The following is a 72089-nucleotide window of genomic DNA, read 5'->3' on the forward strand; positions in this document are numbered from 1 at the left end:
AGATAAAACACAAAGTGTGATGGAAGTGGGACACCAGCCGATGTCCGACTAACCCACTAACAAGACACAGACAGAACACAAAAGTAATAGGCGAAATATGGTCATCTGAATATCATAAATCATAAGCAGATAATCCACAATATACACATATGCATGAAACAATTATTGTAAACTATGCATTTAGTGCACTTAGGTCGACGACGTTTCGAACCATCCATAATATTGGTTCATCCTCAGGACAGAAAAAATATTTGCCTAGAGAATTAACAATTTCACTTCAACCCACTATGTGGGAATACATATAACATACAATGACAAGGGAATGGAAGAAAAGGGGAGACATAAAAAGAGATATCACATGTCAGTTAAACAAGCCCTTAAAACAACTATATATGTTTGTACACGACTCATGCCATGCCCAAGTGACAGCAGTAATGGAGTGCGGTACATGCTGCATGCATGAAGTGAGCTACAAATGGATGGAGCAGAATGAGTACAGTTACCGTGGCGCAACGTCCCGAAAGAGGCACAACCAGTGGTAATTTAAGGAAGGTGAACGGTATTGCTATGGTGAAAGCACTGTATTAAAAGGTGGTTGGTGTCAATTAACACAAATCAAAGTATTGACTGTGTACCGGATAAAGGGGAGGGAATGGGGGCAATTGACTTTGAGGAGCGGTCGCCAATGGGCTTACCGGTAAAGTTGGGATGAAAAGGATTCAATGCAGTAAGGCAGAATACTCGATTTTCTGCAGAGGGAAAAAAATTAATAATTTAAAAGTGAAAAGTTGTTAAGTGCCCTCGAGTAAATTGTCGTGGTAACGGAGGTGAAAACTCACTGTTGAGGTAACAGTCCGTAACAGCAATTGAAGGGATCTAGACGGGAGGGGGAAAAAGAAATGTCAGCGGAAAAGACCGCTACCGATAAAAATGTGCAAACACGAGTGCGTGGAAAGAAGCTTACCATAAGGGGCAATGCCCTTAATGGGTGATCTGTGAGGAGGCAAAAAAATCAAAGGGGATGAGAGCGAGTATGATTATTTACGCTCCAATAGCCTCGAGAGTAATCAGCATCAAATAGGGGCTTACCGGAAAATAGAGAAAGCAGGTCCATAATGGGAATCCTTGCCGGGCGAGTGCAATCTTCACGCTTCGCCGTACAAGTGATGTGAATATAATGTTTTAGTTGCTTCAATCACGTGATTTCGATTGTCCAATGGAATTGCGGCAAAAAGTGTCGGCCATTTTGGGTTGGGCAGTTCATAGCGTGCGGTTAGAAACAGCCAGACGAGTGCACAGGGTGTAAGGGGCAGCCCTCTTAGATGTACTCGGAGGGAACGTTGTGCAATCTAATTAAACCATATAGGGCATAACAAATTAACATAGTGCATAGACATTTGAATACATATTTGTAATGGGCCACACAGTAATTGAACAGTATATTACTGTTCTGATATTCCTGAAAACAATGGAAAAAACAATTTATAGTAACACAGACGAGTGACATATTTACAATTGGCCACACAACTTTTAACCCATGTTGTACTGCTTTAAAAGTTTTGAAAGAAGAAAGAGGTAAGAACAATTTGAATTAAGCCCAATAAAGTAACAATAATGGTGAAAAATTAAAGAGTTTGATTGAATCAATTAAAATCACAAGATGTGATATATCAGTCAGAAAGTTATCCAGTTACACATGATTGTACAGGAGTCCCATTAGAAAGAATGGTAATTGGGTCTAGATCAGGGAGGTCCAATCCTCAGTGCGATTCAGACCAGTGTGCAGGCTCTGGGTCTTAAGTATCCAACGCAGTTCCTCTTTGTTGAGTAACTGCTTTAAGTCGCTTCCACGACTAGGAAGTTTGATCACTGAAATTATGCTCCACTTGAAATCCATTTCCGTGTGTGACAGTTCTGTGAAGTGATGTACAAGTGGAGCATTAGCAGTCCTACAACGTATTCTGCTCCTATGTTGGCACAGTCTTGTGCGTACTTTCTGTGTTGTCTGCCCTATATAGATCATGGAACATGGACAAACAATAGCGTAGATGGCATTTGTACTGTTGCAATTAGAAAATTCTCTTCGAGCATGCTTGATATCATTGTGCACAAATTCTTTACCCTCTATAGTACTATCACACATGGAACAATTGCCACATTTGACATGCCCAGTGAGTCTCGGAAGACCCCAGAGCGTGTCAATTGTAGTCGATTGGTCAGGGGCAGGTAATGCTGCACGCACCAAATGGTCCTTCAGATTCTTAGATTTCTTAAAGGCAAACAGAGGTTTGTCTAGTTGGAGTTGGCCCACATTCAGCACAGGCCAGTGTTTTTTGATGCTCTTAGTCAATGAATTGGATACTGCCGAAAAGGTGGTAACACAGAACAGCCGGTTCTGTGTTTTTTTGGTTTAGGTTCTAGAAGCACCTCCCTAGGACAAAACCACGCTCTTTTCAATGAGGTTCTTATAAGTCTACATGGGTAGCCTCTGGCACTAAGTTTGGTGCTAAGTGATTGTGCTTCCTTGAAATAATCATCTTTAAGATAGCAATTCCTTCTCAACCTTAAAAATTGTGAATATGGGAGAGAATCGCGGAGCCCCCTAGGATGGTTGCTTTTGTAACTTAGCAAAGTATTGCGCTCTGTGGGCTTCGTGTAGAGGCTAGTTATTAATATTCTTTGTCCTGTATGTTGAGGTCTAAAAAGGGGATGCTAGAATGACTTGTCGTTGAGGTATAGGTAAGGCCACTGCAGTTACTATTAAGCCAATGTAAGAATTGGGGTCATATATCGTCAGAATCATTCCAAATCATAAAAATATTGTCACTATAACGCTTCCATAGGGCTATGCCACTATGGAAGGGATTTGACGAGGTCAGAATAAGTCCGCATTCTAGACTGTCCACGTACAATACAGCCAGGTTAGGGGCAAAAACAGCCCCCATGGAAGTACCTTTGATTTGGCCATAATATTGGCCATCAAAAAGAAAATAATTCTTGGACATACAAATTTCGAGAAGTTGTAAGATGAACAAGGTGGGCAGGCGGTGGGGTCCAGGGCGTATGTTGAGGATGTCTTCAATAACTAACATTGAGTCATTCTGCGGTATGTTGGTGTACAATGACTCCACGTCCAGAGTACATAGTACACTGGACGTGGAATCAAATGGGCATTCTTCTATCAGATTAATCATGTGCATGCTATCCCGTATATAGCATTGGGTAGCAGGCACAAAATCTCTAATAAAATAGTCAACAAAGAGACCCATGGGTTCTAAAACCGATCCGCAACCTGACACTATTGGCCGGCCAGGGGGATGTTCAGTATTCTTATGCACTTTCGGTAGTGTATAAATTACCGGGATGCGGGGAGATTTGGCATTAAGAAAAAGATGTTCTTTTTTACTAAGAAAACCAGAGTCTAGCCCTTCCTTAGTGACCAACTGTATCAATTTCTGTATGTCTGTAGTCGGGTTTTTTGAAAGTTTGACATAATGTGCTGGATTGTCTAGTTATCAAAGGATTTCTGTTTTGTATGTATCAAGACTTTGCAAAACAATTCCACCGCCTTTATCTGCAGACTTAATAACAAGTGCAGGATTAGATTTAAGGCTCACTATCGCTCTTTTCTCATCGATCGATATATTGTAGGGGATGAAGGAATGGCATTTCTCAAAATTGGAGAGGTCTTGAAGGACAAGTTTTTCAAATGTTGGGATTTCAGAAGGGACCATACTCCCAGTAGGTGAAAAAGTGGAGGGTGGTCGAAAAGGAGTATTAGATGCTGGCAATGATTTTGGATGGAGTAGGAAAAAGGCATGTAATCTGAGTTTCTTAAAAAAGCGTAACAATTCAGTTTGGACATCCAAATAATTTGGATGTATAGTTGGTACGAATGGAAGACCCTTACTGAGTAATGACAACTCACTACTCAAAAGAGAATGTTGTGTGAGGTTGAAGATGGGCAAGGAGTTGGAACTTGTTGAGTCAATGGGAGAAGGCATGTTATTAGTAGAAATAGAAGGCTGGCGGTCTACCATTGATAGTGCTGGCGTCTGGTACTGCGTTCGCCTGGTTGATATGGCCACCTTCGTGTTGGCTTGGGTTTTCCTCTCTTGGGGGGATCTGCTTGGCCTCTAATGGGACTCCTGCACAATCATGTGTAACTGGATAACTTTCTGACTGATGTATCACATCTTGTGATTTTAATTGATTCAATCAAACTCTTTAATTTTTCACCATTATTGTTACTTTATTGGGTTTAATTCAAATTGTTCTTACCTCTTTCTTCTTTCAAAACGTTTAAAGCAGTACAACATGGGTTAAAAGTTGTGTGGCCAATTGTAAATATGTCACTCGTCTGTGTTACTATAAATTGTTTTTTCCATTGTTTTCAGGAATGTCAGAACAGTATTAAACTTGGGAAATTAATGTGTGGCCCATTACAAATATGTATTCAAATGTCTATGCACTATGTTAATTTGTTATGCCCTATATGGTTTAATTAGATTGCACAACATTCCCTGTACGTATGTCTCTGGAGGCTGTTACACCACAGCACGATTCAACAGTCGTATGGCATTCAGATTCTAGCACCATGTAGTTATCATCACTACTGGCAGCAAAGCTCACAACAGAGTTAGTATGAATAGTTCCTCAAGGTCACGGATCCTACAGGTACTTAGGAATTCTAAACAAAAAAGGTAGCACGGCCGTGCTAAAAGATATAGGTCCTACCTCTAACTCGAGGGAAAACAAAAGGTTTGCGGCGTCCTCCAGCGGGAAAGAAAGCATCCGCCCAACACTTGCTCGCGGCGTCCTCCAGCGGGAAAGAAAGCGTCCGCCCAACCCCTGTTCGCGGCGTCCTCCAGCGGGAAAGAAAGCGTCCGCCCAACACCTGTTCGCGCCGTCCTCCAGGGGGAAAGAAAGCGTCCGCCCAACAGATACTTAGAACACAAGATTAGCTTAGCTCCGACTCGATCAGCAACCGGAAGGATTGACAAGCACCCAGTAATGGGAAGGGAGTGTTTTTATAGAAGCCCAGAGGGCGTGTACCGTTTCGCCAGGCCCCAGAGCTTTCTGGGAGATGTAGTGCTACAGCGGTATTGCCCTATTCTACCTCTACAGCTATAGGTAATCGCTACAGAACCCCCTCTCGAGGATCGCCGACCCGGCGGTCGACCAGGCTTCCCTGGATGCTTCAGATGAAACTGCGCTACCAATTCAGGGCAGTGGAGATTCTGCTCTGGTTCCCATGTTCTCTCCTCTAATCCAAAACCCTTCCAACTAACCAAATACTGCACTCTACCCCAGTAGATCCGAGAATCCAACAACTCTTCTACCTCATATTCTTCCAACCCCTCCACCAACACTGGGGAAGGATGAACGGGCAATCTAGTGTCCACGGGACAAGGCAGGAGTAGGGAGACGTGAAAAACAGGATGGATCCGCCAGGTATGGGGAATAGACAATTTCAGTGCCACAGGGTTGATGACCTCCTCAACATTATAGGGACCAATGTATCTAGGTTTTAGTTTGTTAATACCCCGGAGATGAATGTTTTTTGTGGAAAGCCATACCTTGTCCCCCACCTGGTAGACCGGTTCAGGAGTGCGTTTCTTGTCGGCGTTGCGTTTCTGCGAGGCCTGAGCGTCCGCCAAGTGACGCTTCGCATCTATCCGCACAGCCTGGAGATGCGCATGATGTTCTTGAATGCTGGGCAGATTGGATGACACTGGCCAATCGAAGGGGAGGATGTTCGGGTGATATCCAAGAAGGCAAAAGAAAGGGGAACAACCCAAGGTGGAGTGGTCGGAGTTATTATACGTGAATTCCGCTAACCACAAGAGGGTGAACCAATCCGTCGAGTTTTGCAAGGTGAAGCAACGCAAATATTGCTCAATGGTCTGGTTGAGCCTCTCCGTTTTGCCATCTGTCTGCGGGTGGTAGCTTGTAGAGAGCCTGACATCGATAGCTAAAGACTTACAAAGGGCTTTCCAAAAACGGGATGTGAATTGAGCTCCTCTGTCTGTAATGAAGACCCTTGGAATGCCATGTGCTCTGATAAGATACTGCAATATAACCATGGCCAGTTCCGCGGATGTGGGTAGGCCCTCCAAAGGCACAAAATGACCCATTTTGGTCAAGTGATCGATAAGCACCAGTATTGTTGTTTTTCCTTGACATAATGGCATCTCCACGATGAAGTCCATTGAGACCGTATGCCACGGTGTAGGGGGTACAGGAATAGGAAGTAGCAGACCCGTAGGTCTGGTATGTTTGGCTTTACTCTGGGTGCACACCGAACAGTTCCTTATGTATTTCTTGACATCATTTCGTAAGGTAGGCCACCAGAATGATCGCTCGACGGTAGCTATAGTTTTGTACACCCCCCAATGTCCACCTAACACAGAATCATGTGCCCAATTGAGCACCTGCATGTGCAACCCAGGGTCAGGCACGTACAAGGCATGTCGGTAGAACACGAGTTCGTCTGTTTGTGACCGCCATTGGGGTTCTTCCTGAAGCCATGATTGAGCATCGACATCCGTTAATGCCACCCTGATGTCCTCGATGAAATCTGTGGATGTGAGCAAGGCAATGGTGCTTTCGGGAAAGGACCTTTCAGGCAAGATATATGACAGTTCCACGGGGACTTCTGACTGGGTATCTTGGGTGTCTTGATTCCTGGAGAGGGCATCGGCCTTGCCGTTTTGAGGGCCGGGACGGTACTTAATGACGAAATCGTAATCTGAGAAAAAGAGAGTCCATCCCAGTTGTCGAGGTGTGAGAGCCTTTGCTGTTTTCAGGAATAACAAGTTCCTATGGTCTGTGAAGATTTCAATGGTATGACTGGCTCCTAGCAGGTAGTGTCGCCATTCCTCACAACCCCTTTTTATGGCAAGCAGCTCTTTGTCGGTGATAGAATAATTGACTTCACTAGGACTGAGTTTCTTAGAGTAGAAGGCCACCGGGTGGATTTGCCCTGTTGCAGGGTGGCGTTGCGAGAGCACCCCCCCCAAGGCGAACTGTGGTGCATCGGTTTCCAAAATGAACGCAAGTTGGGCATCTGGATGTCGCAATATGGGGGCTTGGGTGAATCTTTCTTTGAGGATCCGAAAAGACTGTTTAGCTTCCTCACCCCACTCAAATGGAACGTTTTTCCTTAACAGAGTAGATATGGGGTGGATGATCTTAGAGAAGTCTTTGATAAAGCGTCTATAATAGTTCGCAAAGCCGAGGAAACTCTGCACCGATTTGACGTCTTGTGGGGTTTTCCAATTCGTGATGGCCTCGACCTTCCCACTTTCCATCTGAAAGCCTTTGGCGTTTATCACGTACCCCAGGAAGTAGACTTCTGTTGCATGAAAAAGGCACTTTTCCAGTTTGGCGAACAGATTGTGCTGTTGCAGACGGCTTAAAACTTCCTTGACATGCTGATCGTGTTCTTGGAGAGTACTTGAATAAACAAGGATGTCGTCGATGTACACCATACATATGGTATCCAGTAGGCCCCTGAGCACTTCGTCCATGAAAAATTGGAATGCCGCAGGGGCGTTGCATAGTCCAAAGGGCATGACGTTATACTCAAATAAGCCGAACTTAGTTCTGAACGCAGTCTTCCACTCGTCGCCCTTCTTGACCCAAACCAGATGATAGGCCCCTCGAAGATCTAACTTGGTGAAGTAACAAGCTCCCTTTATCTGGTCCATCAAAACTGGAATCAATGGAAGGGGGTATCTATTCTTGACCGTGATGTTATTCAGTGCCCTGTAGTCGATACACGGTCTCAGCTCTGCACAGTCCTTCTTCGGGATGAAAAACAGGGGCGAAGAAGCAGGTGACGTGGAATGGCTGATGAATCCAGTAGCTAGATTCTTCTCAATGTAATTCTGTAAATATGCATTTTCTTGTTCTGTCAGGGCATAGACACAACTACAAGGAATAGCCGCACCTGGGAGTAGTTCAATGCAGCAATCGTAAACCCTATGCGGGGGTAAACTGGTAGCCTTCTGTTTGTCAAACAGGGAACAAAATTCCTTGTAGATCTCTGGTAGGCTAGAAGCACTGCATATGTGTTTCTCTGCACATGCCACAGCCAGGTGGCGAATACTAGGACACGCTTCACCTCCAGTCGACAAGGAAGAAGGGCTGTGACAATGTTCCATACAATAGGAGGAGGTTAATGCTACTGTGCGTGCGGACCAACTCACCACAGGATCGTGTAGCGTTAGCCACGGCATGGCTAATATAAGGCGAAACTGAGGTGCAGCAATTAAATTGAACTGGATATATTCCGTGTGTTCTCCATGCTGCATTCGCAGAGGGATTGTGTGTTTTAAAACAGGCCCAGAGGACAAGGCGGACCCATCCACAGCCTTCACGTGTTCCGGTTCATCCTTCTTCTCCCAAGCTATCCCAAGGGAGGTTGCGTAGTCGATGTCCATGTAATTACCTGTGGCTCCTGAATCTAACAGAGCATCCATCTGCGTGACCTTGTCCCCCGTTGTCCACAGGGACACTGGCATGTTCATATGAGCCACAGCGGGCATCATAGTATTTGCAAGGAGTGAGGAGATCGTAGTTTGGCGCATGTCCATCCCAGAGATCTCAACCTGGTTTGGACGTTCTAGTTTTCCGACGTCTCTCTTGTTCCCATGACGGCCGATTTTCGTGGCGCTGGATTCCTCTCCGATTGTTGGGCTCTTGCGCTACACTCTCTGATGAAGTGCCCTCCTTTGCCACAGTATAAACATAGCTTCATTTCACGCCTTCGCTCTCGTTTCTCAGAAGACAGAGGACCTCGGATACCCCCGATCTGCATGGGCTCAGTACCGTCCGTACTTTTGGCACTGTCTTCCTGCGGGAGTTTGGGTTTGGGATACCATCCCGTCCATCACACCCCTGCTCCGATCTCCTCTTCTCTCCAACAGCCGATGATCTAATTGTACCGTTAGGTCGATGAGTTCCTCACAAGTCGCAGGCAGTTGGACTACCTGGGATAAGACGTCCTTCAATTCACTTCTTAGGCCTTGATAGAACAGAGAGGTTCTTTTTTCTTGTGGCCAATCAGTTTCGGCTAGGAGCCGGTTAAAGGATGTGATGTACGACAATAGATCTTGTGACCCCTGGCGTAGCGGCAGGAGCTCCTTATCCAATGATAACATATGGGTCTTTCTGTCAAACAGTTTCCGTAAGGCAGAACAGAATTCGGGGAACTGGTGCAGAACGGGATCATTCTTTTCCATTAAAGGGATAGTCCAGCTTGCAGCGTTTCCGCCCATGTACGACATCATAAAAGCGGTCTTGGCCGCGTCGTCCTGGAACACAGAAGGTTTACACAAAAAATGGAGGCGGCACTGGTTCAGGAATGTCTCAAATTTCTTGGGATCCCCATAGAACCTCTCAGGGGGAGCCAAAGGAATACCAGTGTTCTGAATTACGTGCACCGTCGGGGAGTGGTCCGTGGAGGACAAAGGTATGGCGGTAGGAGAAAAGAACCCACCCCCGGCTGCCATAGGGGTTGTAGGCTGTAATATGGTTTGTGCTGGAGGGGGAAGTGTGGCTTCCCTAATATAAGACCCTGCCTCTGAATTCTTTCTTGACATGCCAGCGACTTCTCTACGCATGGTGTTCATATCTTTTCTGAGTTCTTGGTTCTCCGCTCGGGATTCATGCACTTCCTGCTGCAGTAAGCTAAAACCTTCAAGCAACAAGGCCAAAGTCGCACTAGCATCCATGGTCCAGGCTAGTCTTCTTCCTTGGGCTTGTCAATCTGTCAAGGTTAGCAGCGGACAAATAGCCCAAGTAAGAATAACAATAACAAAGCCACTAACCTGAGGTATCTAGCCAGCGGGGACCACAGCTTGAAGCTAATCTTCCCTATACCCTATAGCACTGACCCTCCCTGTGTGAACTCACACACAAGGGACAGATAGCCCTCTGGGCAGGGGGAAGGATGGTTGATCGGGAGGTAGTAGTGAAGACACCCCTCGCGGTCTGGTCTAAGGATTTGGATGTCTTCAATGCAAAACGACTCTGGAAGCACAATAACAATTGTTTAGTAGAAGGGTAGACAATATGCCCTAATATCTTAACATCCAGATACAGCTGATACGTACTGAAAACCTTCTCTCTGACAGCTTGATGTCTGTGGAAGTTTTCCGTAGCCAGTACGTATGTCTCTGGAGGCTGTTACTCCACAGCACGATTCAACAGTCGTATGGCATTCAGATTCTAGCACCATGTAGTTATCATCACTACTGGCAGCAAAGCTCACAACAGAGTTAGTATCAATAGTTCCTCAAGGTCACGGATCCTACAGGTACTTTGGAATTCTAAACAAAAAAGGTAGCACGGCCGTGCTAAAAGATATAGGTCCTACCTCTAACTCGAGGGAAAACAAAAGGTCCGCGGCGTCCTCCAGCGGGAAAGAAGGCATCCGCCCAACACTTGCTCGCGGCGTCCTCCAGCGGGAAAGAAAGCGTCCGCCCAACCACTGTTCGCGGCGTCCTCCAGCGAGAAAGAAAGCGTCCGCCCAACAGATACTTAGAACACAAGATTAGCTTAGCTACGACTCGATCAGCAACCGGAAAGATTGACAAGCACCCGGTAATGGGAAGGGAGTGTTTTTATAGAAGCCCAGAGGGCGTGTACCGTTTTGCCAGGCCCCAGAGCTTTCTGGGAGATGTAGTGCTACAGCGGTATTGCCCTATTCTACCTCTACAGCTATGGGTAATTGCTACACTTTTCACTTTTAAATTATTAATTTTTTTCCTCTGCAGAAAACCGAGTATTCTGCCTTACTGCGTTGAATCCTTTTCATCCCAACTTTACTGGTAAGCCCATTGGCGACCGCTCCTCAAAGTCAATTGCCCCCATTCCCTCCCCTTTATCCGGTACACAGTCTATACTTTGATTTGTGTTAATTGACACCAACCACATTTTAATACAGTGCTTTCACCATAGCAATACCGTTCACCTTCCTTAAATTACCACTGGTTGTGCCTCTTTCGGGACGTTGCGCCACGGTAACTGTACTCATTCCGCTCCATCCATTTGTAGCTCACTTCATGCATGCATCATGTACCGCACTCCGTTACTGCTGTCACTTGGGCATGGCATGAGTCGTGTACAAACATATACAGTAGTGTTAAGAGCTTGTTTAACTGACATGTGATATCTCTTTTTATGTCTCCCCTTTTCTTCCATTCCCTTGTCATTGTATGTTATATGTATTCCACATAGTGGGTTGAAGTGAAATTGTCAATTCTCTAGGCAAATATTTTTCTGTCCTGAGGATGAACCAATATTATGGATGGTTCGAAACGTCGTCGACCTAAGTGCACTAAATGCATAGTTTACAATAATTGTTTCATGCATATGTGTATATTGTGGATTACCTGCTTATGATTTATGATATTCAGATGACCATATTTTGCCTATTACTTTTGTGCTCTGTCTGTGTCTTGTTAGTGGGTTAGTTGGACATCGGCTGGTGTCCCACTTCCATCACACTTTGTGTTTTATCTCTTTGAGATTTTTTCTTATCAAGATATTAAACTGTCCGGCTGGACATTTCTAAAAAAAATATAGTTCTATTTAGTCTATATTTCTTTTCTTAAATATTCTCTCTTTTGTCTAAGGACCATAGTTTGTAATAATAACTAAAATCGCTGAACCACAGGCCAAAGTGACTCACACTGAACGTGCGGATGACATGGCTCTGTGGCATCGTGTGTACAATGATGTCCCCTTCACCATGTTGCTGCAGGGTTCTGATACAGTGTCCTTGATTGACATACACACCAATGGTTACGAAAATGGCAGTACCTACCGGCGGGCCCCGGCGGTGTGACCCCAGCACCACCATCTCCCCAGACAAGGTAGCCATTGGCATATGGACATGTGTATATGGCGGTGGGTATGCTCTGCCGCATGAGTCACAGTACCTACCGGTGGGCCCCGGTGGTGTGACCCCAGCACCACCATCTCCCCAGACAAGGTAACCATTGGCATATGGACATGTGTATATGGCAGTGGGTATGCTCCGCCGCATGAGTCGCGGTACCTACCGGCGGGCCCCGGCGGTGTGACCCCAGCACCACCATCTCCCCAGACAAGGTAGCCATTGGCATATGGACATGTGTATATGGCGGTGGGTATGCTCCGCTGCATGAGTCGCGGTACCTACCGGCGGGCCCCGGCGATGCATCACCTCCATGGGGCATTGCATACAGCCAATGGCAGCGATGATGGCAGTGGCATGATGCAGATTTGAAAATCGCAGAAGGTGTGCTCCGCTACCGCAGAGGTGGTCATTGGATGCTTTTGAATGATGCACCAGCGTGGTAGCACACCCCGGGCACCAGCGGTGCCTCACAGCCTTGGAGCATTGTATACAGCCAATGGCAGCGATGATGGCGGTGGCATGATGCAGATTTGAAAATCGCGGAAGGTGTGTTCCGCTACTACGGAGGCGGTCATTGGATGCTTTTGAATTATACAGACCCGGACAACCAATTGTAGCAGCTTTTTAGGCTTCCAAACAACCCCAGGGGGCTATAAATCTGTCGGAGTGAGCCTCACATTTCCACTGCTCACAGAGCCTGCTGATTGGGACCCTGTCCTGCTGCTGCCCCAAGAGCCTGCTGACTGGGACCCTGTCCTGCTGCTGCCCCAAGAGCCTGCTGACTGGGACCCTGTCCTGCTGCTGCCCCAAGAGCCTGCTGTCTCGGACCCCTCACAACTCACTTCCGCCACAGGTCTGCCATATCCAAAGTGATGTCAATAACAGATAAGATCCGTGCCAGTCCATTCACGAGTGAAGAGCTGGATGTCCTTGTGGATGAGGTGCTTGCACAGTACCCATGGCTGCTCGGTGGTCCCAATGTTGTGGTAAGTCACCATGAAGGGAGCTGTAGGGCAGGGTGGTGTCAGACGTGTAGTGGTGATGCTGTATTATATGATTGGGGATGTGGGGTGATGACAAACACTGACAGACAAGCTGTCTGCAGCTCGAGGGAGTGTGTGTGTTGCAATGTGACTCTTTCCTAGCCTTGTACTCGTATGTGTGAGTGGGGTGTGTTACATTGTCGGGCATACTTAACCAATGGTTGTTATCCTTTTAGATGGCAGGACAGTGAATGCTTGTGAGGACATTTGTGGGTGCCCCTGTAGTCAGAGTCAGTGTGACCCACAGGTAGGTTCAGTGGCTGCACAGCCAAACGTTGGACATCAGCCGACTTACCTGCTACAGTTGCTTCACACTGAACATTAGATAAGCCCCATCAGTGCCCTGTACAATTACTGAATTACACACTGCTGTTGATGCATTTGTGTTGAGGCATCATGCATTTGTGTGAATATCATGGAAACTAGGAACCACAATGTGTGCATGCATTCACTAATATTTATGCCATGCAGAGTGCCCTCGTGAGGGTACCCCCAGTTCGGGAGGGAGGGAGGTATCTGTGAGTCCTGAGTCAGTGTCTGGCTGCTGTACTGATAGATGCTGACATCTCACATTTTATAAATGTTATTTTGCCCTTCTTTACTCTCATACCTACAGCTCAAGGCACACCAACGTAAGGCCGTGTGGAGGGCCATAGCAACAAAGGTGCGAGCCCTGGGGGTATCAAACAGAAAACACACACACTGTCACAAGAGGTGGGACGACATCAGCCGGCTGGCTAAGCAAGTGGCAGAGATGACCTTGGGGATGCTACCACGCACAGGGCGTTTGGCACGGTGCACCATGACTCCACAGATGGGACGCATACTGGCAGTGACCAATCCAGACCTGAATGCACCTCTGAAGGGGCATCAGCTGCAAGACAGAGATGGTGAGTATCTGGGGAGGGAGAGTGTGTCTGGGAGTGGATGCATGTGTACAGGGTCTGCGGCAGCAGTGACACATGTGATGTGTGTGTGTTGCCATGCTGTGATGTGTGATGTGAGTGGGGACTGTGATGTGTGCCTGTAAGAGGCATTGGCCCACCATGGCCTTACTGTGCTGCTCCTGCCTGCAGTCCTCAATCCTTGACAGATTTATTGTGGCCACATGGTCACTCTTCATTGGGATGGTGTGGGGAGTCCATGTTGTGCCGAACTGCAGTGTCCACTTCATGAGTGTGACACCATGTCTGTCTACTTTGCATTCACCATGATGTTTGAGGCCCACACATCCGACGACAATGTGAACCCAGATTGGCACATGGTGCTTGCTATGGCCTGGTTGGCATTGTGGCATGTGTAGTCAGAACAGGTGTGTGTGGTCCCCTCTGGTTCCCTGTAGGGCTGTCAGTGGTGATGAGTGTTGTGGCCACATCATGTCCATGGGGCAGGTCAATGTGGGGTGGGGGCGCTCCATCCACGGGCAGGGTGTTGTGCTGTGTGGCATCGACCTGCCTCACTCCAGGCAGTTTGTCTGCATGACAGGCACTGTTGTGGTCTATATAGTGTGTTGCTGCACAGTGATTGCAGGGTTTGATGGTTACCATGTAGCTATAGGCCAGTACTGTGCTGAATTGATCTGTAATCGTGTCACCAGATGACGACACTTACACAACCCTGTTTCTCTCACTAATGCAGAATCGCAAGACACCACGGCGGTACATAATCCAGAGACAAGTGGTGGCGAGACCATCACGACAGCGGCAGCGGAGCCAAGTGAGACTGAGCCAAGTGACAGTAAGCACACCAGCGCATCTGAGGGTGACAGGAGTATGCAGGAGGAATCCGTGGCTGAGAGACAGAGTACCACTTGATCTGATGCCAGCGGTGATGCATCCATGTTAGCAGGCACAGGTGAGGGGGAGTCTGCTGCTGCATATGACACCCAGCGGCCAGTGCCCAGCCTCCCATCCTCTTCCTCTGGTGCTGGCCGTATCCGTGTTACTAAGAGGGGAAGAGTGACATTCACACATGGCACCGCTGCCCCTGCACCTGTCCCCCCTGCTGCCCTCAGTGCAGAGTGCGTAGAGCTCCTGTGCCAACTTTGCGTGGGCAAGACCGCCCTGCTCAATGCCTTCAGTGCCCACGAGAACAAATTAGGCCAGGTGATTGCATTCATGGAGGGCATACACTCTGACATGGGTGGGCTACACCGTACAGTCCAGGCATTGTCAGCCATAGTCACGTCAGCCCTCCAACAGGCACATGCTCCCATTGCAGCTCATGTGCCTGTGACGACCAGCCATTCAGTGGCCACATCAGATCACAGTGACCACTTGGCACCTACATCACCTAAAAGATACAACACTAGGAGCACACGTCAGACCCAAACAAAACAATCCCGTCCACAGACTCCATCCCCAAAGAAGAGCAGGGCCCCCCCAATATGCACAGACAAGGGAAAGTCACAGAAGAGCAATGCCAGAAGATCATTGTGGCAGACATCAGGCTCATTTCCTGCAGAGGCATCTCCAGAAATTGACTCTCCTATGCCCACCGAGGATGTGTGGCATGTCATGGGTACACCTGGGGGGAGCACAGGGACACAACCACCCACCACGTCAACCCCAAAACAAAGTACATCGAGGAAGGTGGAGGAGAGCCCTGTTGTGACCAGCCCAGTCATTGAGGCAGAGGAGAGCCCTGTTGTGACCAGCCCAGTCATTGAGGCAGAGGAGAGCCCTGTTGTGACCAGCCCAGTCATTGAGGCCGAGGAGAGCCCTGTTGTGACCAGCCCAGTGATTAAGGCAAAGGAGGGCAGTGTTGTGTCCAGCACAGTGATTAAGGGAAAGGAGGCCAGTGTTGTGTCCAGGACAGTGATTAAGGGAAAGAAGGCCAGTGTTGTGTCCAGGCCAGTGATTAAGGGAAAGGAGGGCAGTGTTGTGACCAGCCCTGACAAGAAGGGACAGGAGGGCAAAGTAGACACCACCCCTGGGGGAAGTGGGCAGGTGGGCACTGTAGGGGGTACACCTTCCAGAGAGGATGCCTGTGGATGCCTGTGTGGTGCTTGGGCCCTTTGTCAGCATGTGTGTTGTGTGGTGCATATGTGTAGTGACGTACCTGCGGCGGTGGCCGCGGCGGCCCATCTGGCGATAGTGTTGCAGCAGGTACATGACCGGATGCATGTGGAGGGCTGGGTCCATGGGGTTCATGTTGGGTCTCGGCGTTCGTGCTCCGCTGTCGACTTTCCGCCTGCTTCAACTGCGCGTTGTCTCCGCTGCGGTGTGTCTGCTTGTTTGGGCCATCCTAATTTGTCGAGCGGGGCGGACGTCATCGGGCGCGGTGGAGGGTCTGGATTGGCTCCCGCGGTGGCAGGCGCACTTCGATAGCGGTGCGCGGCGCTCCGCGGCGGACGGGAAATGACCTGTGTTTACCTATCCTAATGTTGCGGACGTGAGTTCCGCTGCTCGCGGGCGGTAAATGCTGTTTTTCCACCCCGCCACCACCGCGGTGGTGCCACCGCCCGTCATCCTAATGGACCCCATAGTAACTGCCCAACAACCTGAAAAATCAAGAAGCAGAGACTCATCACACTTTAATTTTTTTCCTTAGTGTTCATCAGCACCAGGCCTCATGAGTGAGGCAATTCCACCTCAGTGTCCAAGTCAAGCATCTAACTCTTCTCCAGAGATGTCAGATGAAGGAACCGCTCCTCAATTTTGTACAACTAGATCTGGAAGGTTGGCTCATCGAGGAGTTGCGTATATGTGTATATATTTGTTTAGACTTTTAATTTAACAAAGGGGGAGATTTCATGCCCTGTGTTTATGTGCATGAGAACTCTCGTGGCCCTAGGCAGACTCCTTACAAGTATTACGTAACCTGATGGGTGTGATTTATAAAGTTTCTGACGCAGTGCGTTCAGTTAACAGTTGCACGCTACCAAATAAAGATGTGCAAACCAAAGCTCTCGGTGTGGTCTGTTACATGCTCCCAGGCTGTGGAGGTTTATACAGGACCCACTACCCTACTATTTCCAACCACAGTTACAAGAGGATGGATCTTAAGAAGTCAGGCTTCTTGTCAACCCAATCAAGAAAGTATAGCCAATATTAAAGAGGAAGAATTCGCTTAAGAGGACTGATTCTATGCAGCTATATACTCTGTTGAACTAAGGTGAAACAAACCCCATGTTAAAGTAATGCAAGGTTTTTAATTTAGAAGAAACTCTATCATATTTTTATGTTTGTTGCTAAAAAGTCTTTAAAAATGTATGTTTTTCTAAAGATAGGGGGTGGAGGACACCTCCTTTGCTTGTTTTTCTTTACTTCAGTAAATGTGTACCTAAATAGTTGCTCGTTGCACATCTTTCTGAATGTTAGTGCTCAGTCAAGTAAACAGAAGCCCAGTGCTGCTGATCACCAAGGGGCAGCATGTAAAGGTCAGGAGATTCACAAGTAGCACCCCGGCTGTACTTTCAGTATCCCTGCTGCAATATTAGACACAGACCTTCTATTTGTAGGGAAATATAGTTTGAATTTAAAGGAAATCATTAAGGAGATAACCAGAACATCAATTTTCTGGCATTAGCATTAGGACTGATTTTTTGTAAGCCACATTTGTGCCTAACAGCAGCGTTTTGACAACTTTCACATGGGAACGAAAGCTTTTACGGTCTCTTTATGAGGTCCTTCTTACCTCAAGCCCCTTTGTTAGTTAGACCGTGAATAGCAATAATTCCAGAGGACAGAGCTGGGATGACAATTCAGACCCCGAAGTTTCCTCAAGGGATGAGAAAAACATGGGAATTGGTGATTACGGTCATAATTCTCACAGTTATCTCCAGTATTACACCCGGAAACTCCAGGGGCCTCATTTATGAGGCCTTGCGTCAGTTTTGCGCTGCGGATGCGTCACTTTTTGTGACGCATCGGCAGCGTAAAACATGCGCCTTGTTGCGTCATATTTAAAAAGTGACGCATCTAGGTAGATGCGTCACTTTTTAAACCCCTGCGCCACATTATGCCTGCGTCAGGTATAATGTATGCAAAGGGGGCGTGCCCCCGCAAAAAGCCTCGTAATAGTGACGCCGTGAAATCTATGAGATTTCACTGCGTCACTTTTAGGATGCGGTTGCGTCAAAATCTTGCGCCTGCCTCACAGCAGGCGCAAGACTGACGCAAGCCCTTTCACATGGGGCTTTCCCCATGTGAAAGGACGCATTGCTGGAGTTGCGTCACTTTTGTGACACACTCCAGCAATGCGTCACTTTTGCGCTTACAGATGCGTCAGAAATACTGACGTATCTGTAAGTCCTTGCGACATGATGCGTCATACATTAAATATGACGCATCATTGGTGTCGCAAGGAGTGCGCAGTGAAAAGTGACGCATCGCTGTTTTCACGCAGCGATGCGTCTCTTTTCATAAATGAGGCCCCAGTTCTTTTAGCAGATGGCATTTCCGAATGAAACACCAGTGATGCAGGGAGTTTCTGCAGACCTGTGCTTCCAATGGGATGGACAGAAACCGAAAGAGACAGAATAAGACTGGGCTTACCCCACCCAAGACCAACAAACAACAGACCCCTGTTACAGGCCTCAAGCTAATTAAAGGGAACTTTGTAATGAAGTCCTTGGGGAGGCCAGGATAAAATGCTTCACTATTGTCTAGTCAGAATTTAGCAAAGGCTCTCTCTATTATAAGTCTTTGACGGGGCGTCAGAAGAGGCGTAAAAGGTTTCAGCTTTGAAATCGCACGAAATAATTACTATGGGCGGCCTGATCTGTGGGCTACGACAGTGTCCTCGAATTCTAATGATGGGGTCTTTTTGTCCAAGCATCACCGTATTTAAAACGGTACTTGGGCAAATTGTTATTTTAAAAAAATAAAGGAAACTCTACTTTTGGCTTTATTGAGCTGTAATGAGCACACCTGCATGAATTATTGAATGAAGTCCATCACTGGCAGAGGGGTTTAAACATATTTATCATAGAGTATACTATAAAGCACAGCAATGACGACTAAGACTGTAAAAAAATTGTTTTGATGCGATTTTTGGACAGGTAGCCTTAATTGAATTAGACACTCTGAATTGTGTTGCCAAGTGACTAATTCCCCTTATAATCCAGCCCTAGTTGAGTATATGGCAAACATACGATTGTCTTTAAGAGTAATTGTTGCTAGGTCACAATGAGGTATATGATCCCTGTAGGAATTCGGCCATCAGTTGCCAAGGGATGATTCACACTATTTCCACTTGTGCCGCATATATAATCATCAATATGGCAGAATGGCACCTCCATAATCTGGGCTCTTTTTCATGTTAGTCATGGTAGTGCCGCCAATCGATTGTTTCTGCTGTTTGTTGGTGCTTGGTGGGAGACCTGTTCTTATGTTGTCTTTTCCCATTTTCATTTGTACCTTCAATCGAAAGCAACATGCTAAATCTTACAGATGCAAAGAATGAATAAATATATAGACTAACCTCGAATGCCCTGTGGATGTTTATACAGATATACGGGAAACCCCAAAATGAAGTCCCCCATCATAAACCCATTGTGTAACTGCATAACCTTCCCCCAAGGTACTTTTACGTATGTTTCGGATATTGGGTATCCTGGGGTTAGCATGTAATGGCTATTGGTCTATTTAATGTACTTGTGATATACCTTTTCGCTATGTTGGTGTCTTACAGCAGGCTGGACCCAGCCTTGCATGTTTCAGTGGTAGGGACATTTTAGGCTGGGCTCACATGTGGAAACCACAGTGTGCAATATATTTCAAGCCATAACCCTCTAGGTCAGGTGTCTATTGGATATAATTTCAGGACAGTGTAGAGTTGCTTATTGTGGTACTGATTGCTTTCTATTTGCAAAGGATATAGTGCTGGGTCCTGCTGTGGTCCTGGTGTTGGATTGTAGCTGTAGAAGCCCTGGTGTAAGTAAGATGATGGGTGGGTAGGTAATCAGTAATAACTATCTTTCTGGTGCCTGCTCTCGACTCCTGAAAAAGGAAAGTACAGGGAAATCAATCTACAAAAGGGATTCGCAAGGTGCACAATCCCACAGAGCAGGTTCAGACCAGGTGAACTATCTTGCTTGAACACAGAGTCACAGGATAAACTAAGTTAACAGCACCAGATGTATCATTTCAAGAGAGCCGCATTGAGCCAACACATTGGCTGAGTTGTAATTAGTCAGTCCGGCCTAGCTCCTGGGTTTACCTAAGGATAGCATACAGACAGCCCACGTTGATTGAGACCCATTGACAGAGGACTTTTAGGGAAATTAGACGTTCTGGTTGCCTACATGTTTCTTAAACTTTCATCTAAATTATTTTACTTACTTGTAAATACAAATCTTGATCTTTTTAAAGCAATTTCTCTGCATGTGCATTTAATTTTTTATCTGTGATTACTATAATATGCCTGTGTAATTCCAAGCAAATTTCCACCTCCTGAAATCATGACTGTTCGACCTGCCTACCCTTGGAGATTCAAGAGTACAAAAAGTACATTCTCGGTTATCCATTGCATTAAATTATGAAACCTGCAACACAAGTGGTGAAATGGAGTTCAAACCACACATACTCTCGGTATCTGCTGATTGGCTCAGTGTTTTGAAAGAAAAAGCCTCACACTCAGTGTTGGACATTATATTATTTCAGACTGATTTCGAATACCATTGGGAGGGAAAGTTAAAGAGAGTTCATTTAAATCAGGCTTCTTCAATGAGTAGTTAGTCAGCTTCTGACCTCTTCAGTTACCTGTAAGTAGCTCTCTTTTGTGCAGCCCAGCCAACTAAATTAGAAGCTTTTGCTTCGTTTAACTAATTTATGTATCCACAAATTCAAAAGTGTGTATTTGAGTCGAAAATGTGCATATTTTCAGAACTCGGAAGCTGATGTTTGGAGACAAATGGTTACATTTCCAAAATATATTGAAAGCTCTGAGTCATTAATCATGCAGCACTAGGGAGACTTATAATTATTAGTAACCTGGTTCCAGATACATTCCAGCTGTGGCTTTTATGTATTTCCCATATAGAGACATTCCAAATTAATAAAGCCTTTTCTTTAGCCTTATTACTAGCAACGCTAACCTGATGCTCTGAAGTGATCTCTGCTGGCCATCTTGCACGGAGTGTCCACTAATGTAATCTTGTCTTGTTCGCAAAGTAATGAATAGATCAGAGCCCAGTGCATATTCCCACGCATAGGTGGAATTTTTCATTTCTGCCAGTTAAAGATATTTATATTTTTGGAAGTGAGCTAAATGGTATTCCTGTTGTAGGGGTGTTAAAGGGTTTCACTTCCCCCAAGTTAGGACGTCTTGCAGGGTCTATTTACCTACCACTTTCCACTTTATAAAACCTGCCAATTTACAGACTTCTTTAGGGGCCTTCCCCTTCCACAACAGAGTTGCTAACATAGGTTTACGTTGCCAACTGATCACACTACTAGCATCATCCTACGCTCTCAGGGTTGCTTTTGTCATTGTGGGATGATGTTTTCTTTCTTTTTTACCATAAATGTAATTAGCATACATGGGCTCTCTCTGCTCCAGTCGCTGGTTCACTATGGAGGGTAAACACCCAGTCATTAATGACCTGTTGTTGTATTGCCCTATAATATGCTCTTATGTCTGTCAGGGCAATGCCCTCATTATAACTGGATCAATCCAAGGTCCGTAGTACTGTCTGTTCTGAGTGGTGCCTTCGTTCCAGAGGGGCCACTACAGTGTTTTATCAATCTTAGCGAAATAGGATTCCGGTATTTCAGATGGGGTGTTCTGTAGTTCGTAAGGTAATTTGGGTAAGGTAATTATTTTAAAGAGAGAGGCCCCACTACCTATTATCATTATGAACAGCATACCCCACGTATCTGCACCTACTCTAAACTCAACTAGGACCCTGCCTAAGTTCCCCTCATGGAATCTATCTCTACTAATTGTGACCTCAATTCCCAGGTACTTGAAGCCCACTTGCGAAATCCAAAACTTCTTGATCACTCCCTCCAGGCTCTCTAATCCCCATCTGATAAAGGGTCGCCTTTTCCTAAATGCCTGAATAATTCTCAAAGTTGCAAAAGATTGCCAGGACCGCTGGGATCACATCATTGGATTAATGAGATAAAGCAGTATGTCATCTGTGTAAAGTGAGATTTTTTGGGTTTCCCCTGTCACTTCCGGGACTCCGGCTACATCAGCTCTGCATCATGCCCAGCTTGCCAGAGGCTCCTGGCATAGTGCAGCAGTTGGGAAAGCTGACACCTTTGTCTCGTGCCTCTTCCCAACTTGAATTTATTTGACATCACCCAATTCACCCTCACTGCAGCCCAGACGACTTATATATCAGGGCTACCAGCACATAAAATTTGGGACCAAACTCAAATCATGTAAGAGTCAAGTGGTGAGTGATCTGAAATGCCCTGTGCCAGCTTTTTCCCCTGCTACACCCAATTCATTTGCTCTCCTGGGTTAAACACATAGTCCAATAGAGAGATGGACCTGTGCACTTCCAATAGAAATGAGTACTGTCCATCTGAGAGGTGTTGGGCTCTCCACACTTCCAATAATCTTCTTACAAATTGCTCCAGATCTGTGGATGTATGCTGGAGTGAATCATGGAGCACTGTTCTAGCCAGGGTCCTGCACATAACCTTGTAAAGTCTACCCTACTATGTGTAGGTCTGCCCTTGGGGATTGCAAAATTGGGCACAATTTATAAAGGACACCATGTTGCAGCCAAGGGTGTCATTTGAGATGTCATCAGAGATGCCATCAGTGATGTCACTGACCATGTCATGAAGGATGTAATATGTGACGTCGTCAGCAGTGCATTGCGGGGGTGCGAGTTATAGTTAGTTCAACTAACTATAACGGACACATTTTTCTGGTTTTGTATGAGTAAAATGTCCAGCTGACTATAACGTCCCTGAGGGATGAAGTCCATTTGTGTCCTGAGGTCCTCAGGACACAAGAGGACCTCATCGCCCCACCAGCAGTGCGCCAAGAGGCTCGTACCTTCAGTATGGCAGTTACTGAAGGTACCTGGTGGGCTAGTTGGCCCCCAGGGACCCTCAGTATTCAAGGGGACTCAATCCCCCAACTTAGAATGCACCAGGGGGCGCACTTGCAGAGTCATGCAGGGAGGGGGAGGGGCCTCCAGCAAGTTGCCAGTTACTTTTTAAATTGTTTTTTTTATTTTTTGGGAAGGGGGCTGCTTGGCTCCCCTTCACTGGGCCACTTTTGGGCCCGCTGACTCCATCGCCCTGGTCCTGGCAGCCTTGTTTTTTGCTATTTATTTTTTGGGGAGGGGGGGCCAAGTGGCCCCCCACCAGAGGCCAATTTATACCCTGGGGCATGGCCCACCATGTTTTAAAAAAAACATTTGGTAGTAGAAAAATGTTTAGGAAATTAGCCATAGGTTCCAGCAATGATTCCTTAGCCGAAATATTGGGCCTCCCTGGAACCTATGGTTAATTTCCTAGACATTTTTCTACTATCATATGTCAAGGAATTGACTTCGTATCTCCAAGACACAGGTGATCTACTAAGGCGATTACAGGACACTCCCTGGCAATCAACTTATAAGTTGGTAACTATGGATACGGTATCCTTATATTCAAATATCCAACATGAAATTGGATTGAGAGCATGCAAACATTTCCTGGCAGAAAGAAATATACAATACACCAACCACAACAAATTGATATTGGAAATGATCCAATTATGTTTGGAGCAAAATGCCTTTATGTTTGGGGATCAAATTTTCCGGCAAGTCAAAGGCACGGCCAAGGGCTTTTCCTTTAGTCCATCGTACACTTGTCTAACCATGGGCCTGTGGGAACAAATATGGGCTTGGAGCAATGAAAATGAACGGTTCCAGAACAAAACAATAGCAAGGCTAAGATATATAGACGATTTAATATTAGTTTGGGATGGATCTAAGGAGGAATTTGCCGAATACTTCAACATACTCAACAAATCTGACTTCAAATTGAAATTCACGTATGGCATTAGTGATCAGAAAGTTGTGTTTTTGAACACAACTATCTATATCGACAAAAATGAGGTACAAATAACTTTACAACGCAGAGCTACAGCAACAAACGCATGCACAGAGTTTCCATCAGTCCAGTCTGATCAAAAACATTCCATATGGGGAGTTTCTAAGGATTAAAAGAATATTCTCAAATGAGGAAGAATGGTGTAAACATAAAAAACAAGCAGGAATGAGATTCAAGAAAAGAATGTACAATTCAGGTGCAATTGAAACAGCATTTAAAAGAACAGAATAAAAAAATAGAATAGATCTATTGAAAGAAAAAGCTCCGAATGAAAATGAGGAAAATATAATAAGACTGATTACTTCCTACTCCACCGGCAACAAACAAATTATGAATGTCCTAAGAAAAAACTGGCACATTCTGCAAATGGACCCAACAGTAGCCAACATAATAGGGGATCATCCCAATATCACCTATAGAAGAGCAAAAAATCCACATGATAAATTAGTATACAGTCACTTTCAATTGCCAAAAAAAATGGAAACCTGGCTGAAACTGAAAGGTTTTTATAAGTGTACAGGATGTAAAGTGTGTGCAATTAGGGAAAACAAAAAATAACTTATAATGGATAACAAACGTATATGGAAAATCCAACAACTTATAAATTGCAAGAGTGAATATGCCATATATATCATTGAATGCCCATGTGCCCTGAAATATGTGGGCAGCACAAAGTGCTAGCTAAAAAAACGAATACTGGAGCATGTGAGAGCTACTGTGAATAATGACCGCAGCAATGCGGTTGCTAAACACATGAAAAAGGCACATGGAGGAAATTGGAAAGACTTTAAATTCTATGCGGTAGAGACAGTGGGCATCCATCCACGCGGCGGTGACCGAGAAAAAGTCCTCAGACAGAAGGAGTCCAAGCACATACCGAACTTTCGATCTCTGACTCCGCATGGACTTAACCAGGATGAGGAACTGCATAACCATCTTTAAACCATCCCTTATGAACCATTGCAACCCCCATTGCAAAAGGAACCTTGTGCCTCCCAAGGAACTGTATTGATTTAAAATGTTTGTATTAATTTTTAACCTTTGTCAGTTTTGTTTAGATTCCAGTTGGGATAATGCGGCCCTCGAGTACATGAAATAGGAGTATCCATTCTTATGAGCATAGAGGCTGGCATTAGAAATTATAACCAACTAGAGGGAAGAATGTTTTGACAAAAACAATTCATATTTAGTTTAAAATTATGAAGACCCACTGGTGGGTATAAGCGATAAAACTTTATAAAGAGCTCATCAAATGGATGTATTTATTTAAAAGTGCATAAAATTGAGTTAAATGCTAATTGTGCTTGAAATCGCATTGCAAAAGAATGTGTAAAGCAATATTACTACGAGTACCATAATGCTTTGCTGCTACCCAAAAATGAAATGATGTCACTTTGTTTGTTTTTTTCACTTTTTTCACTTTATTTAAATATGGCGGTAGGAATTAACAGTTGAAATTATTCTCATGAACAAGGTCTCTGCGAGACCGAAACGGGTAGAGAAATGTGGCTGGGAATAGCTGTTATGAAATAAAATAACGTATATCGCATGGATTTTTGACCGTCATTTAAAGAAGGCAGAGAGTGCGCGAGTAAATGCCTTGGCCAAACGGGAAGTGAGTAACTGCAGCGAGGCTCTGTTGCACTCAGAACGTACCGGTCAAGAGCGCTCGAGAGTACTAATCGGGGCCACGCTGGAACATATATATATATATATATATATATATATATATATATATATATATATATATATATATATATATATATATATATATATATTCACTGAAAAAACCATAGGTTTGACACCAGTTATAGTTAGCTGGAAATTTTACTGACATAAAACCAATGAAATTCCACGTTATAGTTAGTTGGACTCACTATAACTTGCGCGTGTAATGCACTGCTGATGACATCACATATTACATTACTCATGACATGGTCATGGGTATAACGTGTGTAAAACCTAGAGTTTTTTCAGTGAATTTCATAGGTTTTTCAAATGCTATTTCCTAACTATAACGTGTGTAAAACCTATGGTTTTTTCAGTGAATTTCATAGGTTTTTTGAATGCTAGTTCCTAAGTATGGAAGATATACCTGAAATAAATATCGACATACCAATCTTACGTGCACAACTGAGTGCACGCACCCACCTATTTATTTCATGAAAGCTTTCCAATTTAAACCTAATGAATTTCTTCATAGACCAATGAAAGAACTTATAGTACGTTAAGACAGTGAACCTAGGCTTTTTTTTGTCATACAAACCTTTTAATTAAATGGAGCCGAATTTTTTTTAATCGTTCGTGCGTGACTGATTGTACACACCTTAATATTTTTTTTAAAAAATATAAAAGGTTTTATAATTTAATAATTGTATACTTAAATCGAGCTCTAAAAATATGTGAAATCCGTATGTGTTTGAATTCACTTCTTTTCACGTTTTTAAACTTCACTAAAGAACATCGCTACTTCCAAATCACGTTCATAACTAGATAGTGTCACCGCCTACACGTCCTGAGAAGCGCATGTAAAGTCATGTGACTTGAAAAGAACACTTGCAATTGGTTGTTGGTAGTTTCTATTCTGGAATTTACACGCAGCACTCCACCCACTTCCATCACTTTCTTTTCTACTCTAAATAGAGAACAACGTCGAACATCTTCCCGAAGACTTTGCTGCAATGGCTACCGTTCCGCATTCATCTTCCGAATCTGAAGGAAATGAGCGACCACCTTTGACTAGAAAAACGGAGGCCACGCTATTACAATCAGAAGTGACCAGCACATCTTCTGCAGAACGACCTGTATCTCCATCGACTGCTGACATGGACTTGAAACCATATCTGGCGAACGTGCACATGAAATGCAAGAACTGTGGAAAACATCTTGTATACGGAGAGCAAAGCTTTATTGTAACTAAGCACAAAATTGAGAGTCATAAATGCTCCAAGAAAAGTTAAATTTCTTCACTTTATTTGGATAGTATGACATACTGAAAAATGTCGTAGCAACTTTAAGAAATCAAAAGCATCATAACACTTGTTTCCAAAAAAAAAAAAAAGTTATTTTCAGAACTAACTCTTTGTACCAAAACGAGCTCCAAGAGCATATTAGCTGATATTTTCTTGCCGCTTTTTTTAGTGCGCGATCGGGTGCACGCACCCACCTATCGCGTAGAGACAGCGACACACGCATGTGAAGTCATGTGACTTTAGAACAACACTTCCAATTGGTTCTTACTAGTTTCTATTCTGCAATTTATACGGAACACTCTACCCACTTCCCTGGAAAACCAGTTTATCAAAAAACTTTTAAAGCCTCCTCTTATGAAACATTCGACATCGTTCACATAGCAGTGTAGTAAATACCACTATATACACTCCGTCCCTTAATTATAAGAGACTTATTGCTATGTGAGAACAACTTTTGTTTTCACGCGATAATGTGAAATGCTGAGCCTGTTACAGAATTTTCTTTCGCATATATGGTACTATTCTCCTTCGAGCACTAACACCGTAGAAAATACCACCAATAGCGGTGATATTTTTTACATGGAGAACGGGCGATTTGTATCGCTTAGACCCCTTACAATTATAAAGTTTTATTTCCTAAGTCTCTGATCTCCAACTGTGCAACGTGGCTCTCCTGTGTCGTAATGAGGTCCATAGACAAAAACTACAGGGCCAGCATTATACATATGCACAGAACCACAAAACCACAAGAGCCACCATGTTAATATATATCCTTAATATAATAAACCTCTGAGAATGGATACATATTTCCGTGGCACCCCATAACAGAAATGTGGCGTCCTCTGACTCTGCTCCATTACCAAACACCCTAACCCCCCGCCCCCCTCACTCTTCACTAAACTCCGCACTCCACCCCACCCGGACCCCCTATTACAAACCCCCAACCTACCCTCCCTGCCCAAGCCCACCATGAACCTCAAACCGCCCCTGGAAAACTTATAAGACACAGGATTACTAAAACTCAAAGAATAGGCAACAGGCAGATAATCTAAATAGTACATAAAGGCACATATTTTTTCCATAATACTATTGAAAAACATGTTCTATTTTTTATAAATCTATCATGCATCTGACCCTCTAGAACCGCTTTCAAAACGTGAACTATAAACCTCTACATTTCATTTTCGAACCATACACTTTCAATTACATTTTTTTTTTTTACAATTCATGTAATGTTACACACCTTTTCTAAAATACACCAGTCCCTGTTATTTATAAGGATTTATTTTCAGTCTTCATCAGTGACACTTTTTTAACATATAATGAAAATCACTGTAACTTTTTAAACGACAATGCTAACGCGGTAAAAATAACCCTCCATTGGCTTTCCTTTAAGAATGTAGACTATCTACCCCACGCATGCGTTTCTTGATCTTTGCATTTGGCAGCGAATACCAACCTTGAATCGGAAGACATGAACAAGAGCTCCATTGTCACATTTAAAACTGAACGTAGCATCTGCTCACACACATATCTTTCACTTAGCTAACAGTCACAGAAAACAGCATTGATGTAAAAAAAATTGACCTTGCTTTACAACTTGCTCAAATGACTCCCTTATTTTTTAATGCATCCTCCACTTCAAGAAAAGCTACTTTTTTGATAACTACTAAGCAATATTTAAGTGACTAGACTCCTAGAAAATGCATCAAGTCATTCTGCTCCTCTCCACTGCATAGCCGGCGACCTAATTCTGTGGAGTTGCTATACAACCGGCAGTGCTGCGCCGTTTCCTTTACCATCTTGGTAAATTCAAAATGGATGTCCCTCCTGCCTTCGCAAACGAGCCGGACCACTTAGAACTATTACGCCAGAGGATGCTTGACTAGTACGGCATCTTACCACTCTCGACTTTGAATGCATCATATCGATTATCATTTCGATATTCGTATTTCACCTGTGTGCAGCCTGTATTTCATTGCCTGAGCTGTGATTTCACGTAGGCCCTGGATTTATGTCTCTGCAATTTGGTACCTCCTGAAGCGAATTACAATCACCTCATGAATCCGTTACTTGATCATGAACAGCTTTGTTACAACGGAGGGTTTATGGCCTTTGCAGCGATACAAGGAGTTCTGGGTCATTGGAATATATTCGCAGCGGCGCAAGATTTCCTAACAGAGAGCTACATCGAAAACCCACCGAGCTGCCCTATGATGGTAAAAGACGCTCCAATAATGACAGATCATGAATGCTCCTTTCATCTTCTCAATTGGATGGCTGACATGTTTTCAGATGATAACAGTGATTTCCTGTTAGAAGCTCTTGCTGCCTACTTTGCCTACACAATGGACGGTTAACTCTTTCCTAACAGAGAACTACATCGAAAACCCACCGAGCTGCCCTCTGATAATAAAAGAGGCTCCGATTTTAACAGATCATGAGTACTGCTTTACTCTTTTCCATTGGATAACTGACATACTTTCAAAGGATAAAAGTGATTTCCTGTTTGAAGCAGAAGCTACCTATTTTGCCTGAACAATGCTTCAATAACTCTTATACAAGCCATTGACGTCCTCATTTCCTTTTGCTTCCCTATATTCTTCACGTTCTTTTCCATATTTTCTTTTGAAGAACAGACCTATTGCCTTTACTAACAGTGGACATTATGATTTCGTGCTGGTTAAATTTTGTTCTTTTATGTGGACTACATTTGTTTCTTCAGCTACTCCATTTTCAACTTTATTTTTTTACAGTCTAATCTCAACAATTCTATTGCATATCTTATCTAAGGTTATTTCAAAAGTACTCGATGCAAAACTCGCTAATATATGCTACATTGCCCTTATTAATGTGTAAATTTTAAACGACTTTTTATAACTGTAAACGCCATTTCGCATCTCAACTGCTTATTTCCGCCTCACACGCCTCTACTCCTTTAATTTCCTATAAAATTATGTTTTTAAAATACTTTACAGAAAAATATGTTCTTTCAACAATATTTCCATTATTACTTGTGCTGTATTTCAAATGCAATACTGCAACCTTCAAAAGATATCTCAATACAGTAGTTCTCCTCAATAGTGATTTGCGCTGCATCCAACAGATTACATACATGCACCTCTCACCATTTTATCGCTTTTGGCGCCTTTTTTTTCCCCTCACACACTGACATAACACAAACTTGATAGTGCTTCGCATGTAGACAGCTGATTGATAAAGTAATGATGTATAACCACTTGCATTTTCATATATCGTTCCCTAACTGAAAGGCCAGACACCTCCTTCCATTTATTAAAATATGATATACTTCCTTATAAGAGTGTACAATGTTTTTTTCCAACTATATTCATTTTTCTTCAACTATAGCGTTTGTATTCCATGTACTACTGACAATACCAATTACTGTGTTTTTTGCAATTTCTGTACTCATATTACATAATGATTTGCCTTTAAAACAGTACATTTCTAAATAAACATTTCAAATATTCACGGTTTCTCTTTTAATCCATAATCTCAACTGAAATGATTTCTTATTGAAAAACTATTCATGGGTTCCACATAACCTTAAATGTAGTCACTGTGGACCTTATTTATAAAGACCTTCCGCCGCCGGTGCCTCATTTTTCAAAATGGAAAAAGTGACGCACCGGTGGCGCAAGTCCTTCATAAATAAAGCCCTGAATGTTTTCTTTTCTCGACCTCACTTACTGATACTAGAACCTGCAAGCCAATTACGGCCCGTGAACTCTTTCTTAGTAGGTCGCGCACCGTACAGACAGTTGTACCTCTGTTAAAAAAATGTTTTACTGTTACCAAGCACCGCCACAGTTCCGCTTCACTCAGAGTTAATCACTGCTCCCACGCTTCTACAGGCCAAACGCTATGTCGTATTTCTCTCCTTATCACCCTTTCATCTCCACAATAACAAACAGTTCTCCGCCAGCCACCACAGAACAGAGTGCAGATGCAGAGGCACCAAAGAGTGAACCCATCACCAACTGCCATCTCCGGCTGTTTCCATGGTTACACCTCATTCTGCACCTTGCTGAAGGCAGAGGTCAAAAGTTCATGTCTCAACGTTCTACAGCAAACTAACAAGACTGTTTTTCCTCCAGAAACACCTGCCAATCCACAACTCTGTTACATGTCTTTTTTTTTCACACCCAATAGTACTTTTCGTTTAACATAAACATTAACATGCAACGTACTCTTCAATCTCCACTTATTACAATCAACCAATCATTTTTATCTTTTTAACCACACCCAGCCTCTTCCATTTTCTTTATTTAGAATTTCAACTTCTAACTACCATTCCACTTCCAGAACCGATCGGAGGACGACTACAAATCCCTTGAAAATGAAGGTCTGGCTAATAGGACACAGTTATATTCACTGGAGTGAAAAATATGCAGTAAGCAGATGAATTTGCAACCTCGGCTTACCAAATGTACACATAACATGGATTGCCAAAAGAGGATTGAAATGTCACCAATCGATTCCATTGGTGAAAACTTTTATGCATCTTTCAGAACCAGAATTTATAATTGTGCACTGTGGTGGGAACGATCTAGGCACAATCACTGGGGTAGGTCTGGAAATGCTTCTAAAAGACACCTTTCGACAATTGATGACACTTTTTCCTTGATCTGCCTTGGTATATTCCAATATATGCCAAAGACAGAAATGGAATTGGTCCAATCAACATTGTGCACAATTTGAGAAAGCAAGGAGACATGTAAATAAATCTGTTTCTGCGTTCCTCAGAGATTATTGCATGGGTTCTATTTACCACAACAACTTGCGATACCACATGCAAGACGTCTATAGGAGAGACGGTGTTCATTTCACGAATGAGGGAAACAGAATCTTCCTCTGCAACATCAGGCTCTGCATCGGTACTTACTTATAAATGCAGAAAACACTCAATTAACACAAGGGCTCTTTTCAGAGCCACCTTATATCTAAGCACTCAAACTTCTGATTTATCTCCATTTTCACACTCTTGTAAATAGGTGTGCGCGACCGGGTGCGCGCACCCCGTTTTTTTTTTCGGAAAAAAAATTATATCTTTTCGCGTTTAAGGGCCTTACTGCACACATCGAGAAAACCTACGCAGCAAGACAATCTCTACCTTCTCCCCTTTCCATGTTTCAACGCTTTGAAATGAACAATATATTTACTCGCAGTGACAAAATGGCGGACAAAACTTCCTGATTTCCTTTGAATCGAACGTTAACAGACGTCGCGCAGCAAAAAAAAATTCCGCTCACGCGCAGCCGCTTGAGTGCGCGCACGCATGCGCGCCTATAGATATATAATTGACTTTAACTTTAATTTTCTCAACAACTACTGAACAGATTTACACCATTCCAAAAAAAGCGTAATCTGCAAACCGGACTCTACAGTTTTGCCAACTTTCTTATAAATCCATTCAGCCGTTCGACCTGTAGCCGAGTCTAAAGGTCCTATGGAAAATAACATGCAGAAAACACGTTTTGGGACCCCCCTTATATCTCAGCCCCCACTTGACCAATCCCCCCCAATCTTTCAGGGAAGGAGCGCAGCGAACCGAGCCATCTTCTTTGAGAAATTCGCTAAGATTCTTCAACCAGGGCCAAAGTTATTCCAAATAGAATGTTGAGGATTTCCTATGGAAAACAATCCTAACTATAACTACCTACTGGCGACCGCCAGTAGGTAATATATATATATATATATACGCTCCATGAAAACCTTGTCCACAACAAAAGAAAACGCACTCACATACAGGGTAACTTGCGGCTTAATCAACAACAGAAACCAGCAGTTGGTAAAGGAACAGTTCAGGCCTTACGCGTTTCGGGCTCCCGCCCTTGATCACAGGCCAATTGATGATTGCTCCTTAAATAGTTCCACCCCAGTGGGCCTATATATATATATATATATATATGAATTAGTGGGTACGTCATACACTGCATCAGTAACTGAAAGTGTATGCATAGTCCATAGGTGAGTACGTGTGTGTGTAATCAAATGTTTGACAAAGTAATTCGGTGTGTGAGTAATTTTATGAGTTACTGCATGCATGAGTGACATTATGTATGTATAAGTGCATCAATGAGAGTGTATGTGTCTGTGATCAAGTATTTGAGTGACTATGTGGGTGAGTTAGTGGGTGTGTGAGTTGGAATTTGAGTCTCTGCCAGGGTGCATGAGTGGAGTTTTCATCAGTGATTGTATACTTCAACAACTTTATCTGTGAGTGAATCACTGTCAGTAATTGTATAGGTACCTGAGTGGGTGTAAAAGTAAATGTATGGGATAGTGAGTGAATGTGACAATTGCTCTATAGGTGGATGTATCATTGGCTGTATGTGTGAGTGAACGGTTGTATGAGAATGTCTATGGGTGAGTGAGTGAGCGATTGAATGATTGTGCTAGGGTCTCTATGAGTGAGTAAAAGTGTACATGAATGGAATATGAGTGAGTAAATGGCTCTGCTAAAAGATGTATGGATGAGTGAATGAGTTCCTGTATGAATGTTGTGTGGGTGAGTGACTACATGTGTGAGTTCTTGTAAGGATTAATAAGCAGTGTCACAGTGAGAGTATATCTGAATGAGCGGTGAATGAAGTGGTGTGTCAGTAAGTCAGACTATATGTGACTTCACTCTGGATGAGCTATTTTAGTGAAGGGTTGGGGATGTATCTTTTACTGCAAGTGAGACACTAGTTCTATAAATCGACATGTGTGTCTAACTGCAGATGTGAAAGATTTAAAGTTGAAACTATACATGTTGTATTTCAAGAAGACAGATGACTGCCTATGGTCTACTTACAGTGTACCTTAGAGGTGGGTTATATGTAGAAGGAGAGGACTTTTTAGAATTGAAAATATGCTTTAAGAGTTAACTCTGTGTACCAATTACATTGGTGACATACACTGTCCAGTAGTAGGCCTAAAATATGAAAATCTGAAAGGCTTAGTTGTTATTGTTACTTTTTCCGCACGTATCAGAATGAATGTCCACGCCACTATTGTGTGTACTTGTATATATAAAGAAGTATATTGGTGTTAGAGTATCTTTATTAGTGACTCTATGGATTTGTAGCAGGTACGACTGATGATAAAAGGGCAAATAATCTGCATCACTGAGTTAATAGTGTCAGTTGCTCAACACATAACTGAATGAATGCCTCAGCAGCAATTTGGGTATTTGGGTGCAATTGCATAATTAGATGAGTATGCTGGTATAAATCTGTCTCTGTTAGTCACTCTAAGGGTTTCTAAATGTATATGGAAGGAGCTGCGTGGATTAGTTACTATATTACAAAACTATGGATATATTTAAGTGTGTGTGCAATTGGCTGCATTATTGCATGCTGAAGCAACAGATCACTATATTGGTGATTTGTTAGTGTTAGTGCCTCAGTAGATATCTAAATGAGAGTTGCAGATTCTATTTGGGTGTTTGCTTGCATATTTAAGGAGGTATGTAGCTATATGACTATCATGCTAAGTGACTCTATGGCCTGTATCTAAATGACTGCATATACTACTTTCAGACTGTGCTAGTGAGTATAGGGGTGTGCAAGTGTGTCTTCAGAACTGGCCACTGTAGCTCTTGATACATAGGATGCATCTATATATCTGAATGAGTGGTTAGGAGCTATTGTAAATGACAGGCTGGGTGTATTAGTGGTTCTATGCTTTTGCATATAGGTATGTGTGTTGTAAACTGACAGACAGACTGAATGTATACCTGGGTATAGTGATCTGTAAATGCAGTTGCCAGTGACTTTAATGTAAAACTATATGGGCATGTTTTGATAAGCAGATAGATCACTTTGTATGCCGTAGTTACTGCCTATCTTGGGGGTGAATGTTATATAATAGAAGAGGAGTTTAAGGCCTGGGAACCAGTGTCTAAAGTCACTTTGGTCTAGTGTGAAACTGGATTGACCGGTTTTTCAGACTGAGTCCTGAGACATGCTTAAAGTGGTGGATGACTATATGGTTGATTTTTTAGTGTTAGTGAGACAACAGATATTGGAATAATTGGCTCTGTTCCTATTTCAGACTATCTGTGGATATTTAAGGAAGCATGTTGCTATATGACTACCACTCTTATTATCTCTACAGTTATTTAATTTTATGTCTAAGGAGTAACAGAGATTTCTTACTGCCTGCGATAGAGTGAATTGGAGTACACAACTGTTTGTGCAGAACTGTTCCATGTGATCTATGTGTATAGCTGAGAGAATGATTAGCTGGTATTGTGAGTGAGTGAATGGGTGTATTAGTGGCTGTATCGTTTTGTTGATAGGTTTGTCAGTTGCAATGTGATTGTCAGATTGAATGCATAACTAGGCATATGACTCTATAATTGTAGTTGTCAGTATAGGAAAATTGAAGGTATATGTGTTAGGCTTTCAGTATATAGCTGGCTGCCTATTCCCTACATACTGCATACATTAGGGGTCGGTTTTATGTAAAAGAAGACAAGTTTGAATCTTGGAAACCACTTTTTAAAATCAAATTTGCAACAATAGTAACCAAGCTGTGCAGAATAAGACCTGACAAATGTTGTAAGCCGCAGCTATCTACATGGTTGTTTGTGGTATGGTAGATAGATATGATGTATTAGTATGTCTGAGTGAAGTTTTAGATGCTAATGTAACTGAGTGAGTGAGTGTATTAGTTGACTTTGTATAAATCTATATACATATTGAATATTTCTGTTACTGAATTCTAAATCAGTAACTGAGAGCGTAGGTGAGTACAATATGAATGAGTAAATTGGTGCGTTAGTGACTATTTCAGTAATGAAGTGATGTTGTAATACTATGTATGAATGAAGTCGTTGGTATGTTAATGTCTGTAAGAAGAACTGTTTGAATGACATGTTGTGTGAGTGACTATAATTTTGTAGGCTCATACTGAAACGTTTACTTACAATGTAGGCCAAAGAGAGTTATGAGAATCTATCACAAGACCAGTTTATATATGAAATTAGTCTCCATGAATTTATCTAATGATATGTCTGTGGTAGAAAACATGTTTTGAGACAGCTTTGAATGTTGTATTGTAGCCACAATTACAAACAAAATAAATATGTTAGTACGATATATTGAATAATACAGTAGCATACCAAAACATATTTCTAACATTATAACACTGTATTACAATGTGATGGAATTATTACTGTTCCCTTTTTACTGTTCTCAGTTTTTATACAACTTCACCATACACAGTTGTCTGAATGTAGCATCATCTTCAAACAATGGGGAAAAAACAATTGTCTAAAAAAAACAGAACTGTGCAGTTTCATTGTAAATATGTGTTTCAATGCTTTGCACTCACTACAATTTTCTAATCAGTTGCTTTACATATACTTAGTCTACTAATGAAAAGAAATGTATCTCAAAACATGTTCTATTATTATTATACCTGATACAGGACTATGAATAAATGTATACCACACTTGAATTTTCAAGATGCTTTTAACAATATTGACTCTAGTACGTTGAATGACGTCTAAAACACTGATGATCCATACAGATAAAATCCAATACATTTCTTTTGTTGTAGAAATAGTACGTAGAACCTTGGTTGAAGGAAGAAAATTAACCAATTTGGTTTTTCCAAAGTCATTTTTGGTTTCATTTGAAGGTTACTATAAATCCCTTCTTTTCTTCCAGTTTTAAAATCTAATTATATACTTTTTTATGTACACGTTACATGAACTCTTTTGCAAAATATAAAAGGACTCTTGTATTGTAGAGTACTTTTTAAGGCCCTCACCCATAATAGGCCGAAATATGTTGTTAGAACTTTGGTTGAAGAATCAAGAGGTAAGAATTTTGTAGTTTGAAATGCAATTTAGCTTTGGATTTAAGGTTGCTGTCTTCGCAATCGATCCATCCACTGTCACTTTTTAAATAGACAGAATAGTGTCCAGATGTTATATTAAGTCCTTCATGAAGATTATAGCCAGTGTTGTATAAGTTCTTCGAGAAATGTTATCTCAGCCTGCTTTGACGCTTGTAATTTCGGTTTCCAACCTAAGGTGTAACCTAACATCTGCTCTGTGATTAGCTGGTTGGGAGGAGGTTCAAACATTTTAGCATGCCGTGGGGTAAAATTTATGAATTTTGTAGAGTCTCAGTTTTAAAAAGCAGAAACAGATCATAGATAAGGCCTGAGACAAAGTGGTTAATTTAATGAACAATAAGATACATTTTATTTAAATGAACTTTTAACTTGCTACTATTTTTTATGGAAGTCTTTTTTGTATATGTATGCTTTATGGTTATGATTAACCAAATAAAGTAAATGTTTGACTTGACTTGACTTGACTAACATCTGCTCTACATCGTTGCAGCAATAATATGAGATATTTTCCACTTCTTTGTATTTGCGCCATCGACATAACCTCTGATCTATAATGTGGGCAGGTCATATTTTGGTTTGAATTTTTAATAGGTCTGTCAAAAAACGCTGTTTTGCAATCTGGTGGAGTTAAGTACAAAAATTGCTCAGCAGTTATTTCCATGGTAGATGTAAATTAGCAATCTTCACAGGCATGGCCCCATTTGGGGCTTAGCCCAAATAAGTAATCAATGTTTACTAAAGATCTGTCTTCACTTAAACCTTGAGATTTATGGATAGTTACAGCATATACTAGGGAAACTGGGAACTGCTGTTGTCGACACACTAGTCCTTTGCCACTAAAAAATGTACAACACATCAACAAATCTGCTTTACACCATCAATCAGATAAAATTTTACAGTCAAGAACTCTAGCTGATCTCTGTCTGGAAAATTAATGAAATCAATAATTTTACCTATAGCACCATTTCCTAAATCTTCCTCTACATTCAAAATGTGCTGTAAAATAACTCAACAGTTTTTACACATACAGAAACGCAACAATCTGCAGTGTTCGATACAGATTTCTCAAAAGAATCCAATTTTGTTTGCAGTTTTTCAGTTAGGAGTATTAGCACATCCAAATTTGCACTTTGCACTTTGTGTAATATATTGTTAAAAATCGCTTAGGGGGACAAAAATCTTCGCCACAAATTTAACCGAAGATCCCGAGTTGTATAAATGTAGCATATGCCATAACATCGTACCAGTGTATATTGTAAATAATATGTAAATGTATTTGAGCTTATATAGCGCACAGCTACCCGCAGTGGGTTTCCCGGCACTTGCTTAGGGAACCCGTCCTGGTATTCCCCTGTTAGATAACCCCGGCAGGATATCCACAAGGTGAAAGCCAGGCATCCCGCCGCGAGGGGCCGTTGTGGAGATTAAGCAAGCTATTGCCCAGAGTCGCAGAGTGTGAACCCGTGAGTCGAGAAGGCACCGGAGCGAGAATTATCGAGTCCGTGGAGTTTTTGAGCCCAAGACCCGCCGAGGCGGGGAATTGAACCCTGGTCCAGGGCCGATCTCAGCTTCCGGGTCTGCCGCCTCTAACCCCTGAGCCACACTTCTCCACAATATGATGACCAATGTATTATAAGTGTTCTTAGTAAGGACGAGGAAAATTTGCACTTGCCACTTTAAGGAACTTAATGCAATAAAAATTGTACATAGGGAATATAAACTTCTGAGACAAAATTAATTGAAGAATTCAAACTGTGTAAATGTCGCATACGGTTGGATAATAATTTTGCTGTTGCTATCTGTAAATATTATGAGGATCAATGCATTATATTTAATAATGTTTTTAGTATTTTAATCATGCTTTGATGATTCTGTGAATCGAAGAAAGTACTTTTGATGATGAGTTAGTAGTATTGTTACTCCCTGGTGTTTCATTTTGTTGAAAGCTGTAATCTCTAAAATATGCTGGTTTTCCAATTTTAGTAGTTCTTCATGAAAATTGGAGCACTCTTGCAGTCCAGGAATTAAGCAAACTATGGATTTGTGTTCAGCAATGAAATTGTACAATACTTGCCATGGAGTATTTTCAGATGAAAACAGTATTTTGATTAGTCGCGTTTCCAAAGCTTGTTTACCTTCATTTGTCAAATCTCCTATTATAATATCCTTTAGAATATCTTGGTATAGCACATCAGATGCTTGCTGCTTATTCTTCACTACAGCCTTGTATTCAAAGTTTTACATTGCCAATTCTTCCTAAAGAATTCCTTGTCTCATTATGTAGAAGTGTCTTGAAAACAGGTTGGCCTTTCACACTGGTAAGTTGGAGCAGGTTACCAAAGACGATTAAATGCTTTCCTCAGCAAATCGTCATCTGTTTTTAAAATCTGTGGCTTTCTCAAGTGTACAAAGGCACGCATTACGTTCTAGACCATGCTCACCTCATCAATGATCAAGATCTTCAGTACTCTTGAGACTTCATGAAAAGCTTCTGAAGATAACTTCTGGTGTGCCAGTTTAGTATCATGTTCAACAGGTGACATAATAAGTCAATGTAAAGTTATTCCTTTAATGGTGTGTGCTGATAATACAGTTGGTACTGTTACCATACAAAATAAATTAGATTCTGTAGTCCCGTGTAGATAACTGGTGAGAAATTGAATTAAGAAACGTTTTCCTGTGCCAGCTTGTCCACTGATATATAATAGGATAGGTTTAAATGATGAGCATTGACATTTTTCTTCACCTGGAGGAATCCATGTTGTATCTTCTCTTTTTCGTCTTAAAGATTTCTTTCTATTCACCATTTCAGGTGTCCTTCTAACTGTTCAAAATCAATACTATCCGGCCTAGCTTGTTTCATTGCAGTTTCCACCTCATTCATGTCTATTGCTACTTCATACTGAATAATTGCTTGTCCAAGAGGATCTTGAGTCAATGAGCCTGTACTTTGGCTACTTTGTGAACTCTGTACAGCCATTTCAGCTGCAATTCTTCCATTTCAATCTCATCATTAAGCATTTTCAAATAGATAGGAAAGACTGAACAGTAAATATTGTCGTTATAGCTTGAAAGAATTTTCATAGCAGTCAAAGTCTCCAAGTAAATTTGTTTCAGCATACCTAGACTTGAATAGATACAGAAGTGCTAAATAGAAAATGTTTCTCTTTTCTGGAGTTTGGCTAGGGTTAATTAGATTTTTCTTTTGCATGGTTGACCAAACATCCATCATGTCCAAGTACTGCATACTTTTGTTCTTGTATATTTTGTGTTACATTCCTTTTATACCTGTATTGTTGAAGTACTTCATATAGGCACATAATTTCCAGATGTGGACTCCTTATTGGATAGTATGCATCCAACATATTAGTTTTGACAATATCAGTACTTTCTGGCTCAGACGTAAGTATGGGATATTTGGGAAATACTTTAACACTCTGTTCCATGTGCTGACTAGACCTAGGCTTACAAAAACTATTCCTCTTGACTTTGAGAACACACTGGCTGAGCTCAACCAGTCCAAGCACTCATAGAGTCCATTTCTCTATGGGAAAGCATCTTAAAGCTGTGTTAGATTCCTGAGTTTGGCCAATGTAGCAAAGCAGCTTATTTCTTACATTGTCCTCACAATACCATTTCAGCCATGAACTTTTGCACATATTTGCGTGCATGACAATGTTGGATTCGTTTCCCGGAAACAAAACTTGTTTACACATCTAGCTTTGCAGAACATTATCGTATTGCCCTGAACATCATGTACAAGGTCTCTTTTCGCACTATGTACAAATGTCATCTCTAGATTCATCCAAGGGATGAGAGGGCTATCTACATATGTATAACTTCACTAATCTATATGCACATCGCAAGACTGCTTTCTATTATAAAAGATAAGCATCCCGATAGATTGGTAGAGGAGGCACTTCAGCTGACACCAAGGGTTCCTGCATGCTAAGACATAACCATGCAGAGCTCTGATATCTTGTGTAGGTGTCAAGTTTGTGACCAAGATGGGAAACATTGTTCTCTCCCATCATGTAATGGGGTTGAATCGTCTTTAAAGGGGATTCTTGGCTCTACACCTACACAGACTCTAGGTACATCTGGAGTAGGGTTTGCATAGTAGGAGTATGCTCGATTACTGCCTTGGTTTATATGCTTGCATAAATACATTGTTTTAGCCCCATGTTAGAACTATATCTACTATTCACGCTTTTGGTGCTTGTAATCACTTGTATTTGCTTCTGTCTTTTAACCATTGTAGCACATGTATTTTATACAAGAATAACGCTGGTTCAATAAGCCTATTGAAAACGTCTCACTGTGTATTCTCATATACTTCTCTGAGAATAAATAAGCACAAGTGACTGAGCAAAAGGCTCTTTACTGTGTCCACAATCCCTGAGGGGTCAGGTTTGTCATGTTCAGTGGTTGCCAGAAACCATTTGTTCCCTGATAAGGTTAGGAGGGGGCTTACAGTGGCACTGTGAGCTATCTGGTCTACAGGCCGACATATCATGTGTGGGTGTCCAGAATCAGTCTGGACGCCAAGCCCCTGTAGTCCAACAAATGCCAGATCCTATGGATTAGTGAGAACTACATGATATGGCACTGCCAACGTTGGTTGGGTTCTTACTTAACAGCCAAACTGAATAGCTTGTCGTGCTTTCTCAGAGACCCCTATTCGCATTTAAACCAGAGTCATCTGAAGTGGGAAAGGAAATAAATATGCCTCTGCTGATTAGGTATACCCTATGTATTGGCTGTAGGTTATTCAAGCTTGGAGGATTAAGAGATTCCCGCATTGTGCATACCATAGCTCAATAAATTAATTTAAAAACAAATACATTTTCTTTAACAATGACCAAAAATGGTGAGGACATTGAAGAGCAGATAGTACCTTGAAATATTAAAGAAAAATGCAGAGAGGCAGTTACTATGAAATGATTACAACATGGCCTCCCGGCAATGGGTAGGTACATTACCTTTGTGGTTGAGGCACACAAAGCATTCCGAACAGAGGTATTCTACTCTTGGGTTAAATTCCCGCCTGCAGATACAAGCATGTGGTTGTTTGACACTTACGTTGAAGATGAACAACCTGAAGAATATTTTCCATACGTGGACATAGAAGTTCGATTGATTCACCAAAAGCATTTTAATTTGTTTAAAGGTACCCTAGCCCATACCACAGAAAAGGTGAGTCTCAGTCCGCTCAGTAAAGAAGGAGCTACCTGGACGGTCTTAGTTTCTTATACACCACATCCAGACATTGCTACTAGCAGCAGGAATGCATTCACTTTTAAGAGATTTAGTAAATATTTACAGAAACTTTACACAATACATAATAAGAACACTGACAATCCAGCCTGCTAAGGACTGCCCAGGGATGCACAATCTCATTTGGCTACTACTGGTACTAGCCCCCAAATGCTGAACGCCGTTATGAGATAGATTCATACCAGTAGGGAGCAAATGTCTTTCTGGATAACGCTGAAAACAGCTCGGCTTGAAGAAGTTTTTCCCCATATGGGCCCGCAGGAAAAACACAGAATATTAACGATTTGCTTGCCAATTGGGATGGCCCCCGATAGAAGATTGTGTCACTTGGGGAACAATCTTCGCTGCCGCTTATACCAGAACTCATGGTACCCCTTCAATAGCAGTTATACCAGATGTACTGAAACAAATAAGAATTGGTAGGGGGCAGAACATGCCCTGGACCTGGGGATGAAACTAATGGGCAATTTTGCCCAAGTATCTGCTATTATGTTAAGTAACATAAAAGGTGAAGCAGCAGTGGCTATGTGCAAACGCCTGAGGGAATTCACTCCTGCGCAGCAGGAATGAAAATTACCTAAGATTATCGAAGAAGCATATGCTTCACTTGGTAGAGATAATCTGTGAGCCAGACCAGGTAAACCATTAGTTAAGAGCAATTCTGAAATAGATAACTAAGCAAGCAACAAATTCTTCCAAGAAGAAATTAGACAATAAAAAAATAAAATAAAATAAACAAAATACAGTCACAGGGTGGGTCGCCTCAACAGGAATACACTAATAGAAAATATAAATTGAGAAACTGTGACAATTTTAGGAAGCCTGACAGGTATCAGGATACTGATACACGTTCCTCTTGTTCCTTTCAGGAATCATCTGAAAAGCATTTGGAGAGAGACGGACGGTCAGAGCACAGATCGGCAGAGCGAGTCAAGTCAAAAAGGGAGACACATCACACTTTGGACTACATCATTAAACAGGAGGACAAACAAAAGACTCCTAAACCTCAATTAAAAAAGAAGAGGGTAGCCCGGATAAAAATTAGAAATGCCCAGTCTACTGAGGACTCTGCTTCTCAGTTCGCAGTGGAGTGCCCAATGAGGGAAGATGTAATTTTACCTGCTTTCTCTGACCTCATACCTGAATCAGGTAAAAATTCATACGCAAAGGAGTGGGTGTTAGCACTAGCTCCTGAACTTTACCACAATCATGTTGGGTGTAATGATGAGTCACCTCATCACATAATCCTATTAAAGTCCCTCCCACAATACCCAATAAAACTGTGAAGCAAAGAAACAAGTCAGGGAGATCCTAGATCAACTTGAGTACCAGGGTGTGATAGAGAATTGCACCTCATCCATGAATAATCCCTTATTTCCCATAATGAAACCCGATAATTCATATAGTCTAGTCTTAGACTACAGACATTTAAACGCTTCCACACATACATTTTCAGTCCAAAATGCACATAGTGCCGCACTAATGAATAACATTGTGCAGAAAAAATACAAAACAACTTTATATATCTCAAATGGATTTTTCTGCCAAAATATTTCCCCCTGGGAGCACATTTTTGACAGCTTTCTCAATGCTCGGTTCTCAGCGCCAATTTTGACGATTACCTCAAAGGTATACAAACAGCTCTGGACTAGTTTCAGCCAGGGTAACAGAGTTACTTTGAAATTTTGATGAGGAGGCATTGTATTATGTAGATGACATCTATCTGATGGATGAAGAATTCATGGAAAACCTGGCTAGAGTGAACCACATAATCCTTGGGTTCACTCACCTGGGTTACAAATGTAATTTCCCCAAATTATAAAATTGCCTAGCTCAGTATCCTATTTCTAGGATATGAGTTTTCAAGTAAAGGCAAAAGCCTGGCAGCACATTCTTTAGAGAAATGTGCACTGCTCCAACCTCCAATGACTCTGAAAAGACTATAATCCATTTTAGGATTTTTTTATTTTGGCAGGACTTTGATTTTGGATTATGCAGAAAGGATGAAACCTTTCTACGACTTAATTAGATCTGATTTTTCAGTGCATCATTGGACAAAGGAACATACAGATATCTTATGTTCCGTACAAGTTGACACAATAGCATCTAAACATTTACACATATGTGTTAACACAACTGACCTGGTGATCCGCGTAGTTGCTGGACTAACCGTGTACTCATACCTCACTTTCAATGAAGGCGATACAATCCCTATTGCATATAAATTACATTTGTAAACAAATGCTGAAATGCGTTTTGCTTCCACTGAGAAAATACTGACAGCGGTACAGACTACTATACTGAGAGAGAGAGAGCACTAGTGCAGGGCAAATGCATAATTGTCGTGACGCCAGTACCCACATTAGGGGCCATTACAACAGCAAGTATTCCAAATGCTAAAGCTTTACATCCAGGATGGATTCAATGGACTAACTCTCTCACTGCAACAGATGTAGATTACAGATTCAACTCTGCATTACAAACACAAAAATTCTTGCTGTGCAAACAAGAATATCCTCTGTTGAATGAGATTATGCCTCTATATCGATATGAATACCCAGCCTGTCATAGGAATAAAACAGCAATATTCCGCGGCATGCGCAATTGTTAAAGGGCACATGCATGATGTAAAGTTCAGTTCTGGGAAAACACACATTCAGTCCCTTAAGGACTGTACCCCGCTGCTGGCAGAACTCAAAGCTCTTATACTGGCGCTACAAAATATAAATTGTGAATTCCACATACTTATAGTGTGTGATTCATTTTATTGTGTCCAGTTCTATAATTAATATTTACACTATTGGCGCCAGAATGAATTTAGAGATGCTAAAGAGTGCACAGTAAACCACAAGATGCTTTGAGAACAGGTGGCAAAGCTGAAAGAAGGCCTGCCACAGGCTCATGTTATTCATACATAGAGTCACCAAAGTATTGGCGTTCATTTTGAAGGGAATTTGATGGCAGATGAAGCCACCAAGGCAACAGTTCTTACTTCTGCCACTGCTGTAATAATTTGCTCAAGTACGAGGATAGACGGAAAAACTATGGTGGCAGTTAATGTCATACACAACGGATATGCCCTGCCAAAAGGCTTTCCACTCAAGTACTCCTACAAGTTAGATGCACAAAACATTCCATAGGCTCAGATTCCAGGAGTGGGAAATATCCTTGACATTCACAGGGAATCTTAGGGGGTCATTAGGATGGCGGACGGACCTGCGTCCGTCCGCCACCCCCGAGGAAGAGGGACCATCCGCATGGGCAGCGGCGGTCCCTCCATGCAAATTAGGATGTGACCGCTACCCTGGCGGTCACATCCTGTATCCTTAACATTGCGGCGGATGCTGCTTCAAGCGGCGCCCGCCGCAATGTTAAAAATGTATGGACAAAGCGGCAGGCACCGCGCTGTGCCTGTCGCTTTGTGCATGCAATTGCAGGTGGGTACCACAGGTACCCCCCATGTGCACCCCCACCCCCCCTTCACCCTGGGGGCCCGCAAGGGCCCCCCAGAAGCAAAGGTCCACATGCTTTTCCACAGCGGAAAAACCGCAGCGGAAAAGCATGTCTACACATGCTTTCTAATTTGGCTGACGGTGTCTTGCAGACACCGCCACCAAATGGCCCTCTAAAACCCACGGATCAGCGGCGGAAGGACCTGCCGTCCGCTGCTGGTCCCACCGCAATCCCACCGCCACTCTAATCTCTTTGTGGGTGTTTTATGTGGCCGCGGCGGTGAATCTGCATCCTCCGGGCCGGCGGTGGCTTCCGCCGGCCCGGAGGATGCGAATTCACCGCCATCCTAATGAGGCCCTTACTCTGGTCATAAAATAGCAGAACTATGACATATATGTCATGTTTCAAATATTGTTTACAAAAATACCATACCATGGGCATAGATTAACCCCTGTTAGGCAATATTTCCGTAAAGAATATTTGGGACTCAGTACTTTAACAGTGAGATTAGATCCTGTTCCATGGCCTAATTCAGTTTATGAAAACAGTTGGAGCCTCATCAGGTTCCACAATTATGCATATTTCTTCAGACTATGTCTGATGGTGATATATCACACTATGCACTCTGTGATTCTAGGCAAATCACTAAATATCCTCATCTCTACAGACATGCATGGTACCTTGTGTAATGCAACTGGTGCTCATGTAAAACGCGCCAATACCTTCGGGTCAAGTTTGCACTATATAATTCTGCATAAAAAAGGAAATAAAAAATAAAAATAAAGCCATTGAGCTATCCGGACATTCAAAATGGTCTGATTATAATATTGGTAGATAAAAACAGTCTGCACCTCTAGTGAATAAGACTCCTGTCAACAGCATATACTCACTTTGATGGGAGCTCTTGTGAAAATCCTCATTGTCTTCCTTCGCTATTCTTTCTTTTTAATGAATGAATGAAATCCGACTTATATTGCGCTACTTAGCCCATGGGGCGTCAAGGCGCCTAGTCCAAAAATATCCACAGAGCAAGCTTATTGGTAAGCCTTAATGAAACACCACGTTTTTAATGCTTTTCTAAAAAGAGACAACGAAGGTTGCACCTTTATGTCGAAAGGGAGGGCATTCCACAGACGGGGGGCCGCGGTGGCAAAGGCCCTACCTCCCCATCTGACTTTCTTACTACGCGGGATGCACAGAAGATTCATGTTGGAGGAACGAAGGCTCCTGCTGGGAGAGTAGCAAGTTAGCAGGGAGCCTAAGGCATCTGAGGGTCCGGCCAGAAGCACTCCAAAAACCAGACATAGAATTTTAAACACAATTCTGTGCTGGATCGGGAGCCAATGGAGATTCTTCCTGGCTAAAGTGGCAGAGAAAGACTTGTGGACGTCCAACACAAATCTCGCCGCAGCATTCTGCACGCTCTGAAGGTGTTGAATAAGGCCCTTGTTGATATCTGCATACAGAGCGTTGCAGTAATCTAGTCGGGAAGACACCAACGCGACTACAGTCAGTTTACGTGCCTGAGGGGAGAGATAGTGGACAATTCTCCTCAGAATCCTGATGACTCCCCAACAGGTCCTCGAGGACCTCTGACTTCCCAGGCTTCCGCCAACAGAATCCCCAAGAGATGCCTTAGGAATATTACTAATGAGGCACTTGCCCCCCTTATGGGATCCGTGGCCGATCTGGCTTCCAGAGACGCCGGTGCCACAGTTCGATTTACCTGAAGATTGATAGTCAACACGGTGTCAAAGATGACAGCAAGATTCCTGGCAGAAGGCGATGGTGTAGGACAAGCTCCCAACGATGAAGGCCACCACTCACTGGACCAGACATCCTGGTCCTTACCAAAGATCAACACCTCAGTTTTGTCGCCATTCAGCTTCAGGGAATTTCGAATCATCCATTCTGCAACTACTTGCATGCAGTTCCTGAAGCTGGACGCAGCGGAGCTGACAGAGTGGGCCAGGGACACCATAATCTGTGTATCATCTGCATATGATACAACCTCCATCCCCTGTGATTTAACTAACCTAGCAAGTGGGGCCACATAGATATTAAACAGGGTCGGACTCATCGCCGACCCTTGAGGAAGCCAACATTGCAACGGTTTAGCAGGGGAGAGGAACTCTCCAAGCCTGACCCTCTGCTCCCTGAGTTCTAAAAAGGAAGACAACAAGCTCAGCGCTGGGCCCTGCAACCCTATCTCCCTCAGATGGCTATTAAAGTCGAGGGAGACAGGGTATCAAATGCTGGCGTCAGATCTAAAAGGACTAGCAGGGTGGACTGTCCTTGATCAACCTTAGTTCGGATAAGTGCTGATTCCGTACTGTGTGATTTCCTGAACCCATGTTGGGACTGGTCCAGGTAACCAGAGGAATCAAGAAAAGCGGTGAGATGAGAATTAAGGTGAAATTCCAGCATCTTAGCAGGGGCAGGGAGCAGGGAGATAGGCCTAAAGTTTTTGAGGTTATCTGGGTCCAGGGTAGGCTTCTTAAGAAGGGGCTTCACAATCGCCTTCTTCCAAGCTGCCGGAAAGATACCCTGAAGGATAGCACCATTCATCACCTCCAGTAATGGTGGCAACAAGGTATCCCTACAGTCCCTCAGGACTTGTAAAGGGCAGGGGTCCAGCGGGGAGCCTGATTTTGTTTTGTTCAGCAAGGAATCAAGGTCTTCGATGGTAAGGAGGGGAAAGACCGTAAGGGTCTTAGCCGAGTCTCTGGACCAGGGCTCTGTACTATCTTGGATAAGGCTGGAATTAACATCGAGAGTCTTTCTCTGTGCTTCTAACATGAGGTAAATATCCACAATTTTAGAGTGGAAGAACTCAGAGATCCTGTCGCAGAGTTCTTGCGAGCCCACGACTGGGTCCGGTTCTTGTAAGGAGCACAGGGAATCGACAATCATAAAGAGCTCCCTAGGTGAGGTAAGGGACATAGTGCGCTTGGAGAAGAATTCCTGTTTTTCTTTTATGATCCTGGCCTTATACTCTCCTAGTAACCGCTTGTGACAATCTCTTTCAGTCGGCTCCCAGGATTTCCGCCATTTCCTCTAATGCCTCCTACACTTCTGCCTCAGGAGTCTCAAGGACTCTGTGAACCAGGGGGCAGAGGGTTTAGCCCTTGCTGAGTAGCGAAGGGAGGCTGGGGCTAGAACATCAACTGCTCTCGCGATGGAATTATTGAGCTCCTGTGCAGCAGCACCGGCGTCTCTGGAAGCCAGATCGGCCACGGATCCCATAAGGGGGGCAAGTGCCTCATTAGTAATATTCCTAAGGCATCTCTTGGGGATTCTGTTGGCGGAAGCCTGGGAAGTCAGAGGTCCTCGAGAGGAAATCAACTCTAAGGGCGCGGCCAGATGATCAGACCAGACCAGTGGTACGGGGGGGCCGGAGGAAAGCCTGGGGTCGTTGGAAAACACCCCGTCCAGGATATGCCCTGCCAAATGGGTAGGGCTGGTCACCAGCTGAAGAAGACCACATGCTGTGAGAAGATCCGTCAAAGAGAAAGTGTCTTTAGAACTCAAGTCGTCTAGATGGAAATTTAAATCCCCTAGAATAGTAAAGTGAGATTTACCGAAGTAGGGTTCCATAATTCTAAACAAATCATGACAAAAATTGGATCTGGGACCCGGGGGTCTATAAATAAGAAGACCCGTGAAGGATATCGAAGGAGAGGAAGAAATGCTGAAGTACATGGCCTGGAATGAGTCAGAGGTCTCAGAGAGAACTTTTATGCGACATACAGAAGAGGATTGATAAAGAATCGCCAGTCCTCCTCCTCTACGTTTTACTCTATCAAATCTATGTAGCGCATAGCTTTCCGGGATAGCATTCAGAAGGTCCGGACCCGATGAATCCGAAGCCCAGGTTTCCGTTATAAAAACCCAGGAAGGATTCCTAGCCGAGACAAAGTCATGGAAAGCAATGTTATTTTTGATGAGCGATCAAGCATTAATTAAAAAAAACCTTTCCGAGTAGAGGGGGACCCCGTCGAAGGAGGGGGCTTGTAAACTTCCAGAAGCGGAAATAGGTAGGGGGTCACTATAACATATATGGCAGATGGAAGAGCTTAACAGGGTCTCAGGAGTAGATTTATGGTGACAGGGTAAGGGAGTAGGTTTCAAAGCAGTCAGATCAGCAAAGGAATAAGAGCGGACTACCTGCCAGGCTACCGAAGAGACCTCATCCTCCCCGCATGGCTTGTCCAGCAGCACGTCCTCAGCGCGGACGGGCGCAGACGGGCAGAACTCTGGCATAACTCCGGCAGAAATCCGGCGACCCCGCTGCGCGATTCCGCTGCACATCAATGTGACCTGCTTAAGTAGACGCCTAGCGTCCTTATGACCACTAGACCGTCACCGTGTCTGAAGGCGCCGCCGGGCGTACCTTTACCCCCCCCAATATGGCCGCCAAAGAGCAACTGACTAGGGAGTGCCGAGAAAGGGACCTGCCAAACAGCGGTGCTTTGTACTATTATACTGCGGGTGAGAGGGCAGTAAGGATTAAAAAGGGGCGAAGGCAAACGAAAATACAACACAAATAGCAAAAACGGGAATATTAAAAGCCTACGATAAAGCTTTTAATATTGTACTTTCCCAAGTGCTCCTTTTGAAATCAGTAATTGAAGAAAAGTATTACCACTTCTAAATGAGAACATTTGTAATCTAATATGGTTTGGATTATAAAATCCCTGAATGTACTTTGGAAGAGCACATGTAGACTAAACTGTGCAATAATTTGTAGCAAAAGAAATATACTGCAGTGTGTGGCATTCAAAGCTTAATATCATGGATGAGCCGAAAGATTTAGGGCAGATCAAGCAGTGCAAATACTGGCAGAAGGTGTTTACATAAACACAACAAAAGGGAAAAATCCTTCCTAGGGGACGATTATTAGTCGGACCTAGGGGTAAAATACTACTTTCCTCAACCACCACTGGAAAGGTGAACTGCACCCAGATGTCTTCGGTGCTGGAAGACTGACCAGATGTTACTGATCTGAAAATTCAGCATATAAAATTGTCTGAGGATTGGGCCACAATAGCACTCCCAAACCACTCTCATCCCTCTTCTAAGGCACTGTGAAGCATGAAATGCTCTTCCTTACCAGGTCACTAACATCCCTTCAGTTTACAACCCAACCTAACCTGCTTACCCTACCCCCCCTCCCATTTATCATGTACTCAGAGCAGATGGTAAATAGGAACATTAATTCCTCGAAATTGGGAATTCCATGTAGAATTTTGCTCGAAAATTGGGTCTGCATAGTTACACCCCACTGTGAATTTGTAAAGGGAATATCTATGTGTGGACAGTTATTAACCATTCTGTAGTTATTGACTTGTAATATCCAGATTTATGTGTGGGTATACCAGGTAAAAACATTATATCTGGACATACAATATCACCACATGTGAAACCATATTACTTGTAATCGAGGCCTTAACCTGATTTACCTTTTTATAATTGAACAAAACTAAATTAATTCACCTGTTTTCAACAATTGAACAAAAGTAATTCAGCACTGTGTATTTCCAAGTGCCTGTGACCAACAATTTTGAGGAAAACATGAGACAATATTTATTGGTTTTCGCACCTCTCTACCAAGCCACATGAAAGGCACCTATCTCCCTCTCTCTGTAACTACATTTGGTAGGAGTACCTCAGAATGACAACATCAGTTGTCAATCCCAGTCCAACCTTTGGGGCATGTGTATGGTTGAGGGTGCTTAGAGTTTGAGTATGTACAGGGAAAACCTACGTCTCATAGTTTGGTAGGTACTACATCAACCAAATGCAGTGTTCTGTTAAAGGCTATACATGTATAGGACTGTTGTTATGTCACTAGGCAATTTCAAGTTTTTCTCCATTCATGTTATATCCTAAAGGTACTCCAATTTGTTCTGGCTAAAAATACTTATAGCACTTTTATAGGGCTGTCTGCCATCTCCAATCTGTTTAAATAATGCAGCTTATTATTGAAAGATAAAGGTGCAATCTGTCCTAATTGTTGTTCTGTGTTTGCAAATGGCTCCAAATATACAGAAAAAGAAGCTTTCTTAGCGTGTGCATACAAAATTATGTTAATATATATTGCACAGTCTAACATGGAGAGTATGTTGGCTTATATGATATTTTGGAGCAGAGGCTGCCATAAAATGGTGGGGCTCCTGCTTCATGATTCCCATGGTCCATTTAGAAGTGGGGAATTGTCAGGTTTCTGATGGCAAAGATTAAATGGACATCATGCCAAATATTGATCGCAGATTAGGACTGATACTAACTGCACATGAGGGTCTAGGTTCCACTCACGCGGGGATTACTGCTACGGTTTCTTTACTGAAGGACTGCTATTTGTGGCCAGGTCTATCAAAACGGACCAAGGACCTTATCTTTAAATGCGGGATCTGCCAGCAGATGAAAGGCTCCAACGTGGCACGTCCAGCACAGACACCTCAATTGATTTCAGACAAGCCCTTGGCCTGTGTGTATTTGAATCACTGCCGTCCCTTATAATCAGATGAGGCTTACAAGTACATCTCGGTGCTAGTGGATTCATGCTTCAGAATCCTGTGGATTTGGCCACATCGCTGGGCTAACGCTGTTACAGTTATAAAGGATTTGCAAGTCTTTATCGGGCACACACAATTGGCGCACTACCTTCCGACCAGGATCTGATGTTTAACTCTCAGGCTTACAGGGAAGCCATGGGAAGTTTGGGTGTGACCTTGCGGTACTCCTCCCCCTACTAACCGAGGGAAATTTGGAGGTTAAAAGGAAAAACCATGACTAAAAGCAGTCCTTAACAGCAAGGGTATTAGTCTCGGTGGCAGTTGGGTCAATCACCTACATGGGGTCCAGAGGCCACTTAACAACATGCCAAGAAAATCCCTAGGGGGTTGTAGACCTTATGAATTCCTCTTTGGGGTGAGAATGTTGTTACCAGAAGTTGACTGTGTCAGCTTAGTGACAGCTAAAACATCATTTGACATCATTGAATTTTTACTGTTTTCACATGAACTCAATGAATTCTGAGTTTTACCAAGCAACGTCCAAGTAAAACGCACTACCACTGGGGAAGTGAAGATTGTACCAGCGAGACCTGCCTGGGTCCCAAAGATTGAAGACCTGGTTACAGAAAATATTGTGGACAAGAAAGAATTTGGGCCATCATAGAGAGCTCATGTACCTGTCCTGGCTGTTGAAGGCACAAGCAGGCCCGGACTGGCAAGGCCGGGCACCGGGCCATCCCCCGGTAGGCTGCCAGGGGTGGGGGCCGGTTTTTGGTCCGGGGGCCGGTTTTTGGTCTGGGGGCCGGTTTTGGACACAAGGCAATACATAACAGGGTGGAACGTTTTTTGTACTGCGCTCAGTACATACGAGTCACTGCTCATTGCTGCAGCAGCAATGAGCAGTGACTCGTATGTACTGAGCGCAGTACAAAGCCTGCAGGCCAGCCGGCACGGCATTCACGTGACGTGGTGGAGTCACGTGAATGCAACTACAGTGTGCGCGCCACTTCCCGAACAGCAGTTAGCCGTCCAGTGCAGGCCCTGTGTCTGCTAAAGAGCCGAGCCTGCAGAGGCATGCAGCCTGCTTCGGTAGGCTGGGTTCACTAACGTGCCTCTCCAGTGGCTTGAGATCAGGAAACAAGAGAATTACAGCATGTCTCAGCTGCAGTAAATATGATCTCCGACCCCACCAATTCAATTGCAGAGGGAGGGAGTGAGTGAGTTGCGCAGCAACAGTTGGTAAGTCAAGGTCACAGAGTTGGTTGAGTGTAATATCTGACCTGATCATCTCTTATGAAGCCCCAAAACACTTCCGTCTCGTACAGATTACCCGTCATTGCCCCCTGCTTGGTCGAAGAAGGTTGTCACATCGCACTAGCTACTCTCACCGGGTCTAAATTGATATATGGGATTGCACTGTATTTTTGCCCACTCAAAAGAATACTTGAGCACTTCCAAGGCATTCACACCATACAATTCGACTGATAATGGGCTATCCCAGAGTTATTTGTTTATTTCCCTTTCTGGAAAAAATCACGGTCTCGATATTAGAGCCAGTCTCGTTTAAGGTCCTTATCTGGGGTATCTATAGAAATACCCAGTCTGGTATTTGAGCCATTGCGCTCATCTGATTCTCGGCTGTTTTAATAACGCAATCTTCAGCTGCAGAATTTTAAAGCTAGGATCTTACTTTGCAGAATTCCGTTCTGGTTTCCAGTACGAGTAAGACAAAGCTACCCTCCTTTAGAGAACTGTGAAAAGTGTGTTATGTTTTTGCCTTGCCCACACTGCCTGAGACTTCAGTCTCTTTGCTTTACATCTGTTATTTATTGTTCCCCACAGCGCTGTGGAGCCCTTTTGAATCTGTGCACACTACAAAGGGAAGTTGAATTAAATAGGATAACACTTGTAAGATTTGCTATAATATTTTAGGAGACCGTGTAAAGAATGTGTGATAATAAAGGATGTTTCTTAGGAGATCTGCATGACGTTTGGTCACGAAGCAGGTAACAGGGGCACATACAAGCTGTGGGGCAGCACGAGAGGGCTTAGGCAGTGTGCACGGTATGTGTATTAGGAAGCAGCTACACAATGACATGCAAAGACAGCAGGCATCAGCGGAGTTTACTGAGGGGATCAGTGTGACGTCGTTATAAAAGAGCTAGATTTGAGGATGACTCCGAATCGTGACAACATATTTATTGTGTGGCGGTAACACGGGAGGTCTAAGGTGAGATCTGTGTGATAAGGGGTTAGAATACAGCAGGGGCACACATAGAAAGTGTGTTAACACTAGTGGCCTCTGAGGAGAGGTGAATGCTATGCGGTTATGAAGGTGTCATTGAATTATGGAAAAAGCTGACGTCAAATACAGAGGTTGTGTAGCAAGGGAGGTCTCACAGTTGATTACATTATCTGAGTGGAGGGTGAGAGATTTCTTGGTGGATGGGTGAGATCGTTCAGTTTGCTGGACGTGGAGGAGACCTCTGAGGAGATGTTTCACAGAATAATTCTTACAAATGGGTGCCAACATTTGAATATGAAACATAGGATTAGACTAAGCCACTGTACTTTGTTACTATGATAACAAACAGGCTTCCTTGCTTGCTAAAGCATCACCAGTTTGCATTTCTGCCATTTTTTCATTGCCAAGGCACATTATATGTTCATTTACTCTCCATATGGCAGCCCCGTGATTGGCTGCTGCCTACAGCCAGTGGGGTTCCAGTCCGGTCATAACGTGATAAATTCACTCAGAAGTTCTGCATTGGCATGCAGCATGCGTAGCTGCTTGTAGAGGCCCAGGCTGTTACAAGCGTGTGTGTTTACATTCTGGCCACCTTAAGTAGGCGTTCATTTCTCAAAACTACATGGGGAAAATTTTAACAGGTTCTAACAGTTTTGGCTATGTTGTATGGGAGATTATTGCACCGGCCTCAGCCTATGCGGATAATGGAGAATGGTGCTCAGCCTGTCCGCCTGCGAGTCCGCTCACTGACTCTGTGACAGGCAGCTGAGATACCTGGATGCCTGTGTAACTTGTCTTGTTCATGTTGGAGCCTCACACATCCTTCCTGTTGGGCTGGGGGTCCCACGTCACATGGCCCTGGAGTTCTGATGTTCTTCTGATTGATTGCTGACCGGTAGGGGGCCATAGGCTGGCAATGATTTCTGGTGCTTTGCTGCATTTTTCAGATTTTTTTCGGTGTTTCTTGTTGCTCAAATGGGTGTAATTTCAGATATTTATTTGTTTCCCCGGTCATCATTGCTTCATTTTGCTTGTGAGAAAGTGTCACTCATAGTCATTGAAATGTCACTCATAATTACACTGAAATTATGAAAATGTCACGTATAACAATTTGAAACCTTGGCAGCTATGTAGTATTGGGCACAGGACTGCCTCGGCCGGGGGTGACTTCAGGTCTGGTTGTAAGTAATGACTGTGACAGCCGTGCCGCAGGCGGGAATTGTAATGCAGCCCAGCAGGATACATTGTAGTAGGCAACAGTGAACGAGATCCTTAACTGTTTCCTGAGCCTGCTGGCGGCAGCGCCGGGGCAGGCAAGTCTGCGTGGAGCAGAGCCGGCACACTAGCAGCGTGACAATGCATTTCAGTGCGGTGATGCGGAACACCACACTGAAATGCGTTATTGTCACGTCTGATGCGTGATACTTGGCACGCCTGGATCTGACTGCCTCAGGTGCGTGCTGCAGGACTTGTAGCGGCACCAGTGTGTAAAATGAAAATCCAGGGTTAAATGGAATTCCAGTGACATGGACTCATCCTTCTTAAGCGCTTAAAAAGCAATGTTTTAACGAGCTTTTGTAGAAAGCGATTGCAGCCCTCTATGTTAGATTCATTGTTTAACACTCACAGGAAATAACGCTCCATTTTGTTAAAATCATAAATGTTATGTTAAAAAAACAGGTACCAAATTTACTAACACACAGAAGATTACTGTGTCCTAAAATGCCAACTACAATTTGAACTACTGCCATCAGAAAAACACTGAAACCCTTAATCCTTATCCAACACTAACCCGTGCTTACGGTGCTTGAAAGATAAAAGGAAAGTATTTCGCCTGAGCCAGATCCTGCTGTCCCCTAGATTAGATCTTTGTTCTGTGTTTTGGGGCTGCTGCCTCTGTGAGAATAACACCAGTTTCATAGTTGTAGAAATGATCTGTGCTCAGACCGGCTATCACAGCTCTGTTTAGTAAATTTCTAATTCCGCTGGAGTCGGTTGGGTCCTGCAGGCAGATGCTTGTTGGTCTGTTGGTATACATACCCAGGGAGCGATTTATTCAATGAAATTGAGTGTTTATGCATCGTCGGCAATGAAGTTCTTCTAACCCCATTATCTTCACCGGCTTTACAGCGTCCTCTAGTGCAACAATGTAAGTGCACACATTACAAGGGTGTAGCCAGGATTCCTTTTTAAAATAATTTTCATTTATGTTGAACTACCTTTTAATGTTCTGTCTGTTACAGCTGCCAACTGCTTGTAATAAATTAAATCTAGATTTTCTCTGCACAGACTAATGGGCTTGTTATTATGAAACACTATTATATACATCAGAAAAAGACAAGAGAAGTGCATAAAAGCAATACTCACAGAGGTGAATATACAGTTTAATGCTTTACTGTTAGGTGGTTGAATTTCTTGCCGCTCAGATTATAAAAACCTGGTTCAGAATTGATACACTACCTGGGTACTTCAAATGTCCAGGCTTTGGCTAACATTTCTTGAGGAAATTTATAGTGATAGAAACATGTTCAACTATAAGCACAGGCGTGACCTCTGTTTGCTTTTGGTTCTGTTTTATAGCTCCCCTGATTGCTGGGATTGGTTGGATGCTGATATGAGCTTTGGCTCTCTTTTGGATGAGCAGTCCTGGAAGCTAGTGAGGTAGCACAGCAGGTTAGGTGCTCGCAACAGAGATCTGTGTTTAACCCGTAGGTCCCAGTCTCAAATCCTGGCAGTTCCAACTAATCTTGCTGTTGTTTCAAAGTCGATATATTTAGTATCACAATAGGCATCTACATATTACCTGTCTCACTGTAAACAAATCAGACTGAGCATACAACTCATTTATCATTATAGCACGGGCATAGAGTAAAAAGGGTGCAAAGTTTATGCTGCTGTTGTGCACCATTCAGCAATAGTGAAGTCATTATTATTTTGTTTTTTACAGTAAGCATTTACTTTTTAAACAGGTGGCTCTACTGAAGGTTTTTAGGTGATCTGAAATTTGATGGGTTGATAGGCACAGCCCTCTTCTGCAGAGGTTAAGATAATCAACATTTACAACTTCTATGTGTTTTTCTTCATGAAATATCAGTAGTCCCTACAGATTCTAATGCTTCCCATCGCGATGCTGAAGTCATGTAAGCCCAGTCTGGCCGAGCTAACAGATGTGTGTGAATTTTGATTGCATTGTTGTAAATGCTTCCTTTTACAGTCAGTCTGATTCTGTAATATTGGTTAAAAGGCAGCAACTGAGATCTGCGCTGGTGCCTCTCAGCCTTCTTAGTCAGTCACACGTGGACAGAGGTTGCCTGGTCAGACGCAGTGATGCATGGATTAATTGATTGTGACTTCTGCAAGGTGCCTCACACCAAGGAGTTGTGCATTTAAGTAGCCAGTGTGCGTGCTCCATCTGTTACAAATGCAGATATCTCAAATAGGCGGCAACAACATTATTTTTGTTTTGGGCCTGGGCCGTGCGGTTCAGCCGAGCCCTGCATCTGTTTTTGGTCCAGCCTCCACTGACTGTAACACGTAGTTTCACAGCCTGGCGCGTGGTAAACATAACTAATACAGGACATGGCTGCATCTGTTTAGAGGGCCACTTACTGCCTGACTGACACCAGGTTACAGCTCCCCTCTGCTCATTCTTCTCTCAGGCTGCACAGAGCAGCGCCACTCAGCTCTGAGCATGAGCCATGTTATTTACTGTTGTCTCATGTGATTGAACTATACGTAGGGGTCAGACACATCCTGCTTTCTGTTTAATTCTGGTCAGGTGATGTCCAACTTTCGAACCAATAGTACATTATATTTAATTACAGCGTAACTGCTCTGCCTGAGTCTGTACACTGCTCACAGGACGCGCTAGTGCCCCAGACTTCCACTCGGCTGACACAGTGAGTGCAGTCCATACATTATTATTTATTAGCACTAAAGGTCTAAAATATTATTACAGCCTGACTAACCCTGTGTGACACTGACTGAGTAATGTAATTATAATTAGCAGCTGGGATTCTCGCTGGTGCCTCTCAGCCTGCTTGGTCAGATCTTAAATCCGACAGAGCCTGGACAGACTATTTGTCAATTGTTAGTGCCTTTTCATTTCTGGTGGTTTACAGCAGTTTCAAGATCTTCTTAGAGTTTCTTGTTGCTCAAATGAGTGTAATTTCTCATATTGATATGTTTGCTTGGTCTCCATTGTTTGATTTTGCTCGCGAGAGAGTGTCTCTCATTGTCGTTGAAATGTCGCTCATAATTCCACAGAAATTATGAAAATGTCACACATAGCAATCCGAAACATTGGCAGCTATGACTTACTCACTAGTGAGCTGTACTGCTGCATCTGCTTCATCTCACTATCTCCTCGCTCCGTGGGGAAAAAAAATCTCAGTGCTGGATAAATGATGCAGCAGCGGTTTCAGGGCCATTTTAGGAGGTGGTGACTGCTGAGACAAGGTTAGACAAGTCCCTGTTGGCCTCAGATTCCTCCAAATTAAAATCTGGTTTCATCTGCTTTATTACATCAAAAAAGGCCATTTTTGTTGGCTCTTAGGGCTCAGTGCACTTCATCACCACTAACCAGTGCTAAAGTGCTTGCGCTCTTTCCTTTCAAACCTGGTAAAATTGGCTTACACCAAATTGGCAATTTTAATTTACTTGTAAGTCCCTAGAAATGTGGTTCTACGTGTACCCAGGGACTGCACATTAAATGCTGCTAGTAGGCCTGCAACACTTATTGTGCCACCCACTTAAGTAGGCTATTTAAAGATGTGTCATGTCAAGGCGAGGGCCTTTGTGTTAATTTTTCATGCTTTCTGGCCAGGGTGCCATTTGAGACATTTCCATTACTAATATTAGCCTGGGTGCTTATGAGTGACGTTTCCATGCTTTCTGGCCTGGGTGCTTAATTATATGTGCTATTTCCATAGTTTCTGTCCTCCGTGACCTGGAGTTGGAGGCTTATGTGTGACATTTCCATTCTTACTGGCATGGGTGCTTATGTGTGACGTTTGCATGCTTACTGGCCTGGTGGTGGGACCAGGCCTGGGTCAGTGCCTAGGTGCTTATGTGTGACATTTCCACAGTATTCTGGCCTCAGTCAGTGGCATGTGTGCTCATGTGTGACCTCACATGTCAGTGCTTAATGTGTGATAAAATGAGGGACATTTTTACTATGCTTTAAAAGTTAATACAATCTAATATGTAATGAAAAATGTGTTGAAAAATGATCTGTTTTGGCCATTCTGTCTCAAATTTTCTTGGGGGGACAAGTTCAGCCCCCCAAACTCCTCCTAGTAGTGGGCTCACTGCGCTTGCTCTCTACACACCATGTGGGGGACTGGTCACACTTTTACTGTGTTCTCTCTGATTTACTACTTGTGTCTATTTTGGCGCTCTCTGAAAGAAGGTCTATGGGTACATATGACTGAGTGGGTAACCTGGTGCTCTTTAAGGTCATCATCTACTATTTACTGTGCTTTGAAAGTTGATACAATTGAATATGTAATGAAAAATGTGCTGTAAATTTCACCATTTTGGTCTGTCGTTTTCCAAAATTTTCTTGGGGGGAGAACCCCCCCAAACCCCCCTAGAAGTGGTGGCCGATTCTCAACAGTAGGCCATGTAGGCTCCTGAGTAGCTGCTGTACTCCTCTCGCTATAGTACAGAAAGTTAAGATGGAAGCTTTAATAATGACAGAAGATTCCACTCTCCAGAGAGAAGCTGTAAACAACATGGAAATGATACTTCCCCTGTTGAAACAACTGCAACAGTACAATCACCAAGTACTGAAATCTCAATTCGAAAAAATTGACGATGTCTATGTGAACATGGCACAGATCGAGTCATTTCCCAGTTCTACAAAACACGCTGAGCTGCCAAGTATAGACTGGATGGAATCTGGCTACTTTTTGCATTGTGGTGACTTCTCATCAGATTCGAGTGAAACTGAACTTCCAACACCGCATCTCCATTTCAAGCTATGAGCATGTGTGCTCTGTCTTTGGCTGAAAAGACGTACTTTAATGTTCCTTGGATACATCTCTGGATTACAATAGAATTACTTTTCCAGGTTCTCTGCATTGGTTTAGTAACAGTCTTTTTCTTACTTCTGAATGGACATTATCTGCCAGAATGCTCCGGAGTACATCTTGTGAACTAGGTTCTTAGACCACATGAATCATCACACCGTGAACTGAGGCACATGTCCCTGGTGAACATTACCACAGTTCGAGTTCCTGAAGGAATTGTGTGGGACAGGGCATCGTATGATGTGTATGGTCCTACTGAACTTTTGCAAATACCTTATTTGTAAACATTTTCCTTAAATGATATCATCAGCTTAGGCACTTTCTCTGATGATTGGGACATTGAAACTAATAATAATTTGCATGCATATCTAGAGCAATCAGCTGCATTTTCGAATGAGGAATTGTATGATGGTACATCTAATTTTGGCGACGTGTTTTGTTATTAACATTATGGTCACCATTTTTCTTACATAAAGCTAGTATTCCATGTGCTGTTTACAATTACACTCAATGGGAATATTGTCCAACACCGCCAAAAGGCACTTTAAAATCATTTGCACAAAAGTTTGTTTATTTTTCTGGTTTTGACCCATCAGACCTAGGCTCTCATTATAATAGGTTTGCACAGACACCAGCAAGGAAAAATATGCTAACAAACACCAAGTTAATATACTCTGCTTTCTTTACTTTCCAACTGTCTGTACAGGGTTTTGACTTTTGGAGAGACACGATAGACACACAATCTGTCTGGGAGACAAAAGTTTAGCAGGTTCAGGGAACTGGGTCCTTATTTAGAGCATGCCTCATACCACATCAAATAATTTTCCTCACTAAAACAGTGCAATAGACTTCCTGTCTTGGAATTGCCAAAATAAAGGATTGGAAGACGCCTTGTATTCCTGTGTTCTAATGCTTTGAGAACCGGAAGCATCTAACATACTTTAGTGAGGCTACACTAGATACCATGATACGTAATGGTTCTTTTAATTTATCAGATCCCAATTGGAAGGGGTGGTTGGTTTGGCCTGTGGACATGAACAGGTGTCAATTTAGAATCCTGGGTAACACCAAAGGGTTTTGAATAAATAGGACTGATCAGCAATATGTACAAATAGAACACTCAAGGTGGTAACATAATATAGTGTTGGGAAGCTGTGCCTTGATTGGCTAAAGACCTCAACACTCTGTCAGATGAAGCAACACTTGTCCCTTCTTTCTGATGACATAGATCTCACGGATTTTCTATTAGGTTCCCGGAACCCATGTCAAAAGCGCTCATTGTATGGAATATACAACGAGCTGTGAAAGATTTTTCAACAGGAAGCTGCTGAGAGATTGTGCAAGATTGATAGGGTTAGTTTAGAAAAGGCTTTGGCTGTCGTTAACAACAATATGACCACATTATTACCCAAAATGTATTCACTTGGCAACTTGGTGTCTTCCGCAATTGATATAATACAGCAAGACATGTCTATTTTACAACATGGACATTCACAATTATGGTCAATCGTAATACTGAGCTGAGCGTTAGAAACATTACATTCTGGCTAAGTGCCGTGGCGTTGCATCAATAGTACAAGTCTGTTTTCGGCATATGATATGACGAAAAGACAGATAGTAATTGCACGCAGGGATACGAAATATATCATGTAGGATATTGAAAAATTGGACCAATTTCCTTTCGCCGTGGCTGAGACATCATCCACAGACTGGATAATCCATAGTTACAACACCCTACCGGTCACGACCTTCCAATTCCAATATTGTCAGCATGTAGGCAGTTACGAAGTGCTAGAGGAAGGTGATGTCCATGAGTACTGGGAGTTACCATTCAGATTTAGATTCAGGAATGGGGACACAGAAGTCATCCTTAGTGGTTCCGACTGTGAGGATGCTTTAAGTGGGTCCCTAGTTTGCAAGGATATTTCTCTTCATGGGGCATGCAGTGCTTCAGTTGTGAACTTGTCCTGGTATCTGAAGGAATCCCCAGTGCTGCGATTCATCCGGTTTTAAAGTTACTCTTGAAAGAGAGCTATTTGATGCTGAATGATCAAGGTTGCTTTGGGATAAAACCTGGCATCACTTATCAGGTGACAGTTAATTCCATAGTCACTTGTTGCATGCAAGTATTGTTTCCACTTTCCTGCACTGTTAGGGAGGTAATACTGTGGCCTTCGATAAATGTTTCCAACATATGATTTGAATCTCTGAGCAAACTGAAAGCCATTCTTTTTCAAAAAGATGTGTCCTTAACTTCAGGCAGAGAGAAGTTTGATCTCCGGGGCGCAAGGTCCTCGTCTGAAATACAGACAGTACTCCACACTACCTTCCCACTGCATTTTGGGGAGCTGGTCCATTGTATCTTTAATATGTCTGATGTGAAGGGAGAAGTGCACTTTTTCAAATGTATTGGCTCTGAACTGGTTACCATCTTCAAGATAATATTTGAAGTTAAACCATCTTTCATACCCTCTGTGTTGGGAAGAGTTTTTGGAGGTCTCCCACTTTTCCGCCTACTTGTGGAGGGAAACCGGATTTTAATCTTGCTGCTCCCCAATGGACGTCCCAGTTCAACCCGAAATGGTGACAGCACTACTTGTGCTGCGGTGCCGTGAACGCATGGTACACTAATTTGGCACACCTTGGCTTCAAGAACTAAATGAGCATTGGTTCTTATCCTTCAGGTCTGTCTGGCTTGACTGCATACCACCTGTCTTGTGCTGTCTGCTTTGCAGCGACAAATGCATCCTGGATATATGTCTTGTATCAAAATTGGTTGCACTTCTGGACATTGAAGTACTGATAGATCCTTAAAGGCCCATTTGTATTGTTGCCCAGCGTATTCCATTGATGATGAATGCATTCTCAAAGCCTCCTTGGAATGTTTCAGCTCCTATGATGTGAACAGCAGCTCTGCGGAAAACATATGGGCTACAACGCTGTGGGAATTGGATGGAATGACCTTTGCTCCATAAACCTGCTTTGAGATGCGCCTCTGGGAACGTTGTCTGCGGTTGTGGGCAACAGTTATGTTGCGCCTACCACCCAGAACACATATACAATTGCCTTTTTCTGTATGGGAACAATTTGGCAACGTTTTTTAAACAAAATGAAACAAAACAGCTTTTTGCTTTCTTTTTCTAGACACCATGGCTTTCTGAGTGCTTTAGAGCTCAAATCGTATAATGACTTAAAGGCTTTTAAAGAAATATTTTAAATGGAGGACCACTTTTAGATACTTTTAACAGTGGGTTTTAATGTTGTTAAAATGGCCTGCTGACTTTTTTTAGATAGCTTTTAGATATCGACCCTTAGTATGAGGAGTGGGTGTTATAGTCCTGAGTTAGGTCAAAGTAGCAAAGCAGCTTCTTTCTCACATTGTCCTCATAATAACATTTCAGCAGTGAACTTTTGCAAATATTTGTGTGCACAACAATGTTGGATTAGTTTATCTGAAACTAAACTTGTTTAAAGATCTAGCTTTGTACAACATTATCATAAAGCCTGGAACGTCAAGTACAAGGTCTCTTTTCACACTATGTACACATGTCATCTCTATCTTCACCCACAAGGCGACATGTCTATCTACATATCCATAACTTCACTAACCTATACGCACATCACAAGGCTATTTTTATTATAAAGATGAGCATCCCAATAGATTGTTAGAGGAGGCACTTCAGCTGACAATGTCAATCCCTGCATGCTGAGACTTCTCGACTCAGCAGTCTGACATCTAGTGAGGGGTGTTCAGTTCATGACCAATATGGGGTCCTTCATTCTCTCCCATCAGGAAATGGGGTTGGATCCTCCCTTGGGGAGATCCTTGCCTCTATACTTACAAACTCTCTAGGTACAGTTCGAGTAGGGTTCGCACAGTAGAAGTACGCTTGATTACTACCTTCTTTTATATGCTTGCATAAATACAATGTTTTAGCACCATGGTAGAACTATATCTACTATTCACACTTCTGGTGCTTGTAATCACTTTTATTTGCTTCTGTCTATTAATAATTGCACCACATGCATTTTATACAAGAATAACGTTGGTTCAATAAACTTATTGAAAGAGTCCGACACCGTATTTTCTGTATACTTCTCTGAGAATAATGAAGCACGAGTGACTGAGTGAAAGTTTCTATACTGTTTCCACCATCACTGAGGGGACAGGGTTGTCATGTTCAGAGGTTGCAAGAAACCATTCGGTCCCTGATAACGTTAGGAGGGGGTTTACATTGACACTGTCAGCTAGTTGGTCTACGGTCGACGTATCCTGCGGGGTGTCCATCTCATTCTAGACTCCAAACCCCTAGTTTATGTTATTCAATAAACACACAGATCCTATGGATTAGTGGGAACTACATGACAGCTGTAACTGTACAATTTCTTGCTGAAACTCTTTTCTGTAGAAATCTCCTCCCACCTCTTTCTTCTCTGATTTATCTGATTTTGTAATATATGATGTGACGTAACAAGCAACAGCAATTGAGTTGTCTGAAATGAACTGTATATCCATGTTCGCATTCCACATTTTCAGAATGACTGGATTATATTTATTAATTTACTTCGGAGCTTCTTCTTTTTTGAGGTTGTATGTGTTTTGAAGATTTCCAAGTTAGTGTATATCTTACTGCTGACAAAAAGCTGTTTACTTTACCTTGTGAAATGACAGGTCGTGGGAATCCATAATGACATCTTGTATAGAATTTACCTTTGCATCTTCATTTTAGACTGCAGTATTTTCCATGTCTATGGCTCTGAAAACTTAAAACAAGTTGTTTCAAGGTGTTTCTACCACCATCTTTTCTGACGGCACATCTGAAAAACTCTTCGATGAAAGACAGGACAGCCTCATCACTATCTGTCCCAACCTTTGGTGCAGGCTTTATCCATAATAGCATATGTATATGAGGAGCCCCTCTTGCTTGGTACTCTTTTCGCCAAAATAAATCAGTTATTTCTCCACGAGGAGGATTTCTTTTGTTGCAGATGAAAGATGTCAGAGCTTCAAAACTGTGGTTAAAATGGCTGCAAACATTGGTGGGATCCAAGGCACAAAGTTCTCCAGCTGTCATTACTTTGATATTCTTTATATTTGAATTTGCTTTTCACAAGAACTCAAGCAGGTCATCCCATGTATACTCAACACAACTGAGTGTTAGAAACCAAGTAGGTGCTACTAGGTTTCTTAACATACATTTGAGTTCATCATGACAATATACCAATACTCATTGGTGCCATGTTGGCATGCCATCAAATTGATTAGGCTATTTTTCAAGTTTTCGTCTCTTCCATGAACTTTTTCGATGAATTCCCTTGAAGAGAGATTTTGTAGATTAAGTTCTGACATTAATATATGGATAACAGCATATAGAAGTCCAGACAAGTCGTTCTCAAACAGAAGATGAAATATGTAGGGGATACGTTCCTAAACTTTTGGATCTTCTGAGTATAATCTTCTTGACCGATATTCAGATGCTGGTATCTGTACAGGGTGATCATCAAAGCTTCCATTTTCTCCAGTGGGAAACAGTTGTGGAAGACAGCAAGCTTCTAAACGTATCTTCCATGCACTCATCGGAGCTCCTTTTGCTTGCTTCATTTGAAATAGTTAGATTGCATCACCGATCACTTCTTTGGAATACAGAGGATGGAGGCTATAGTGTTCATAAATCTCCTCTGATATGGATCGATCGACTTTTTCAATTTGCGCACTAGACATTAATGTTTCATCCTGTTCATATGTTGCATCTTCATCAACATGCTTATAATAAACATTATTTTGTGCCAGGTATAATGTTGCATTTTTAACTTTACTAATAGCTACTAACGCTTGCAAGATTTTATTACACTTTGTAGACACACCATTTACTAGAATAACAAGTGGTTGTTGGTCATCGCTGTCTAAACCAACAGTTGTAATATTCTGTTTAAAATCGAAAGGTCCATTCACCTCTATTTTACAAAAGTTAGTTTAATTTACAAGTCTTTTTTACTGCCTGTTTCCCTTCATACTCAACACTGTTTTATCCATTGTTTTCATTCTGTTTAATGTTAATTTAAATACTCTCCACTTCAAGGCAAAAGCTTTATCTACTACAGTTTCTAAGTGTTGCTTTTGCTCATAAGCTGCTGATCTTCTCTTATACTGTTTTATATTTCTTAACAAATTTTGTATTACACTACTTCTAAACATTCTTCTTCTAATCTCTTTGTGCTGTTTCTGCCATCCTGTTAGATTACTTGTTTTTCACTTTGAACAAGAATTCTTTTCGTCTCTGAGTTGATGGTAAACTTTTCTTTTTGTTAACATCAATTTCCATATTTTGCATTTTTCTAACTATTGTTCTAAGAAATTGCTTAGTTCTCCTACCAGCAGAATTTTTTTGCTGGATTTCATTCTGTCCACCATGTCCTTTTTTGTTTTGAGTCTTTTCCAAGTAGTACTTTTTCTATTGTGCTTGTCTCCTCTGTTCCTTTTTTGTCATCTTAAATCTTCTCTTTTATCCCAAGTAGATATTTGATAACAAAATAGAGCATACATATTAGGTTCCAAGATTTAAAAATCTAAATTCATACATAAATGATTATATTGGTATATCATGTCATTCTAGAGATAAGAAACTTAACAGATATATTTATATATATAAAAACGAAAGTATGTCTGTTTTTCCTTTATGCATTACTACACCATTCATTCGATCGCCATGAAACTTTGGGAAGTTGTTGAGTACACTCCCGCGAAGGTTTCTGGCAAATAAATAAATACATAAAAAAAAAAAAATTGTTAAAAGTTGTTGAGTACACTCCCGCGAAGGTTTCTGGCATAAAAGCTTTTTTTTTTTAATATCGCCCCCCCCCTCCCCCCCCCAGGGCCCTCATAATCTTTCCGGTACTGAACGCTGAACTTTTACAGTTTACGGTGCGTCTCGCTTTTTCAATGACCATCAACAAAGCACAAGGACAATCGCTGCAAGTATGTGGACTACATTTCGAGAATCCGTGCTTCTCCCATGGACAACTGTATGTGGCCAGCTCACGCGTCGGAAAACCTTCTGATTTATTCGTGTACGCACCAGACGGAAAAACAAAAAATACTGTGTATCCACAAGCACTCGAATAAACAACCAGAATTAAAACAACACTTTAAAATATTTTCTATATTAAAATGAATACGTTTCAATAAAAATGACACAATGTAAATTCAATGTTATCATAACAAGTTTCCTTAAATTTCCTTTCTTCTGAGATCGCAGCAACGCGCGATGGGTAAGCTAGTTCATTGTAAAAGTATATGTATTACTTCGAAGTGCACACTGCCCTTTCCTATAGCTTAGCTAGAGTGTACAGATTGTCTCCTAGATCTGTTAGCTAATAATGAGTTTTTTAAGTAAGTGTGTAAATACATAGTAGTTGGTTCTGTGCATGTGAGTGAATTGTTCAGATGCTATCTGACACTTCTTAGGGTTGTATGAGTGGTTCTGTGCTTTTGCATGTGCCTATATAAAATGCAATTCAGAGTGGGAGAATGGATGTATAACTAAGCATATGAGCCTGTAAGGGTGCATGTAGATCAGTGAAACTTCAAACTACATGTCTTAACTTTTATGCACATAGGACTGTACCTTATGGTCTAGCTACTGCCTACCTTAGGAATGGCTTACATGTGGAAGAAGAGAAGATTAACAGTTGTAAAGGGCATTTAAATGCCAAGTTAGCCAGCTGTAGAACAGCATACACAAGTTGAAATGTACCAGGCCTGCGACATATTGAAAGGACTACTCCTATGGATGGGTGACTTCGTAGTGTGAGGTCATCAGTAGATATCTGAATGAGGGCCTCAGTTCCAACGTGGGGGTGTGCTTCCATATGTAACTAACTTTCTTGGTACCTCACTGCCTGTTCTCAGTGCAAGGACCTGTAAATGTATATGAAAGGGTCAACATGGATTGCCTTCAGTCTCTTAGTTACTATTGGTTTATTTAGGTGAGAGTGCAATTGCCTCCATTAATGCTAGATACATGGGAGCTGGTATGTTTGTATGAGCTAGTATTTAAAGGCCTCAGACGCTGTCTCAGGGAGTGTATGAGTGGCTCTGTGCTATTGGGCCTCCTTATATAAGATGCACATCAGAGTGGGAGAGTGGATGGATGCATATGAGCCTGTAAGTGTGCATGTAGCTCACTGAAACTTCAAACTACATGTCTTAGCTTTTATGCACATAGGACTGTACCTTATGGCCTAGGCACTGCCTTCCTTAGGGATGACTTATATGTGGAAGTAGAGAAGATTAGCACTTTTAAAGGGCTTTTCAATACCACACCTACCTAGCAGTAGAACTGCATGCACAGGCTGACATGTACCAGGCCTGCAACATGTTAAAAGGGCTACTCCCATGGATGGGTGAGTTGGTAGTGTCAGTTCATTAGTAGATATCAGAATGAGTGTTTCATTCTGTATGTGGGGGTGTATTTCCATTTGTAACTAACTTTCTTGGTACATCACTGGCTTTTTTGTCACTGCTAGGATCTGTATATGTATATGGAAGGGGCTGCATGAATTGCCTTCTGGGCCTGCTAGTTACTATTGGGTTAGGTACATACGAGTTGGATCTGTGTGTATGAGTGAATGTTTAGATGCTTCTGACACTGTCTTGGGGGTATATGAGTGGCTCTCTGCTCTTGCACATGCTTATATAAGATGCAAAGAAGAGTGGGAGAGTGGATGTATAACTATGCAAATGGGCCTGTAAGTGTGCATGTAGCTCAGTGAAGTTTCCAACTACATGTGTTAGCTTTTATGCACATAGGACTGTACTTTATGGCCTAGCTACTGTCTAACTTATGGATGACTTATATGTGGACGATGAGAAGATAAACACTTGTAAAGGGCTTTTAAATACCGAGCTACCCTAGCAGTAGAACTACATACACAAGCTGAAATGTACCAGGCTTGCAACATGTTTAAAAGGAACACCTCTGTATAGCTGAGTTGGTACTGTCAGTTCATTATTAGATATTTGAATGAATATCTCTATTGCTGTGTGGGGTGTGTTTCCATGTGTAACTAACTTTGTTGGTAGATCACTGGCTCTTTTTCCCACTGTAGGATCTGTAAATGTATATGTAAGGTGTGACATGTTTTGCTTTCTGCGTCTGTTAGTTAGTATTGGGTTATTTAAGGTGAGTGTGCAACAACCTTCATTACTGCTAGATACATAGGAGTTGGCTCTGTGGATATCAGTGAATGTTCTGGTGTTTCTGACACTGTCTCGGGGTGTATTAATGAACATTGCTTTTGAACGAAATTACATAAGATACAAATCAGGGTGGGAGAGTGGATGTATAACTAAGCATATAGGCTTGTAAGTGTGCATATAGCTCACTAAAACTTATAACGACGTCTTAACTTTTACCCACATAGCCCCATCCATATAGCCTATGTACTTCCTACCTTAGGAGTGTGTTAAGTGTGGCAGATCAGCAAGTTAAGCTTGGCAAGCGATTTTATATGGCAAGTCAGCTTAGTAGTAAAACCGCATACACACATTCAAATGTAAAGAACTGCAACATGTTTAAAGGTCTACTTTTCTAGGTGGATGACTTGGTAGTGTCACTGCTTTAATAGAAATTGGTGACTTGATTCCTATGTGGGAGTGTGTTTCTATATGTAACTACATTTCTGTGTTTGATCTGTGCATGTATATGTAAGGGGTTGACATGGATTGCCTCTTTTGACTGTTAGTAAAGTTTGGGTTATTTACGATAGTGTGCGACTGCCTCTATCAGTGATAGATACATAGGAGTTGGGTCTGTGCATGTGAGTGAATATTTAGATGCATCTAAAATTGTCTTGGGGTGTGTTACTGGCTACCTGATTTTTACTTGCTTATTTAAGAAGCAAATCAGGGTGGAAAAGTGGATGTAAAATGAGCATATCATCCTGTAACTGTGCATATAGCTCACTGAAACCTCTAATTACAAGTACACCTCTAATATATAATCTTACAAAGTAATTAAATATATCAGTTAATAACTTTATTTCGGCCAGCTCGGACTACAAAAGTGCATTATTACAATCATCAATCAACAGTAAATAACAGTAGACAGTGCAATCATATATCTGGATTTGTTACAGTATAAAAAATAATGGCGGACCATTATCCTAAAATCGAAGAAAAAACAAATGTAAAATTCATTTAGGGCTAATGATTATTGGGATAAGGTGAATAATAAAATTAAGAAGTAGTGCAAATGTCCATTTTAAGTAAACCTAAAATGAATTTGTTAAAAAAGGGCATACATAAAACTCTCCGCACAGTCACTTCAAAAAGCCCCTGCGCGTATGCCACATACCATTCAGAAAGCGCAAAACAGCAAAAACAATAGGGGGATGGGTATCGTATTTTAGTATCCTATCAGCCTCTTGACAGTGCCTGAACCCTAGGTTTCTGCATATTGGGGCTAGCCATCGTTTGTGTGATAAATAATATGCGGGGTAGACAAAGAACACATGAGTTTCAGACTCTACCCTATTTTTACACGCCGGGCATTCTTCCTTGTTTTCTTTGTCCCATTTACTGGTGAGCGTCAATAGTGGAAGGGTCCCCATTCTAATTTGGATGTAGAGTTTCCAAGCCAGAGGGGGGTAAATCACATCCAGGCAATGTTCTTTCCTGTATTTGGCCTTTACTCGAAGAAACTCTAGTGTCAGCCGACCACCGGTGGCCCTTTCTTGGAGGGTTATTAGATTATGGAGCCTATAAAGCCGCACAAGATCTAACCTGGACATTAGTGGGCACGCTAACTCAGGCGTTTTCCACAGGCCCGGACTGTCCGTTGTGGGCACCGGGCAATCCCCCGGTGGGCCGCACGGATGGGGGCGGGTTTGGGGCCCCTGGGGGCCGTTTTTGTTACAGGGCCGTTTTTGCAGCATAGCTGCAAAAACGGCCCTGTAATAAAATCGGCTGAAAACCGGCCATGGCAGAGAGCACAGCCTCCCCCCACCTCCCACCCCGAGGGGTGGGGAGGGGGGCCCGGCCGAGCACTTTGCCAGGGCCAGTTTTGGTTCCCAGTCGGGCCCTGGTTTTCCAGAGGTCCTGCCTACCTATCCTAGTGCAGAGATCCCTTATGTGATTAAGCCATGGTATTTTCTTATTAATTAGGCTAGATTGGACCTCCCTGAGCTCCGCTCTGTAGCAAGACAACTCTGGTGTCGCCAAAAGCCTATGCCAGAATGTAATAGGCCTTATGGTGATCTCTTCATCAATGGGTTGCAAACTCATCTCCATGCGGAGGGGGACTAATGGGGTGCAATGAGGGAGGCCCAATAGTTAGCTCATTAAATTATTTTCTATTTTCATGAGGTTAGAGGGCCTACAGTGCCCCCACAGATCAGCCCCATATAAGGTGGCCACCCTGGCCTGGACTTTATATATTTCAATAACAGGCATCTGGCTTGAACGTAGATGTTCTATGCATTTTCATGATTCCCCCCCCGCTGTCTGTGTTAACTTTAGACTTGCCTTGGCCTATTGGGTTTACCACTCAAGATGTTCTGATAATATAATACCCAGGTACTCAAATGTCTTCACTCCCTCCAGGAGTGTGCCCTCTAGGAAGGGATTTGGGTGGGTCGTTTTGGGGGGATTGAAGATCATAAATGTGGTCTTAGTTAAATTGATTTCCAAGCCCCTTAAATTGCAAAATTCTGCAAAACCATCCAAGGAGCGTTGTATGCCCGTTGATGTT

The sequence above is a fragment of the Lissotriton vulgaris genome, chromosome 5 (assembly GCF_964263255.1).
Source record: "Lissotriton vulgaris chromosome 5, aLisVul1.2, whole genome shotgun sequence".
NCBI classification, from domain to species: Eukaryota; Metazoa; Chordata; class Amphibia; order Caudata; family Salamandridae; genus Lissotriton; species Lissotriton vulgaris.